Source organism: Stylophora pistillata, chromosome 5 (assembly GCF_964205215.1).
Source record: "Stylophora pistillata chromosome 5, jaStyPist1.2, whole genome shotgun sequence".
Taxonomy (NCBI): Eukaryota; Metazoa; Cnidaria; class Anthozoa; order Scleractinia; family Pocilloporidae; genus Stylophora; species Stylophora pistillata.
The window spans coordinates 10,896,360-10,962,923 of NC_142523.1; the positions used below are offsets into that span (position 1 = coordinate 10,896,360).

The 66,564-nt window shown below is 39.2% G+C and overlaps 3 protein-coding genes and 2 long non-coding RNA genes across 9 annotated transcripts in view; 3 read left to right on the forward strand and 2 right to left on the reverse strand.

Annotated features, from left to right (window-relative positions):
• Positions 1-11,697: 11,697 nt before the first annotated feature.
• LOC148730234 (uncharacterized) lies at positions 11,698-17,694 on the forward strand. Its single transcript, XM_088761344.1, has one exon. The coding sequence runs from the start codon at positions 13,573-13,575 to the stop codon at positions 16,897-16,899; it is 3,327 nt and encodes a 1,108-aa protein (XP_088617470.1). The 5' UTR covers positions 11,698-13,572; the 3' UTR covers positions 16,900-17,694.
• A 12,751-nt stretch (positions 17,695-30,445) lies between these two features.
• On the reverse strand, positions 30,446-34,932 carry LOC148730235 (uncharacterized). 4 transcript variants are annotated; one of them, XR_016001681.1, is made up of 5 exons: positions 34,259-34,932; positions 33,992-34,043; positions 33,755-33,798; positions 32,955-33,129; positions 30,446-32,542 (listed from the first exon to the last, which is right to left on the reverse strand). It is a non-coding gene; the product is annotated as an uncharacterized LOC148730235 (long non-coding RNA). The 4 variants fall into 4 exon arrangements; XR_016001680.1 differs by having other exon boundaries at positions 32,998-33,129; positions 34,211-34,784; XR_016001679.1 differs by having other exon boundaries at positions 32,959-33,129; positions 34,211-34,784.
• Positions 34,933-35,527: 595 nt separating this feature from the next.
• Positions 35,528-38,760, forward strand: LOC148730236 (uncharacterized). 2 transcript variants are annotated; one of them, XR_016001683.1, is made up of 3 exons: positions 35,528-37,277; positions 37,813-38,041; positions 38,516-38,760. It is a non-coding gene; the product is annotated as an uncharacterized LOC148730236 (long non-coding RNA). The 2 variants fall into 2 exon arrangements; XR_016001682.1 differs by having other exon boundaries at positions 35,529-37,277; positions 37,813-38,046.
• A 1,749-nt stretch (positions 38,761-40,509) lies between these two features.
• On the forward strand, positions 40,510-43,660 carry LOC148730237 (uncharacterized). The gene is made up of 3 exons (XM_088760681.1): positions 40,510-40,857; positions 42,386-42,525; positions 43,152-43,660. Exons 1-3 carry the CDS (start codon positions 40,515-40,517, stop codon positions 43,311-43,313), a joined length of 645 nt encoding a protein of 214 aa, XP_088616807.1. The 5' UTR covers positions 40,510-40,514; the 3' UTR covers positions 43,314-43,660.
• Positions 43,661-63,871: 20,211 nt separating this feature from the next.
• Positions 63,872-66,564, reverse strand: part of LOC148730238 (E3 ubiquitin-protein ligase TRIM45-like) — a 3,428-nt gene continuing 735 nt past the window's right edge. The window contains exon 1 of the mRNA XM_088760680.1: positions 63,872-66,564. This exon is cut by the window's right edge and continues 735 nt beyond it. Within this exon, the coding sequence (XP_088616806.1) occupies positions 64,946-66,564 (1,619 nt within the window). The 3' untranslated portion in view covers positions 63,872-64,945.

A 66,564-nucleotide genomic window follows, 5' to 3' on the forward strand; every position in this document is an offset into this window, starting at 1 on the left:
AGAGCCAGAAGGGCTTCTTAAACTCTCTTTAAAATTGTGTGTTTGCAAAGCTTTCTTTTTTTCACGATGGGTCGGAAGAAACCTTTGATCTGTGTGGGATTGTGAAAGTGACCATATCGTATCACATTACAATTTACTTTATCCCCCAATAAAGCCCTGGCGGTGAATTTTCTACAGTCCCCCTTCCCCCCCCCCTCCCCCCTTTTATACTCCGTCGGAGGTGATAGAGTATGAAGGGTGAGCACAAACTTACCAGTTAACAAATGCATACTACCATTTTCAGTTGAGTGAGAAGCGACGAAAGTTTGGCAAGCAAGTTTTGAGGTTAAAATCTTGTCTTTGTTCTTGTTGTTTTTGAAATGTCGTTTGACTTTTTTTCGTTGTTTTTGAAATGTCGTTTGACTTCTTTTGCCGACCTTCCAAGAGAGTCTCAATGGGGCGGGGGAGGGGGGCTTCACGTTAACGGCTGACGGTTAAAAATAAACCATTTTAACGGTTGACAGTTAATTTTTTGGAATGTCGTTTATAAAACGAACTAAACGCGCATAATTGGCCGTAATTTTTCATAATGAAGTGGTTATATAGAACTGTTAATTTGTAACACCTATTTTTTATAAATGACTAACGTTTTACGACACCGGAAGTCAGTTCGGTCGCTGACCAGGAGTTAAAAGACTTACATAAATGTATTTTTGTGATATATCAAAACTTTTATCTATAAACAACATAAATTTAGCTCAATTAAGGCAATCATTTAGTTCTTAATAAAGGATATCTAAGACATTTAACGGCTAGTACTGGCTTGCTTATTTGACGGTTGACGATAAAAATACTGAATTTTGACGGTTGACGGTTAATATTTTGGCCATTTGACGGTTGACAGCTAACCCCATTGAGACTCTCTTCCAAGTTTGACAGTTGGCGACGCACAGCTCTTGAGATTTGGTTACCAAACGAAGAAATTTGCCCCACACAACTTTACTGTCAAATCCCCGTCCCCAAACTTTGTCCGTGTCTCACTCAACTTAATCGTAGTAAGCTCAAAAAATTGTCACCCTCTCCCCAAATATAGTGGCCCTCCCCGCCCCCCTCAATAAATAATGATCGGTCCCTCAGTGGTCTGTTTTCTGACTTTATCAATCCACATGAAGTCCATCTCCTGCCAACACCTTACAACAGCCGTTCGAGAACAATACGTACAATTCCACAACAATTAAATAGCCGGAAATTCATCACGCGAAACAAAATGGTTCACGAATCGCGTTTATTAAGCTCTTAATTCGCAGGCCACGTTAGTAAAAAATTCGTTCGATTAACGAGTAGATAAAAAATAAAATCACGATTCACGAGACAAAAATTATCCAATCATCCTTCACGTAAAAAGTATAGGGGACCCTCTAGGTAGCGTGAAAAACTTTATTGTGTTCGAGACTTCGGGAGTATTCGTCTTATTGCGCATGTGCACGGCTGATTTGGCGAGTATCAAAAATATGAATTTATCTCGGCCCTAAATATCTGTGACGAATCGGCGCCACAAAGGTGGGCGCCCTCCAACACAGACAAAACACCAAGCACAAACGAACCCGAGAAGACACGCCATAACACAACTAAACGTAGGCCTACAAATATCTATTATCCTAATTAAAACAATAGAGCAACCAACAACAACGACAACACAATGAACTGAATTATTTATCCTAATTAAATTTACAGAAAATATGATAATTTAAACTACAGTACACTAAAACTATTTACAAGAGTAATTACTATTAAGATAAAAAAAGGTAGGTTTTTTTTTTAGTTCAGTTCCGTTCACCTTCGCGTCCTGTGCTTGACCTGTTCTTAACAACCACGTTTCACCACCAAACGACACATAAACCAAACTCACGATTCACAAACCAATCTTCGCGTTTAACAAACCAAACTCAACTCACGTTTAACGCAGCTAAACGTAGTAGTCTCCAATTTAACGTAACTCGGTCCTCGCCCAGATTTTTCCTTCATTCCCCTTGTCTTCACTGGCTTTCCCTTTGACAGAAGATAACCTTCTCCTTTTCCTTCTTCTGCGTGTTTTTTTTTTTTCGACCAGCCTCTCGGCACACGTAAGCCCCCGGGAAATGAATTCTTTGTCGTGTGAAAGGACGAATTTTTTCTGAATGACTCTCAGTGATTGAAACGTGCCCCGATCCGAACGAGGCTCTCTAACTTTTCCAACCTTTGCCGCCGGTGACCTTCTTCCTTAAAAAAAAAGAAAACACACAAGCACACCAAACCGTAACCACCCAAATCCTTAAATACATGTGGACGCAAGGTGCCAGAAAAGAATGAAGAAAAAGATTTGATATATACAATAAAGGTTAATTACACAACACATTACACAAGTGAAGAATACAAGTTACGTAAGAGATACAAATGTCACCCACTACATTGATCCTAAGAGAATAAAATAATTATTTATATATCCCTAAATAAATTCTTTATCGCTTTCATGACAATATCATTGAACCTGAGCAAGAATGTTCTTTATGATAGCATACTAGTTATTTTTACAGGTCGGTTGGTCTTCGGAAATTACTTCCACCTAGAAAATATTTTTTTGACCTCTCAACTTGTGTTGCGTTATTTGTAAGTTGCAAATAGTTTTTAGAATGTTTTTTATCGTTCGAGCTACCATATCACTTCACTGGCTTGCTTTGCGTCTTAGTTGTTTCGCCTAAATACACGGCACTTAGGATAGGCCGATACGGATTTTCCGAATCGATACGTTACCGTGTAAGGTATTGGACGTTTTTCTTCGATATCGATATTGTGACGTCATTGAGTCAAATGGTAGTTCCAGTAATTTCGTTGGTAAAAATATAGGGCTATCTTGCACTGTTAAACTACGTAGTGTTCAGTGCTTTAGAGAAGTGTCAATAAGACAATTAAAAGTTTAAAACCAGATTAAGGACTCAATGCTTCATGCTCAATGCCCGACCCCTTGTCAGCGGTTGGTCGCTGGCAATTTCCTACAGTCCGTCACTCGTGTGCACTGTTGTTTATTCCTCATAACATTGTAAAAGTAAGAAATCTTGACCCGAAATCTAAAACCCTAGGTCATTTCTTTCTAGGAATTTCTTGTCAAGCGTACAACCTCGCTGGTTTTTTATTTCACCTGTGGTATATGCTGATCACCTGATTGTATTTTGCAGTCTCACTTTTCGTGGATATTTAAGGTAAAATTTTTTCTGTTTGTGTCCTTGTCAGTTAGAGTAAAGGGCTTCTTAATTATTTAACTCCCATGAGTGATCAAGACAGAATTTCTCCCTACCATACCAATACACTATCAAGCAGACACGTTATAGTCATTTAGAGGACTATTAGTTGATCCAATATCAAATTCTCCCAACTGACATCGTAAGAATTGTGCAGCAGAGAGTAAAGAGAATTGCTAATGAGATCTTGGGAATGAAAGGATTAAGTGATCTCTACATGGTTAAGAGCGCCGAACTTTTCATCAACGAGCCTTATAACTCGGCTCCAATAGTTCATATGCTCATTGAAAATTCGCCCCAAGCCTCTTTTCCACTAAAGTTTTCAGGAATCTGGAACGACTGATTTCAACTCTGATGGAAAGGCTTTTGTGCTGAAGCAAAAGCAATTCTTTTAAGGATTTAGGAAGCAGTTTTCCTGGAACTGTCGAGAGAACTGCTTTGGAACACTACTTAATATCAGCGCCTGTATAAACAGGCCTACTGATTATACACTTAATGTGTGGTCCCGAGGGAAACAGTTAATTTTGTTTCCCCAAGAGTCCTGATTTTTCCCTCGACTTCTTTTCGGGAAACATCAGGACTCGAGAGAAAACAAAGCTAACTGGTAGAGAGGCATGGTAAGTTATTGATCATGAACAAGTTTATGAAATCAAGTTCATAGAGAAAGATGCTTTAATTCAGGTTAGTTTATGATTTTATAGCGTGTCCAGGTTACTGTGCAGCTTAAACATCTTGCGGGAATTATCTTGTGGATTGGCCTTTTTGCTTTTCGATTTGTTCTTTAAGTTTTGTTTGCTGGTTTTTATACTCGTGATTTTTTCGTTTGTTTCTTTCCTATTTACTTTAAATGACATTTATTACCAAAGGGAATAAATTAATTTATGCAGCCTGCGCCGCGACTTATGATTGTCCCGGATGGGTTAAATCCGGGACTTATAATAGCGGATACTTAAGCATCCGAATATTTGATTTCGGGCCTCTTTTAGTTAAGCTTCGGTGCAGGGCAAACATTCCCCACCCTATTAACCCGCCCATTGTTTTCGAGCATTCTCATAGGTGCGTTAAGTCCTCATTCGATGGGTGTTTGCCCTCACCTTTGCTGGGATTAGGTTTTTATTTCCGGTTTCACTGTAATTCGATTTGGTATTAAAAGTAAACGGCCACTCAACTGAGTGGCCAAATTACGGCAAATAAAGGTTGTCCGTTTAATTCTCCCTGCAAACCGTGCTCATCCCTAGCAATGCACAGTGTACAACACTTGGTTATTGGCAAGCGAGCAGGAGGCATAAATGAATTTTACAGGATTATTCTTGATTATGCTCATCGTGGTACAGAGATTACTATTATTAAATGAACAAAACCTTGTAGCAATGATAAAACTGCGGCTATGATTTTAATAAAAGAACCTTTGAAAATATCTAATAATTTTATATCCCTATTCCGCAATGGGAAAGTTGTTTCAGGGACATATGGTTCTGATTGAAGATTAACGCTAAATATATCGTAGAATGCAAAAAAAATCGATATTTCATTAAAAAATTGTATGTTAGGATAAATTACGCAGCGACTTTCACTTTTACTTAAGAGACCTTCACCAGCATATCACACAATATCTCTTAATTGTTCCCTCTTCTCACTCGGAAGAGATATTATCGAACTCGGATCCGCCAGCGGACAAGAAGTGTTCTGTATATTCCATAGATACTGAATACCTATTTAAAAGCGAAGACAATTTTAAAACACATTTTCAGAACATCAAATGCAGAGAACACCAGCGCATAGAATGAGCTCGCAGAAAAGCTACTTCAACTTTCGACTAATTAAATATAAACATTCAAGTTCTCAATACAATATACATCAAAGGTTGGTACAAATAGTTGATTAATCTACTTGCAGTTCTGACATTCAACAACAAACATATGAAACATATGTGTGAACTGCGGTTATGAGACGTATATGAGAACGATCCTTTTCAGGTCTGATTTTCACTATTGCTCAAATAGTGCTTTACTGCGAAGGATCGTTCTCATATAGTTCTGACATTGTCTTAGTAACTTTGTTTTCTATGTACACAAGGATATAAAACACTCTCGTCTCACAGAGCATATGTCAATTGCAAGTGAGTTTAATTGCAAATGAGTTTGATGTAACTGTGTTGGTTTATGAGTTTATGAGCCTTTTTGAAGATTGATATATTTTATTCACCTAGCATGAGGTAAACTCAGCCCATTTACAAAAATGAAAAATTTGTCTGTGATTTTGATTCACAAAGATATTCCGCGCGCAAAAACATGTTTGACCTATTGAGTGGTCGTTTACTATGCCTTCGTAAAGTAAAGGACGTCTTGAATAGGTAAGAAAAATAACGAAAATCATTGGTGCTTTTGTTCTGGTTTTAGCAGGCTACGACAAATCGACACATTTTAATTACTAACACACTAACAGAGGGCCTGTTTACATAAGCCGGGCTGGCTCGATTTTACCGAGATCTTGGCGCGTTTGTAATCAACTTTGTGATTCCAAGTCAAACGAGCCAGCCTGGTTAGCCGTAATCCTGGTTTTGAGATATAAAGGATTTAGAGGATGGGAGGGAGGTTCAGAAAATCAGAAAATTGGAACCATAAGAATATCATAGAACCCTAGCAAGGCCTTAGGTAAGTTTTACTGTGATACAAGCAACATCCTTCAACCCCCCTCCCCCCCCCCCATTCTTGTAGGCGACAAATAATGACCATTCCTTGAAAAGCATTCACCCCCCTCGTCAAAAAAGAAAACAAAAAAGGAGGCAAAAATATTTCTCTTCGGACAATAATGTTACCATACTGTGTCGTTTATCGATTCGGGGATTTATTTCCAAGAGTTTTCTTTTCTTTTCTTTTTTTTATATTCTTTAAGATATTTCGATGCAAAATTTGCCACAGTGGTGGAACAAAAGGGTGCGAGGGCAAAAATTAGCATAATTCTCCCGCGTATGAGTGTTTGCTGGGCGTTCTCATGATAAAATAATTTCAGTGGTTAAATAGTTAGAAAAGTAATTGGAAGATTTGAAGTTCATAAAGCAACAAATGAACAGCTCTCCAACTTTCGGTCTTTCTTCCAAAGATGGTGATTCAGTTTAAGGCATATTTAACAAGAGATTATTCAGGTTTATAATCTCTTGGACACAGCAAACTCCTCTTCTGAGTTTTCTCGAAGAATAGCATTAAATAAATGTAACTTTATAAAATTCATTTCATTAAACGAGTAAATTTCTAAAATTTCCTGATTACGCAATAAGTCACTTTCATGAGAAAGTAAACTGTCTGTTGAATTATTGGGCATTTTCAGATCTGTCTTTGTTTTGCTGCAGCGGTGGCCACATGTTATCCTTATCTTAATTTGGTACCCAGATCCCACTGTGTGGCTGTAACCTCTTGGCCATGAATGGTCTGGGTACGAGGATTGAGATACTATATCGTACACAGACCTTTTACATTACATTTACACCATAGCATCTGGGTACAAGATTAACCCACCCTCACATAGCTAGATACCCGTAGAACTAAGCGGGCAGAGGAAATGTCCTACCCCTAACTCCCACTTAGTGAACCAGGACGGCGCTCTGGGATTTGAACTCTTTTCTGATATAAATTTCTCTTGTGTTCCGGTACATCTGCATGGCTTTTACAGCGTGAGTCTATAGTGTTAACCATCTCCTGATAATTACTTAAAGTTGTAATAAGAGAGGCATTGTGATGAACATCACGAGATGAACACGCCTCGCTGATTTTGAAATATTTGGTTTACCTTCGCGATTCTACCGAAGATTGCGGAATTCAACTACTTTTCTTCTGTTAATTGAGATTTTGGGAGTTCAATTCGTCAGTTCCCAAAACATGTGATCCCGTAAGTTTCGTCTATTCTTATCTTTTCTCAAGGATTTGAATGGAACGCACCGACAATTTTGGCATACTTTGTATCATTAACTTCAATAGTCGATTTGAACTCGGTTGACTCAAACTGATAATACTTTCCCTTGGCTCAAATTTACCCTGATAACTCTAACTTTAGGTAATAAAATAATTTGGATATATCAACAAAGTTGAAATGGTAAATTGGCCACCGTAACGATTACTAAAGCTGACGTTTCGAGCGTTAGCCCTTCGTCGGAGCGAATAGAGGAATTGTGGGTTGTGTGTTGTGTGCTTTTAAAGGCAGAAAATGGAGCTACGTTAACTTTAGGTAGGTGTCTGAACAGAGCTGATTGACACGTCCCAACCTTTACTCGTTATCGATAAGAACGTGGTAACATTTATGGAAACGTGACACATTTAGCTAAACCTTCTAAAGTAAACGTTCTTAGACGGAACAAACTAAATGTGCGAAACGACTCTCGATCGTGCAAGAAGTGTATACAGGATTCGTTATTAATTATGATAGAACAATTGCAATTCAACTCCTGTCCCGATACCTCGAACCTTCGCTAATCCGAATCCTTTTACGTCTCCCCGAATTACGAGGATACTACTGTAGATTGGTAACTGGAATAGTGGTTAGATGTATATATACATACAGTTACTTTATTCATCATTACGGATGCAAGTTACATACTGTGCTGGGTCAAGTAAACAAATTACAAACAACATCTCCCAAGGGCTACTTTATAGAAGAAATTTCAAATTAGTACTCGATAGTTACTGGATATGATAAATAAAATTCAGAAACGATTTCTGCAGACTAGTGCCGGCTGTTATTTGTTGTTTTTCACGACAATTTTGCAGATAAGATATTGATGATAATGGCCTCAGTATGATCACTGATGCGCGGAAAGGAAGAAAAGATCGATGAACCACTGTGTTATATGTGACGACTTAAATTGCTCTTAAAAACTTTTTCTTACATTAAAATATTTTAAAAGTTTTGTTCGCAATTTTTTTTTTAATTTGAATTTGAACATTCTAGGAAATGTAGATCGTATTCAACTGATGTCATTTGAAGAATGTCGATTCCATTAAATTAATTAATGGTAATGAGTTGCCAGTAATTACTCGACTTGGCTAATACTGCGTCCAAATGATTGCTGGGATCGGCCGAGCCAGTACCAGGTCGCTCAAGCGGCATGTTGTCTCGCGCGGCCTCGATCTTTGTTGTATGAAATGCAGAGCCAGAAAAGCTTCCTTAATTTTCCTAAAGTTGTGTGTTTTAAAACCTTTCTTCTTTCCGTGATGGGCCGAGGAAATCGTTGATCTGTGTGGGAATGTGAAAATGACCGTATTGTATCACAAAACAATTTACCTTATCCCCCCATAAAGCTTTACAATATCCTTATGATCACCATCCCCCTCATCAGCGAGTAACTGGAAGTCAATTTTATATAGCCCTCCCTTTATACTCTGTCGGACCCCCCTCAAAAACCAAATTTTGTGACTATAAATTCACAATTAGGTGTTTCTTAAAGTATAAATATGTAACCGATAGTTTCAATTTTGGTCTAATTCAACTGTAAAGGCCCGTTAAATGCATGGTTTCAACATCTGCTTCGACATGCACGTAACACTTTGTTGAACCAAATGTTCGGTGCGTTTGAACAGGTCGTCCAACATTGTTGAAAACGTAAAAAGTGTTAAAACCTTGTTAAAAGCGCGTTGAATCAAGTTTAAATCAGTTCAAACTTTCATTCAACATCGACTCATCTTTTCCGTTATAAAACCATTTGAAGAACTTTTAAGGGCCTCTGAAAGGCCTCCGCACAAATTTGTTTTTTCGTTCAACATTTGCTCAACATCCGTTCAACATTTGTGGAACGAATGTTAGTGAAATGTTAAAACCGTTTAAACGGGCCTTAAATCTCGCATCTGTTTTGATCAATGTGAGCAACTTCGAGTTTACCCCTCCCCCCCCCCCCCATGAACCTTATAGTCACCCTTACTTGTTACGAGTTGACTGTTGCTGGGAAGGGTGGGTGTGCAGTTTCTGTAATTCCGTTACTCGCACGAAATATCGTTTACACTTCATAACATTGTGAGATTTAAACCCGGGGTAACTTTTTCTCTAAGAGTTCCTTAATTAAGCGTTCACCAGATTGGATTCTGCGGTTTCACTTTACGTTAATATTAAAGGTTAAATATTTCTCTTTCTGTGCTTGCTAATTAGAGTAAAGGGCTTTTTAAGCATTTAACTCCCATGAGTGATGAAGACAGAATTTCTCCATACAAAATCAATACACTATCAAGCAGACACGTAATAGGCATTTAGGGGACTATTAGTTGATTCAATGCCAAATTCTCTCAACTGACATCGTAAGAATTGTATGGCAGATAGTAAGGAGAATTACAAATGAGATCTTGGGAATGAAAGGATTAAGCGATCTCTACACGGTTAAGAGCTCCGACCTTTTTATCAGCGAATCTAATACCTCGGCTCCAATAGCTCATATACTATACTTAAAATTCGCCCTAAGATTTTTTTCCACTAAATTTTTCATGAATCTCGAACGACTGATTTCGACTCTGATGGAAATGCTTTGGTGCTGAAGCAAAAAAAAATTCTTTCAAGGATTTAGGAAGCAGTTTTCCAGGAACTGTTGAGAGAACTGCTTTGGGACACTACTTAATATCGGCGCCTGCATAAAAAGGCCTACATTACACACTTACTGTATTGTCCCGAGGGAAACAGTTAGTTAGGTATACAAAACTAGGGAAACAGGAAAACAGTTAGCTAGGTGAAAAAACTAACTAGTTTCCCGAGGGACCATACATAATTGTTATGTTATATATTTAGACTTCCCATATGACAAAAACATACAAATACAAATTGTATCCCGGTCGGGATACATTTTTATTACACGACTCGGGCAGTCAGAGGGCCAATAACTAAAATCAACCAATCAAAAGGCTCTATTGCCGGTCAATATTCTCTCAATATTGGACCACGCACTGTCCCGAATGGTCCCGAATGATACCGCACTTGTCTCCCTTTGAACTTCAGTCGTATAATAAATCTGTTATTAACCAAGTTTGTTCGGGACCGTACTGGAAGAATATCGGCCCTCGGTCTTTTTTGTACGGACCTCGCTACGCTCAGTCCGTACTGTCAAGACCTCGGGCCGATATTCTCCCAGTTCAGCCCTCGCGCTTGGTTTATAAGATATATGTATTTGATCAGGGGCACGTTGACCAAGAATCAACCAATCACACTGTCGTTGCCGGACGACAACTGTATTCGGTTGATTCGATATTTAAATAAGTTTCATTCGTAACAACACCGCTCACGTTGCTCCCAACTCAACTTGTTTTTATCTCTTGCTACAACAACAACAACAACAACAACAAAGTCTTTATTCGCACTATTTCAAGAGGTTACTACAGATTACAAAAGTCAGAATATATAAGAAACAGTAAATTACATCAATAATCAAAAGTAAAATGTGCACAGTGACCAAAGTAGCATAGCTTTCGAGTTGGCCACTGTCACGTGTAATTAACTGGTGTATCTTAACATTTACACATGACTTACTTTACTTTAATTCTATATTTACACTAACCAAGGTATTTATACAAAGTTAATATTATAAACAAAGAGAAAAGAGAAATGAGTAAACAAGTAAATAAATAAATAAAAATTAAATTAAGTTTAAAAGAAGGAGAATTAATTTTTTTTTTACATTGCAGTTGTATAAGTACTCATAGTAAAGGTGCCAAAGTAACAAGTATTGGTAGATACGTGAATTTTAATGAATCAAAAAATCAAAGACTAAGAACAAAGAAACTAAAGTAAACTGAATCAATGCATTCTAAGAAGCAGATTGCGAATTTAGAAGATATAGCTTGAATTATTTGGAGAAGCGATAATAACCTAATTTTTTTGGATGCAGTGGAATAGCCTCTCATATTTTCGATGCAATGAAAGTAAAAGTAGAAGCTCCATAATTGTTATGTGTTAGAGGCCTACGGAAGTTAAGGTTAGATAAAAATCTAGTGTAATGGCTATCGACGTCAGAAGCTAGAGGCAGAGTTCAAGAAAAAACTTGCCGGGATGCCTGTTGGATTGTTAGTTATTTTATGTGCAAAGAGTGCTACACGAGCACGCGGCCCATAGCCACGAGCTGATATGTCAATTTACAACATAGAAACGGTTAAACGTTTAGGAAGCGGGAGGGACACACAGTGCTCGTTTAGTTGAGTGAAAGTCTAGGTATATAACAATATTTAATATTTCTCGTAAAAAGTTTGGTGTCTGAACATGACACTTAATATGTGATTTTATCTTTTTGTGAGAGAAAGGTTTCTCGCTAGCTATAGTGTCGGTTATTATTTGTCGTTTTTCAAGACAATTTCGCAGATTACATATTGATGATAACGACCTCGGTATGATCACTAATGCGGAAACGGAAGAAAAAAACCATGAACCACTACCTCGTTTTATGTGACGACTTAAATTGCTCTTACAAGCTTTTTCTTACCTTAAAATATTTTAAAAGTTTTGTTCAGATTTTTTAAATTTGAATTTCAGCACTCTTGGAAACTTGAATCGTATTCGATTGACGCCAGTTAAAGACTGTTGAATCAATTAAATGAATTAGTGGTAACGAGTTGCCAATACACGAATTGGCTAATACTGCGTCTAAATGAACGCTGGGATTGGCCGAGCCAGTACCAGGTCGCTTAAGGGGTATGTTGTTCCGCGGCCTCGATCTTTGTCATTGTTGTAAGAGATGCAAAGCCAGAAAAGCTTGGTAAACTCGCTTAGAAATTGTGTGTTTGCAAACCGTTCTTCTTTTCATGATGGGTTGGGGAAATCTTTTATCTGTGTGGGAATGTGAAAATGACCGTATTTTATCACAGTACAATTTACTTTATCTCCCCAGAAAGCTCTGGCAGTGAGTTTGCTACAGTCTCACTTCCCTCCCCTCCCCCCTTTTGTACTCTATCGCAGACGAAAGAGTATAAAGGGAGAGCAAAAACTTACCAGTTAACAAATGCGTACTACCATTTTCAGTTGAGTGAGAAGCGACGAAAGTTTGGCGACCCAGTTTTGAGGTTAAAATATTATTTTTGTTGTTGTTGTTTTTGATATAGGCGACGTTTTTTTCCAAGATGGGGGTCACGTTGACGGTTAACGGTTTAAAAGAAACCCCTGTGACAGCTGACGATTAAATTTTAGGTCATATAACGGTTAACGGTTAATTTTTTGGAATGTCGTTTATAAGACCAACTAAACGCGCAAATTGGCTGTCAAATTGGGCTGTCATTTTTCATAATGACGTGGTTGTTTAGAACTGTTAATTTGTAACACCTATTTGTTAGAGATGACTATCGTTTTTCGACACCGGAAGTGTTTGCACACCGGAAGTCAGTTTGGTCGCGAAGTTAAAGGACTTACCTAAATGTATAAACAACAGATGTTGACCCCAATTTAGGCAATCGTTTAGTTCTTAATAAAGGATGTCTAAGACATTTAACGGCTAACATTGGCTTGCTTATTTGACGGTTGACGATAAAAATATTGAATTTTTGACGGTTGATGGTTAATACTTTGGCCATTTGACGGTTGACAGTTAACCCCATTGAGACTCTTTTCCAAGTTTGACAGTTGGCGACGTACAGCTCTTGAGATTTGGTTACCAAACGAAGAAATTTGCCCCACACAACTTTACTGTCAAATCCCCGTCCCCAAACTTTGTCCGTGTCTCACTCAGCTTATAATCGTAGTAAATGTTTCGACAAGTTTAAAAGTTCTTAGTCCTTCAGTAGAAAAGATAAACAAACTGTTACAATTAACTGACTTAACTAATAGAGAGATTGCTTTTGAAAGGGTCTGACTGAATATGGCCGCTCCAATGGAATATACTGAGGAGCAATTAAATTACTACAGGATCTGTTACATTGTCACTGATGTACTAGAAATGTTTAAACAACAGATGTTGACCCCAATTTAGGCAATCGTTTAGTTCTTAATTAAGGATATCTGAGACATTTGACGGCTAACATTGGCTTGCTTATTTGACGGTTGACCATAGAAATATTGAGTTTTTGACGGTTGACGGTTGATATTTTGGCCATTTCACGGTTGACGGTTAACCCCATTGAGACCCCCTTCCAAGTTTGACAGTTGGCGACGCACAGCTTTTGAGATTTGGTTACCAAACGAATAAAATTGCCCCTGACAACCTTATGGTCAAATCCCCGTCCCAAAACCTTGTCCGTGTCTCACCCAACTTAATCGTAGTAGATGTTTAGACAAGTTTAAAAATTCTTAGTCCTTAGAAAAGATAAAAAAAATGATATAACTAACTGACTTGACTAATGGCGCCATTGCTTTTGAAAGGGACTGATTGAATATGGCTGCTCCAATGGAATATACTGAGGAGAAATTGAATTACTACAGGATCTGTTACATTGTCACTGATGTACTAGCTGAAGGCCTTCGAACAATCTTCAAACAAGAATGGGACAATCGCTACAAGGCAACCCTAGGGGAATGGAAAGATGAACCGAAAAATGGAATGGACTTTTGGAACGGTGAGTCCCCAGGAAACAGAAGTAGAAACGCCCGTCTCTTGACAACTATGACCAATGGTGACAGAGCGGAATGGGATTGTACCATGCTGTTTTATGCCATTCTTTATTCCGATTGCATCTGCAGTCTCCATCCAGCTGTTCAGTCAAATGTGGATGATCTCAGAAAATTTCGTAATGAAGACTTTGCGCATAGACCACAAGGCTTCCTATCCAGCGGAGATTTTCAAGATGCGATTTTGAAGGTGCATACTGCATTTAACGCACTCGGTCTCCCCACTCTACAAATCCGTGCAATCCAAACTCAGACAAGTTTCCCCACGAAAGAGTTAAGAAATGTTCTGAAGAAAGTTGACAACCTTCAACAAATAGTTATAGAGAAGGAAGCAAAACTTGAAGAAAAAGAGAATCAACGACAGACTCTTGAAGAACAGTTGCAAACCGAAGTCTTCCCATTTTGTATTCTCCCTCCTATACCTACACATGATGTCTTCCCTCGCAGATCGGAGGTTGATAAAATCACACAACACCTCATAGAACTCAAAGATGCCAACAAAGACAGCTTAAGCACCTTGTACTTATCCGGAAACCCTGGAAGTGGAAAATCTCAGCTGGCCCGTTTAGCAGCCAAGCGATTTTTCGATGAGAGCAAAGAAACTCCCTCTGCGATTTCATTTGTCATGACGCTTAATGCAGAAAGTTCAGAAACACTTTTGGAATCGTATGTCTCCTTCGCTCGACATTGTAAATGTCCAGATTACTCAGTTACAGACACGCGTAATTCCAAAGATCTGAGTACAGACGAAAAAATTGCGAGTCTCAAGACGCTAATAAGCGCAAAAATTGAGCTTTACACGTCGTGGTTGCTGGTAGTTGATAATGTCACTAGTTTGTCTCATGTACATTCGTATTTGCCAGGTCGAGAAAACCAACAGTGGGCGAGGGGCCAGTCGCTCATAACAACACAAGACACCAAGTCTATTCCTCTAAAAAGCTCCTTCACTCAGCACATCTCAGTAAGCGAAGGAATGCTACCTGATGATGCCAGCTACTTGTTAAGACTCCTTTCTGGTGTCACTGATAGCGAGGTAGAAAACGAAATTGCACGAACTTTGGACTACCAGCCATTGGCCTTGGCCAGCGCCGCCATATATGTAAAACATGTTCGAGAGAGTAAAATAGCTTCAAAATTCGGCTGGACTGACTTTCTGAAGAAACTTGAAAAAGGACAGCGAGGTACAACTGAGAACATTCTTTCCGAAACAAACCCAAGTTACCCAAAAACAATGACCACAGCGACAACACTCGCCTTGGAAGAGGTAATGAGATCCGATAGTGTTCTAGATCACTTGTTCATTTTTCTCTCTCTTTGTGCACCACACCCAATACTAAAAGATATTGTCGTCGACTACATCATTGAAATGGAAAAAAAATTGGAAGACAAAGAGGCGATTGGGGTAAAGATAAGTCGATGCCCACTGTTGTTGTTTGACGAAGAGGAGAGTGGTATTTACATTCGAGTGCACAGAGTCGTCCATGACGTTGTTAATTCAGTAAGAAAGAAATCTGCAAAGGATGAGCAACTTAAATGCACACTAGGAGCTGCTTCATCCTTCTCCAAATTCGAGGATCAAGATTCTTTAGTCGTTGGCACAAAAATTGTTCCTCATTTGGCAAAAATGATTGAAGACTTTGAAGATTTTTCCTTGGACGAAAGAATATCTCAAATGGCTCAAATTGATAAACTGACTTTCCAGGACTATTATAACGTCTTTACAACTCTCGGAAATATGTGCCGCGAGCACTCCCAATATCCAGCGGCGAGAAGCTACTTTTCAACAGCCCTAGCTATCGCCGAGTTAAGAAACCCAAGTAATGAATTACAAAAAGCAGATAGTTATGATGACCTGGGCGTTGTCCACCGGCTGCTGGGTGACCTAAATCAGGCAAAAGACTGTCATGAGCAAGCGCTGCATATTAAGCTGAACAAGCTCGGACCTGAACATGTTAATGTCGCAGTGTCTTACAATAACCTGGGCCTTGTCCACCAGCAGCTGGGTGACCTAGAGCACGCAAAAGACCATCATGAGCGAGCGCTGGATATTAAGCTGAACAAGCTCGGACCTGAACATGTTAATGTCGCAGTGTCTTACAATAACCTGGGCATTGTCCACGGGGACCTGGGTGACCTAAAGCAGGCAAAAGACTGTCACAAGCGAGCGCTGGATATTAGGCTGGAAAACCTCGAACCTCAGCATATTGATGTCGCAGTGTCTTATAATAACCTGGGCGTTGTCCACTACCGGCTGGGTGACCTAAAGAAGGCAAAATACTATCACGAGCGAGCCCTAGATATTCGGCAAAAAAAGCTCGGACCTAAGCATGTTCGTGTCGCATCGTCGTATGATAACCTGGGCAATGTCCACGAGCAGCTGGGTGACCTAACGCAGGCAAACGACTTTCACGAGCGAGCCCTGGATATTCGGCTGAAAAAGCTCGGACCTGAGCATGTTGATGTCGCAATGTCTTACGATAATCTGGGCATTTTCCGCAGGCAGCTCGGTAAACTAAAGCAGGCAAAAGACTTTCACGAGCGAGCCCTGGATGTTCGGCTGAAAAAGCTTGGACCTGAGCATGTTGATGTCGCAATGTCTTATAATAACCTGGGCCTTGTCCACTCGCAGCTGGGTGACCTAAAGCAGGCAAAAGACTTTCACGAGCGAGCCCTGGATGTTCGGCGCAAAAACCTAGGACCTAAGCATGTTAATATCGCTGCGTCCTATAATAACCTGGGCATTGTCCACCAGCAGCTGGGTGACCTAAGGCAGGCAAAAGACTTTCATAAGCGAGCCCTGGATGTTTGGCTGAAAAAGCTCGGACCTGAGCATCTTGATGTCGCAAAGTCTTACAGTAACCTGGGCGATATCCACAGGCAGCTGGGTGACCTAAAGCAGGCAAAAGATTGTCACGAGCGAGCCCTGGATGTTCGGCTGAAAAAGCTCGGACGTGAGCATGTTGATGTCGCAATGTCTTACCATAACCTGGGCCTTGTCCACAGGCAGCTGTTATATGTTTTAGCCAATATGTTCTTGTTGTTGTTGTTGTTTTTGTTGTTGTTGTTGTTGTTGTTGTTGTTGATACTTACATAAACCTGGGCGATGTGCACAATTATCTCGGTCTCAGCCAAGAAGCAAAAGGGTGTTACGATCTTGCGTTGGCGATTTATGTCAAGAACTTTGGCCCTGAAGATGAGAAAGTGAGATTTGTTCAGAATGCACTTTCTTAGCTACGTACAGCAGAACTGAATATTGGTAACACATAAAGTCCAATAATCATAAATTCGTAATTCTTTAAAGCGTTAGTCTCGTTACTCGTAGATCAGCGAAGATCAAATCGGAATTGAGTTCAAACAAAGATATCAAGACTTCAGTTTACAGCATACTTATACAGATTAAGTCAAGCAACACCTAATTGTGGTGCATTGTAATGTAGAAAATTTAAGAAACAACAGACAATTTCCCTATGAGCCAGACTTCTAGCGATCAACATTACAAGTTAAAGAGCCAGTCAGAGTGCAGTCAGTTGCGTTTGACACGTGCCGCAACCGATCTGTAAAAGGCAGAGCTAAAAACCCCATTCAAATCTCAAGAACTTTCGCAGGCTCACTCTTGAAACCATAGCAACGTTAGACTAAAAATGGCAGAATATTTAAAAAATTGAAGCGCCCTGTAGTTTTTCCCCCTAGATCACGACACTAGTAGAGAAATTACGCTTCAAACTTTCACCTCAGATGTCTCTCAAAACGGGCACAAAACATCTTTTGCACAACATAGTTTCATCCTTGCTGATATTAACCGGTCTATCATCGAAGTTCGATCGTCAAAATGCATTTGGAGTAAGTTCGGCTACGTTGATCTCGACACGTCAGCTGGACGGTCCTCAGCGATAGTCCTCAGTAGATGTCTATGTAATATAGAATTAGACCCTGTCACTGGCTGTCAGGATTTTAAAATATCGTCTGTGACTTTATTGCAATGAACGTTGGACTTTTCTCGGAGTATGGTTCCTCTAGAACCTATTAAGTTTAATTTCTAGTTTTGACATCGAAGTAATCCTTTAAAATTTGAAAATTGTTCATAGTTTAAATCATCACAACCATAGTAACTTTTGGCGTGCTGTACGTATTGTAATCTTTAACTATGTAGGCTAATTATTAAAGGAGTTAAGCAATGGCACTTCTGCAGTCGATGGTGTTGCGTTTTGGTGGTTGAAAAGATTGGTTGTTAGAACAATAGATAAAACCTATAATTCCGTTTGGCAGAAACCGCGCGAATGCACAGAATCCGCGTGGCTCTAATCATACTCTATTTGTCAGTCGTTTTCGCGGTGTGAACACGAGCTTGTTGATACACAAAATAAAGCAGGAGTGTAGGCCAGTTTACGTAAGGAGCACAGAATTCGAAAGTGTGAAATCCTAGCTACGCCACCACTTGCCAACCTAAAAAGCCCTTGTTTCCATAAGCATCAAAAAATCTCTTTGTTATATTCGATGCCCAATCAACCAAGATAATGGTTTGAGAATTTGTGTAATGCTCTACAAAGCAAATCTGCTTTTGTTTGAGGGGAACAGAGCCTGGCACTATGGGGGGTCGGTTAGAGCTCGAAAGACGATTGTCGCGTGTGGTTCGCAGCATCCTCCTGCGCGCATGTCTCGTGTTTGCCTCCGCTGGCCTGAAAATGCAGCGTCTCCTTCGCAGCCGTTCTTTAGCTAATAGCTCCTTCGTAACGAACAGTATTCCTTTCCCTTTGTTTGAGGGTATAGACCCTTACAGATTGCGCTAGTAAAAGTGGCACATTATTATTATTTTTTTAATTTATTTTTTGCTCAAGTTCCTTTGCAGTAAATGGCTTGAACCCGGGGGTAACATGTGAAGGTGTAGTCTGATCGTTCAGGTGAGTGTAGTCCTGAGAAGGACTGTTGTCGGTGGTAGTGACTAACGTTTCGACAACCTGTGCGGAAGTCCTCATCAGAGTCAAGTGAATGATTGTTGTCAGTAGAATGTTCTTATTCCAGTTCGTGTGAAATGATCGGTTGGTTTTGCCGTGATGTTATTGGCTTTAAGACTCAAGTGACGTAAGTCGGTCGTGATTGGTCTGTTTCGATCTGTCGGTAAAGTTAGGTCTTTCTTTTTCGGTCGTTTGTGATGTTTATGTCGTGAATGAGTCGTTTGTATGGAGCGGGTAAGTGTTGACATCTGTTTAGGGGAGTCTGTTCTAAGTTAGTAAACCAGCTTTCCAGAGTCAGTTGTTGAAAATAGTCAGTGCTGTAGGTTAGGCATTACGCAGAGTCCCAGTCAATGTTGTGGTTGGTAAGTCGATGGTGTTCAGAAATGTGATTGCTGACATCACCTTTCCTCGTCGCCCGTCTGTGTTCAGTCAGTCTTGTTGTGAGGTTTCTGCCAGTCTCACCGATGTAGAAGACTTGGCAGTCGGAACAATTGATCTTATAAATCGTTCCCTGTCTGTTCCTCGGTTCGTCTTTGTCTTTAACGTTGGTTAGTAACTGACGTAATGTGTTGATGGGTTTGTGGGCGACGCGGATATTAAAGAGTAGTAAGATGCGGGAGATGTTTTCAGACATGCCTTTTATGTCCGGTATGGCTGCTGTAGTCGTAGGGGTTGCGGTGTCGTTTGTTTCGGTAGTAGTAGTGGGTCGGTGAGTGTTTCGTCGGATGAAAGTCGTTGTTGTAGTTGTTCTTCGTAAAAACACGGTGAAGGTATTTGTTTTCGTCGGATAAGCTGTCTGTCGAGTCGCATACTAGTTGTGCGCGTGGTGTTAGAGTTCTGATCGTTGTGGCTTTGTGTGATGTAGGGTTGTAGGATGATTCGTCTAGTAATCTGTCGGTGTGTGTCGGTTTCCTGTAAACTGTCGTCCGTAATGAGTTGTCGTTGTGGCTTACCAGGCAGTCTAGAAAAGGAAGTTTGCCATTTTCTTCAACTTCTCTGGTAAACTGTATGTCAGTGTTTTGTTCGTTAAGGTGGTGGTGGAATGCGTTAATTTCGTCGTGTCAAACGGCGGTGAATGTGTCGTCAACGTATCGTAACCAAAGCCACAACTATCACCACACTACGTCAGTTACTAACCAAAGTTAACCGAACAGAACGATCGAACAGAACGACCTAACTTTAACGACGGATCGAAACAGACCAATCACGACAGTCTTACGCCACTTGAGTCTTACAGCCAATAATATCACGGAAAAACTGACCCATAATTTTACAAGAACTGAAATAAGAACACTCTACTGACAACAACTATTCACTTGACTCTGATGATGACTTCCGCACAGGTTGTCGAAACGTCAGTCACTACCACCGACAACAGTCCTTCTTAGGACTACACTCACCCGGACGATAAGACTACACCTTCACTTAAGTTCCTTTGTTTACTGGAAAGTCTGAAATTAAGTGGAGTGCTGGTGCTATAATCATGTTAAAACCGTGTCTTGTGAAATTCACATCATGCTCAACAAGATATTATGCCAGTCTACAGTAAGTTTGAGTTAGATTCTGGACGCTTTTTTCAGGTGAACATTGCATTTATCGCATTTCTGGTTTTCTAGCTTTTGGAAAAAGGTTTTCAGATTTCTACTCTCTCACTCAAAAGTTTTTCAAGAAGTTATCTTTGTCTTTACTCTCTTTGTTTCCTTCCCTTTTTGAATCCTGTCATTTTGTCTTCTTCCGCATAACATATGAGTAACTCTTCCTGAACACAACTACAGTTCACTGCAGCAAAAAGTATCATTAGCAAAAATCACACCTACCCTTGTCGAAATGTCAATTAGATGACAAACAGTGAGGTAACGGAGCGATTGATTTGCATTGCAAATATGTTTTCACTTGATAAAGTAATAATCGTCTTTGTTCTGTGAGGAACTTCGAACATAGAGCTCCGAGCTTCGATTACCTATTTGGCTTAAAATTACGACTTTTTGGTACGACAAATAGTTTCATAACATGTGTCAGGTAATTCTAAAGCCGGACAGCCGGCGACCGGACAGCAACCACATACCAACTGAGTAGGACGTGAAGTAACAGAAGGTCATGTCTTTCTAGAACTCAAATAAGTTATCTAGTTTCATTCTCCTACACTCAATAATTATGTTACCAACAATTTAGAGCCCTTTACTGGAGCCTCGGCTAAATATTAAAAGATATAATGCATCGATGGGCCTGTCTCGGCTATGGTTCATTTCTTCTAATTTATCGATGAAACAGACAGTGTGCGGAAACTTGTCACGGGTATAATTTATGTGAACACTGAATGAAATTGAAAGCTGCAATCTTCCATAAGTCTAATTCACTACGTTTTCCATGCACAAGTTTTTGTCGGAAAGGAATTCAATACTAATTAGGGCAATTTGAAAATAATCGTAATCTAGCGACACCTAATCACCACAAAGATCCCATAACTGAACCCTTTCATGCATCAGCTTTGTCGGGAGAAATATCGATCTCCAGCACATGAAAACGTTATTCCTCAACGAATGATATCAGCAAACCTTTAAAACTTCGGTTTCTAAGGAACCACTCATTAGTTATCTAACATTATTTACTCTAAAAATCGCGCCTTGCCATCTTCTTGCACTTTGAGCCTAGGTTTAATTTTCTCCTCTTTTCCCTTGTACGGCAGCTGCGCATTGGCAAAGAAACTGCTTTAGCTTTATAATAGAGCATCAAAAACTTCAATATAGAATTAAAAAAAAAATACTGGAAATTGACCGCCAATTAGTGGGGGTATCGTTAGAATAAAAAAAAGGCCTTAAGGTGGGGAGGAGGGGAGAGAAATTGTTTTAATGTGACACAACCAAAATACTCCGAACCCCCCTCCCTTTTGATAAATAATGACCGATCCCTGAACAAGGACTATGATCTAATTTACTTTAACAATCGCACTTTGCTGTCTTCTCACACTTTGAACCCATGTTCGGAAAGAGTTCCATATAACCCCAGCATTAATTATGCATTCCATTTCATAAAGACTAAATATAAAGGTTTCTTTGGAACACTCTATGCATAATTAACGTATGGGGTTCTCTGGAACTCTTACCCCCATGTTCAATTTCCTCCTATTTTTCCTTGTACGGCGGCCCTGCTTTGGCAAGGGAACTGTTTTAGCTTTTTAACACTGAGTCAGAATCTTTCATTTAGAATTCAAAGGACTGCAATACAATAAATACGGCTGTCTGCATTTTTCGTATCATTTATGGACCATACCAGTTTTCTTAACTCCTAGCAAGTTGTTAAACCACGCTGTTTTAGATCTCTTATTCAGGAACCAGAGTCATTAGTTATAGACTGAAGGGGGAGGGGGTGGAGGATTATGGGTGATCATTAGGTTTGTAGGGAGAACAGAGAGGGAACTCGTCGTCGCCGACTGAGTATAAAGGGGGAGAACTATAGAAAAATGACTGCCAGCCAATTAATTTTCATTGATTGGGGGGGGGGGGGTCATAAGAATGTTACAAAGCATTACCGGGGATCAGATAAATGTAATTATGACAGTCAAGATTCTCTGACCCCCTGCTCCCCCTCAGGCGATAAATAATGGCCGGTCCCTGATTTCATTCCTCGGAAACCTGCTCTGAGATTTTTTGTAAAACTTTACTTTTCGTTAATTTATCTTATAGGAGCGAAAATTTGAAAATAAAAAAGGAAAAAGTTTTGTTATAAAGAAAGGGGTGAAATTTTGAAATAAAAAAGGGAGGGGGGGTCCTGGGACTCGTTTAGGAACTGTAGTACTCATATAATTCCTATAATATCATAACAATTAAATTTACGAGTACTGGCTAAATTTGCGTTTCCGAAAATTGTTCCTTTTCCTTCGCCGAGAATTGGAGTTTAAATTTATTTCAGGGGAAGAATAACATTGCTCAATTCCGAGAAATAGAAAAAAGGCAATAGTTTACCGTGCTGAAAAAACCGCAATCGTTGATGTGCGTGTGCTATTTATGTGTCGAATCAGTTATGCGCTGGAAGGATATTCCATGCAATACTTTGGCATGTCTTTCAAACAGTTTTTCTCGCGGAAGGAGAGACTCCCACAGAGGTACAAGGTAGATGAACGAAAGGAAAAAAAACAGTTGATTTTGTACCTTTATCCTCCGTTTTTGACCAAACCCTCACTGTTCTATAGCTATCCTGACTCATCTATAGGAAATTACTACTTCTCGAAGAGGAAATGGATTTGAGTCGTAACCAAAGAACATTGGAATAATTTTCGAAGGTTTTTTAGTCCGAATCGAAGATATGGTGATAGAAACCCGTGTATTTCTCCACTTCCCTCCGATCCCCCATAATCCCCCCATACCCCCTTTCCCCCTTCCCCTCCTGATCCCCCCTCCCCGAACTAATCTGCATCGTTCTTTCTTTCAACGTTACATTTACACTGTTGTAATTTTCTTCATGTGTATCACCCACCAGACGATGAAGAAAGAAGAGAGGCATGGTACGTTATTGATCATGAACAAGTTTATAAAATCAAGTTCATTGAGAAAGATGCTCTTAATTCAGGTTATTTTATGATTTTATAGCGTGTTTTGCAGGTTTCTGGACAGCTTAAACATCTTGCGGGAATTATCTTGTGGATTCGCCTTTTTGCTTTCCGTTTTGTTCTTTAAGTTTTGTTTGTTGGTTTTTATTTTCGTGATTATTTTGTTTGTTTGTTTCTTTTTCACTTTAAATGAGTTTTTTTTCTTCATAGAAAAAATCTGCAGTGGAGTATAACTGAAATTTTCGTTAGGAAGTTATTAAATCGATTTTCTGCTAATCAGTCAAACATAAACGAGAAACGACAAAAGGCCACATGAGTAAAATTTCAAATTTACCAAATTACGCAGAGGGGAGCAACTCAATCAGGGTCAATCAGTGAGGGATATTTAGAATTTAGAATGTGTCAAATTCGAGTAATGAGATAGTTCGAAGCGAAGTCGGTGGTGGGAACCATTTCTGAGGTCGATAGTTTGACCGCAATCAGAAAGTTGAACCCCCGCAAGGCTGCGGGTCCCGATGGGATACCTAGTTGGGTGTTTAGGGGATATGCTGACTTTATAGCTAAGCCAGTGACTTCCATCCTTAATTGTAGCTTTGCTGAGCAACAACCTCCCCCATCTTGGAAGCTGGCGGATGTGGTACCCATTCATAAACAGAAACCTGTCGAAGTCATAAAAAAGAACTTACGACCCATTTCCCTCACACCAATAATTTCCAAATTAGCCGAAGAGTTCGTGGTATCTGCGTTCATCGGTCCGGCTGTGTTGAAAATTATCGATCCTGACCAGTTTGGACCCTTACCGAAATCCTCCACGGCCCTAGCCATAACGTCCATGCTCCATCACTGGACGCGCGCAACTGATGGCACGGGATCTGCAGTCAGGGTGGTCCTGTTTGACTACCGCAAAGCTTTTGACTACATTGACCATCAACTGCTCACTCATAAAATTTACAGGTCTTGATATGCCTCGGCTCGTAGCACGTTGGGTTGTCGACTTCTTAGTGCATCGCTACCAACGCATAAAATTATCTGCTGATTGTTTCTCTGAGTGGGGCCCCGTACCAGCTGGTGTACCTCAGGGGACAAAATTGGGGCCATGGCTCTTCTTGCTAATGATAAACGATCTAAGAATTCCCCAGGTTCAAACTTGGAAGTAAGTTGATGACACGACGGTGGTAGAGATCGTCCCGCGTAACGCATTAGGTGACGCCCAAACCGCTGTTAAAGTGGTGGAGGATTGGTCCAAAGTACAGAAGATGCAGCTTAACGCTGACAAATGCAAAGTTATGGTCATCGACTACAAAAGGCAGAAACACCATTTCATTCCCCTCTTGGTAGATGGCAAAGAATCAGAGACGGTAGAGTTGGCTAGGATCCTAGGCGTGACTATTTCGTGTAACCTTAGGTGGAACAACCACATCAATGATGTTATAAAAAGAGCAAACAAACGACTATACTTTTTAGTCGTCCTGAAGAGAGCCAGCGTTCGAGCGGATGACATAATTAATTTTTATTGTACAACTATACGTCCTGTTCTGGAATACTGCGCACAAATATTCCATCATGCGTTACCTGCGTATCTTAGTGATGACATTGAAAGGGTCCAAGGACGCGCATTATCCATCATTTCACCAGTACTGTCATACCATGACTCTTTAGAAAGGCACGGTTTAGCTTCGCTCTATGACAGACGCATTAAATTATGTACAGATCTGTTTTTGTCTGTCTCAAATCCATCTCACAAATTATATAATTTGCTGCCAGATAGAGATCTTTCAGCGTACAATACTAGACACCGGCGCGTTTTTAACATGCCTCGCTTTTGCACTGATCGTTTTAAATCTTCATTTATCCCGGCTATGTACGAGTGTGCTAACCTAGATTTTTAGCTATTCCACTGCTGTATATTAGTTATAGTTGTTATATTAGTAATTTTATTTAAGTCTTAGCATTTTTGTAATTGGTTGTCTTATATAGTCTTATATAATCAAAGATTCTGAAAAGCACGGAATTCAGCCTATGGGTGCGATGTATTTTATTTGGTAATAAACTATCTAATAAACTATCTCAGGACGCTTGATTGACATGTATAGTTTCTAGTTTGATTGAAGGACCGGTCATGATTTATCATCTGGATAGGTGGGTCGGCGGATTTTGGTTGTGTCACAATTTACCGGTTTCCTCTCCCCTCCCCGACCCTGTTGTATTCAAACGATCCTCCCTAATGGGCAGTCAATTCTCCATACTCCCAGTTTGTACTTGCGATGACTGTTTGCCATGGCAACCAGAAGAGGGGTCCTTCCACTCCCCCTTTTCTATCTATTCAGTCCAGTAACTTAAAAACAGCTGTTTTAAAATAACTTTTTTTTTATATACAAGTTAGCTTTTCGATTGGGCTAAGCGAATTTTGTAGACCCTGCTATGCGTTTGAGCATACACTTATAACTCTTTTGGTGAGAGAAACATTTAATACATATCTCTGGCATTCTGAGGAAATATGGACCAAAAATGAAGAAATCAGTTGAGTTTAAACTGTGTACTGTTTACAGGAGTTTTTCTTGATTATCCTCATCGTGGTACAGAGATAACTATTATCAAAGGAAACGTTGAGAAACCTTGTTGTAAAGAGAAAACTGCGGCTACTATCTCATTAAAAGAACCTTTGAAAATATCTAATAATTTTTATATCCCTATTCCGCAGTGGGGAAGTTTTTTTTAGGGACATGTGGTTTTGATTGAAAATTAACACTTATTACGATATAAACGCAAAAATATATATTTCAGTGAAAATGTGCGTGGCAGGATAAATTCAGCAAAGACTTTCACACTTACTTAAAAGCAACCTTCAAACGCCATCTTAGCATATCACACAGAACACTTTTTTTACACTTTTTAAGCATGCATTCTACGGCTACTTTTGCTGTTCTTTTTCGTTTTTTATTAGCCGAGTCCGTCAAAACCCCTTTAACAAATGTTTCCAAATGTTTTCTTCTTTGTTGAGAGAGCTCGTCGCCATGCATGAGATTTTTTTTAAAGCCTTGTGTAATCTGAGAAGCTTCGAACAAAAATTGATTTAGTCATTAGTAGGGTGTGTGGCCTCTCTCTAGATTGCCACGGCAACCATGTCTTTCCCGAAAGGTTTGGTATCTACCTATACAAAAAACCACCATTATGCTTCGCTGTGCTGCTCAGAAACGCAAAATTGGCCTTCATTTTAGTCATATCGAGAGCAAATGCAGGGTTATGCAATCACAATTTTTTCAATGGTTGAGGCAAATAATCAAATATAGTTCTAAGGGAACATGGATCACTTTAAGCCTGACTGCGGAAATTCAAGAGGACCAAATAAATTTGAAATTATTTTTTTCAAATTATTGTCAAATGAAAGAGTGATGTAAACACAGGTTATGATCAGGAACCGGTCGTTATTTATTGCCTTGGGGTGGGGAAGGGGGGGGCTAGAGGATTTTAGTTGTATCACGAATAATTTATCTGATCCTCCCATCAGGCTCTGCAGTATTCTTATGACCCCTCCCCCCCTCATTGGAAGTTAATTGACAGCTAATTCTTGATAGTCCTCGCGCTTCTCTCAGACGTTTCTCTCGTGCCTGACGCAAGAGTTGTCTGTTTCCCGCGCGAGTAAACTAGTACGAGCCACCTTAAAGTTTCAAAAATAGAGGCATTGTAATGGCAATCACGAGATGAACACGCATGGCTGGTTTGGATAACATTTGATTCACCTTTTCGTTTCCGCCGAACATTGCAAAACTTTTACTACTTTTCTTCTGTTTACTGAGAATTTGGAAGCACGTCTCATCAGTCCCCTAAACTTCTAAAGCGGTAAGTTTTATCGATTTATAATAATAAGAAATCCGATGGAATGCTCGGACGATTTGGGAAATACTTTGCATTGTTCTATGTTTGTCTGTTTAAACTGAAAATGTTAAAACGGATAGATTCACTGCTTTCACAATACTCACAGATTTTGATCTTTGTCAATTTTGAAAGGCAAAAACTGATTTTTCTTAAACTTAAAGAATAGACTGGAGAAAATTAGAACTAAACATGCTGACTGTTCTCTCATTGCAAATGAAAATGTTAAAACGGATAGATTCACTGCTTTCACAATACTCACAGATTTTGATCTTTGTCAATTTTGAAAGGCAAAAACTGATTTTTCTTAAACTTAAAGAATAGACTGGAGAAAATTTGAACTAAACATGCTGACTGTTCTCTCATTGCAAAAAGTTTCGTTGCAATAGAAGATTCTGTTTTTCTTCCTCAATACGGTAGAACCCCACTTTCGTTAACTCGAACAGGATCCGACTTCCCTTGGATTTGAAATCGGTTAACTTGAATAATTTTACTCATTCTTGGCTCAAATTTACCCTGATAACGTCGTTCGATGAACGTCAAAGTGTCAGAACATAGCTGATTGGCACTTCCCATCCTGTTAATCGCGATTTTTATGAACGTGGTAATATGAATGTGAACGTGACACACCTAGATGAACTATCTACTTTGAACGTTCTTATTCAACAAACGTATTGTATGAAAATTGAGCACGAATGGCATGTACATGATTCTTTATAAATTATCAACGGGATGATTGAAATTTCAACACCAATAATGATAACTCGGACCTCCTCTGGCTTGAACCATTTTTTTCGTCTCCCTTGGAAGCTCGACTTGCCTAAGCTTTACTGTAGATTGGTAACTGGAACAGTTGGTAGAAGTATGAAATCACACAGTTATTTAATTTATTCATCTCTACTGAAGTAAGTTACCTGCCATGCTAAGTCAAATTGAAAACAAGATCTCACAAGTGCAACTTTATAAAAAGAAATATCAAATTACCGCCGGATACATATCATTTATGACAAGTCGAATTCAGAAACGATTCTTGTAGTTTGACGTCGACTATTATCTGTTGGTTCTCAAAACATTTTTAACGGATAATCCATCGCTGAATATGGAATTGATAGGATCAGCGATGCGAAAATGGAAGAACGGAACAATGAACCACTTAAATTGAAAAATGCACTTACAAACTTTTTTTTCAGGCTCTTAAAATGTTTTCAAAAATCTCAGTTGTGATCTTATGAAATTTCTCTATAACTTGTACAAAAGACGTTTAGTTCAGGCCCCGGTTGTTCAAAGGATGGACAACGCTATACACTGGATAAATTTCTATCCGGTGGATAGCGCATTGCGTTTTGGTAACACTTATCCGCTGGATAGCGATTTATCCGTTGGATAGCGTTATCCGCCCTTTGAACAACCGGAGCCAGAGGTTTTCTTTTTCAGTTTGAATTCGAACATTCTGGGGAATGTTACGCGTATTTATTTAGCGTCAGTCGAAAAATGTATATTCAATTAAATTAGATTTGAATTTCACGCTAGGTTAAAGATGGCGATTAAACCTGACGAGTTACAGCATACCCTCAAAAACTGGCAAACCCATTTCATGAGAAGCTAATCTGGATTTGTTTGAAATAAGGATTAGTGGGCTTTCTAATATTTTTTTGTCTCGCTCCAGCTCCTTTTCTTCGCTTAACATCACTCTCTTTGTGTCCCTATTTCATTCCTATCCACCCACGCTCGTACATTGCTACAAATGTTTCTTTTGTGTTTCAGTGGAAGTGTTGTGATGGACATAAAGAGACGAACACGTCTCGCCGCATTCGAAATATTTGATTCCCCTTCGTGTTTCTCTCGATCATATGCGAACTGAACCAGTTTTCTTCTGTTCGGTAAAAAGTAAGGAGCTTGACTCATCAGTTGTTGAATACTTTTGGCCTCGGTATGTTTCATTAATTCTCATAACGTATCAAGAAATCGAAGGGAACGCTTGGACGAGTTTGGTGAAGTTACTGTGAAATAATGCAGTAGTCTTTCTACTTGTCTGTTCAATCCGAACTGCAAGTGATAAAGCCAATAGATTTATTTCTTTCTCAAAACATTTAAGTTTTCAATGAACAAACTGACTTTTCACATAAAAAGGATCCGACAAAAGTATCCCTTTATACATATCAAATATGGTAGATAGCATTCAGAAACGATTCGTGTAGTTCGAGGTCGACTATTATCTGTTGGATCTCATAACATTTTTTCACTGAGTATCCATCGCTGATTATGGCCTTGATATGGTCAGTGATGCGGAAATCGAAGAAAGAAACGATGAGCCACGGTGTTACATGTTATGAGTTAATCAAATTGGTCTTACAAAATTTTTCTTCTCTTTAAATGTTTCAAATTCCAGTTGCCGTCTTATTAAATTACTCCCATACAAATGACGTTTAGTTTGGATTTTTTTTTCCAATTTGAACTCGAACATTGTAGGAAACGTTAATCGCATCAATAATTTAACGTCAGTGGAAGAATGTAGATTCAGTGAAATTATATTTGAATTTCACGCCAGGCAAGAGATATTGAATAAACCTGATAGGTGACAGCTTACTCTCGAAAACAGGCAAAACCATTTCATGAGATGCTAATCTGGATTTGTTTGAAACAAGAATTAGTGGACTTTTTAACTTTTTTTTCTCGCTTCAGCTCCTTTTCCGCACTTAGCATCACACGCTTTGTGTCTCTATTTCATCCCTGTCCACCTACACTCGTACATTGCTGCAAATTTTTCTTTTGTGTTTGAATAAATTTGTATAGCTGGTAGTCATATGAGTCAAAATGATCTATTGTATGAACCATCTCCTAATTATTTGACGTTGTAGAAATAGAAGCGTTGTAGAGGACATCACGATATAAACACGCCTCTCTGTTTTCGAAATATTTGGTTCTCCTTCGCGTTTCTATCGATGATTTCAAGACTGAACCACTTTTCATCTCTTCGGTAAAAATTAGGAGCTTGAGTTATCAGTAAAAACATGTTGAAACTTCTTGGCCTCGGTATGTTTCATGAATTCTCATAACGTATCAAGAAATCGAAGGGAACGCTTGGACGAGTTTGGCGAAGTACCATTACTTTGAAATAATGCAGTAAACACATAATTTTTTAAGTGCAGATTTTCTGAAGTAAAGAAAATTTGGTAAAAACCACAATGAAAGAGATGCTTCCTTGCCATTTCAGTATAAGTTGGGTAACATGTGCTCTACAATGTATCATTCTAACCAGGACACTCAACTACATTGAAGGAAAAAGAGTTTAATAGTCTATAAAAGCCACTCCACAGTTGAATTGATTACAACAACGTTTACAACAAAGACAGAATTTCTTTTGAGAACTATTTACTGAAATTTATACATCCGTGTTTTAAATATACAAAATAAGATATGGCGTATCTGACAGCGATTTTTCTGAGAATCTTTTTTACAAATGTATATGCAGACATTACCATAGAGATGATAATCCAAAAGGACTAAAAAAAATCATGTTACATTATACCATGTCACTTAAGCAAATCTTTGGAAATTTCCATGGACATTTCTAGATCGATTAGAACGTTAATGAACATTTACATTTTACCATGTCCATAGAAGATCTATGGAAATTTCCATGTACATGTCAAGATCGATTAGAGCTGAACATGTTACATTTTACCATGTTAGTAGAAGGTCTATGGAAATTTCCATGCACATGTCTAGATCGATTACAGATAAATATCTTACATTATACCATGTTAATGGAAGGTCTATGGAAATTTCCATGCACATGTCTAGATCGATTAGAGCTGAACATCTCACATTGTACCATCTTAATGGAAGGTCTATGGAAATTTCTACCATGTCAGGATCAATTATAACCGTACATCTTAAATTTTGCTGTGTTAATGGAAGGTCTATGGAAATTTCCATGCACATGTGTAGATTGATTAGAGCTGAACATCTTACATTATACCATGTTAATGGAAGGTCTACGGAAATCTCCACCATGTCAGGATCAATTATAACCGTACATCTTAAATTTTGCTGTGTTAATGGAAGGTCTATGGAAATTTCCATGCACATGTCTAGATTGATGAGAGCTGAACATCCTTACACTATACCATCTTAATGGAAGGTCTATGAAAATTTCCATGCACATGTCTCGATCGATTACAGCTGAATATCTTTCATTATACCATGTTAATGGAAGGTCTTATGGAAATTTCCATGCACATGTCTAGATCGATTAGAGCTGAACATCTTACATTATACCATGTTAATGGAAGGTCTATGGAAATTTCCACCATGTCAGGATCAATTATAACTGTACATCTTAAATTTTGCTGTGTTAATGGAAGGTCTATGGAAATTTCCATGCACATGTCTAGATTGATGAGAGCTGAACATCCTTACATTATACCATCTTAATGGAAGGTCTATGAAAATTTCCATGCACATGTCTCGATCAATTACAGCTGAATATCTTACATTATACCATGTTAATGGGAGGTCTATGGAAATTTCCATGCACATGTCAAGATCGATTAGAGCGGAACATGTTACATTTTACCATGTCAGTGGAAGGTCTATGGAAATTTCCATGCACATGTCTAGATCGATTACAGCTGAATATCTTACATTATACCATGTTAATGGAAGGTCTATGGAAATTTCCATGCACATGTCTGGATCGATTAGAGCTGAACATCTCACATTGTACCATGTTAATGGAAGGTCTATGTAAATTTCCATGCACATGTGTAGATCTATTTATAGCTGAATATCTTACATTTACCATGTTAATGGAAGGTCTATGGAAATTTCCATGCACATGCCTAGATCGATTAGAGCTGAACATCTTACATTTTACCATGTTAGTAGAAGGTCTATGAAAATTTTCATGCACGTGTGTGAGTCGATTGCAACTGAATATCTAAGATACGTCATTTTATCATACAGAAGATCTATGGAAATTTCCATGCACATTGTTTGGATCGATCATGACTGAAAAATTCTTTCATTTGAGCCATGTTGCTGGAATATCCATGGAAATTTCCATGCACATTGTGTGAATTGATCATAGCTGAACATCTTAAATCTTGCCATGTCAATGGAAGATGTATGGAAATTTCCATGCACAAGTGTAAATTGATTATAACTGAAAATCTTATATTTTACCATTCTACTGGAAGATCTATGGAAATTTCCATTCACAAGTGTGAGTCGATTATAACTGAAAATCTTATATTTTGACAATCTACTTTCCAAATTCTGACCTGAGCCGTTGATGCTCAAGCTTCTCTGTATCTGGAATAACATAATCTGGGGGGGACATCAACATTTATTTCTGCATCAGCCTGACATAAATAAAGAAAAGCAAGCTTAAAAAACTGTAGCAAAAACGCTTATTCCAGAAATTTAATATTTGAAGGACATGAACCAGACAGTAGAGAATGAAATGACCTCAACAATAAATAAGCTTCTAATTTAAGTAACTTACAGCTGTATACCATTAAGCTGTAACAGAGATCAGTTTGTGATTTTTCTAATAGTACTTGTCATTGTTACTAATATTATTGTTATTTACAATTATTATTATCATTATTGGTCTTGTATAATGCTAAGAATTAAAATGTAAGATCATCACACTCCATCTGAGCAAAACAGATATCTTCAGTGCATGAACAGAGTATAACTGTTAATGGAAAGTATTGTTGAGATTTTTTGTTTCTATTTATTCTCCATTGTACAGCATATATTTCCACTTACTTACACTACAGTTAACCACTGTTCTCAGTGGATGAGGGTTTACCGGTTTCCAGTTTTCCTTTTTGCCACTCCCCCAGTGAAATGGGCAACATCCCCTCCTTCACAGCAAAAACATGCTCAACCTCGGCAGCCTTTGGAGATGGGGTGTAACAACTCTCAAAGGAGGTCACAAGCTCTATCAATTAACAAGAGAAAACATTTTAAGATATTGTATCCATCCATATTGTCAGGAGAGGATAAACATCAATCAATTGAAGGCTTAAAATATAACTACACAACTGTCTCAATAGTTATACAAATCTACTCTGCTCCTCTTGAATTTTATATATATTTTTTAATACAAATCCATAATTAGTTAACTATAGATTTTCTCTTAGTTAACTAATTAATATATATACCTCTGTAAATAGCTCCTAGTCCTTTTTTCTTTTTTAGTGTCCCCAAATTAGTAAGGGATTTTTCCCTAGCTTAGGATGGCTCTTCATGTAATGACAATTTCAATAAAGTTTTACTACTACTACCACTATTAGTACTGCTGCTGCTACTACTGCTGCTACTGAGGCTGCTACTACTACTACTACTACCACTACTACTACTACTACTACTTCTACTACTACTACTACTACTACTACTACTACTACTTCTACTACTACTACTACTACTGCTACTGCCACTGCCACTGCTACTGCTACTGCTACTGCTACTGCTACTGCTACTGCTACTGCTACTACTACTACTACTACTACTACTACTCATTTTCTATGGTAGAAGTTTACTGATTGCATTCCTCCTAACAGTACCTATAGAGGTTCTTGTGTCCCTCTTTACCAAAAATTTAGAAAGCCTGTAAGACACAATTTAATATGACTAACAATTAACAACAACATTTAGTATTTTGAAGCTGGCAATTAAGCATCCCAGCAGTGAAACTTTGACTGAAATCGGCAGCATTAATAAGATGGTTCTGCAATGTAACTATTCTCAAAGAGAGTTTTCCTCTCAACTGAATTCAGTGAAAATGAAACTCTGATTCTTACTTGTTAAACATCTGGTCAGCAGCTTCATGAGTGTGTCCAAATTTAGTTTTACCTATAAAGACAAAAGTTAGATTTGAAGGAATTTTTTGTTCATGAATCACGCTATAAAAGGAATGGTTACAAATTCGTTTTATTTAATTTAGTCTGATTTATGATTTAGACTATATACGAGAAGAAGCTTGTTGGTGCAACTAAAGGACAACATAAGATGTACTGTACCTTTCATTTAGTTTGGCGTGCATCCATAGCCCATCAAGTACGATTTACCTTGTTTGCAGCGAGTTATTGCCCAGAAGATTCCCACGTATCATGCACATCTCTGCGAGATCCACGGCTTCTAAGCATTTCTCAGCACATCCAGATTTTGTTGCCTTAAATATACAGAAACCCACAGAATTGATGAATATTTCGTAACTTTGAGTCGATAGTAGCCTAAATCTCAGACGGTCTGAATCTAGTTTCTCAAATATCCGTCAAAATCACGAGGGCGCCTTGTATCGTCAGAGAACCAGGCTAAATAATCGCCTTCGTGCCTTCATCTTGAAGTAAAAGACTGTAACTCGTAAACAACAAAACAGCGAACGGCGGAAACAAATCACCCAAGCAGCCTCTTTTCCTCTCTCTACAAAAAACGACCAAAACGTTTACTCTTCCCCACTTCTTCTGCTCTATATGGCATAGCCAGCAACAAAATAATATCGATTGATTGTTTTTTTTTTTTTTTTAAAGTCGTTACGCTGTTGGCTGTTTTGGTGTTTACGTCCACTCTGTAATGGCTATTTCGAACCCAGTCTCTTCAATAAACGACACTAATAGTTTATACGTTGCGCTACAGTCGAATTTAATTCAAGGTCGCACAAGCAATTAAATTCGACGATAGCGCGACGTCTAAAACGAATTAAATTCGTCTGGTGAATTAAATTCGTCCTTGACGTTTTATCCGTCTTGGTAAGAAGGATAAAATATCGATAACGCGTCTTCAGTTTTAACGTCGCACCGAGAGTCGCGTATAATGAAATGCTTGCATTTTCTTGATGAATTTCAATTTATTTCAAAATGACACCTCTGACCAGAGGCACTGCATTTGGGAAGAGAAATAAATTCAATCCAACTGATTTCGACGCATAAAACCACGCCACGATTTACGTCGACGGAACGACGAATTCGTCTGAATTAAATTCGACCGTAGCGCGACGTATAAACTAGGCCTAAGGAATGCGTTACGATATGTCACTGCGGGAGTTCGTGATACTTCCTATCTAATTACCACAATTATCGCTTTGGATTTTAGAGCCTTTCCTTCTTTCAAAGAAGCAGCATGACACTTCTCGCGATCGCAACCTCCAGGTTTTTTCACTTTTCGAACTTTTCCTTCGACAGATACGTCTCTCTTTGTTTACTAGGTTAGAAATATCAACTTATCCTTTTTTAATTTGGTTAAGATGACAACTAAGAAGTATGATGAAACTTTCTAAATTGCAGACAATGTGTCTTTGTCAGATATTTTCAAATCAGAACTTGAAATATCTTACATTATAAGGTCAGGCACTCCTTCCACCTTGCCCGTACATAACAGAGGCTTAAAATAAATGACTAAATAACAAAAATTACGTAAACTCGGCCCTTCTGTTACAATTCTTGTTTACAAAAAATTTATCAAAATACATCGAAATGAAAACTGCCTTTTTTATTGATCTTCTAATTTCCCAATAGACGGTAGTTTATAGATTAGGGCGTCAAGATTGTTCCACTATCCTAGTTGCTGTATTATGGATTTATGACGCTCCACTTTGCAGTGCAAATCCAGCTCACTAATACGTGTTCTTCACAATGTTCACAATAAGCCTCTTTTACTTGCTTTGGATGCGCCGCCCAAAGCCCGATTGAATTCCCGGTCTTCCTCTACGTCTAAAGTCGGAAACTTGTCAAATTCTTTCAAAATGGGGCAAAACCTCCAGGACTGATCTTCAACTTTCATAAAATGAAGTTTTAGTTCTCTCATTTTTGCGCGTTTCCGGCGTTGGGTTTTTGAGGTCAGTTCGTTCCTATCTCGTTTTTCACTTTGGATTAGTCGGAAAAATTAACTTTTGGAATACACTGATATCCTTTTTTTTTTTTTCAGCCACGTCCACGATTTTAGCATCATTTTAAACACTGGAGGAGAAACACTTGGAGGAGCTCTTAATTGCTCCTTGGCTGCGTGAATAGGTATTGAATTGTACGGACGGTATAAGCTGGCAAACAGTTTTCCGGCTATTCATAACGAGATCTGTTACTTTGAGAACATCAAAGAATTCCTCTACTTTTCCCCCTATATCAACTGCAGTGTTTCTGAATTGAGAATTATTATCCTCAAACAGAAAGAAAAACGTTCTGTTTTTGAGGTTAGGGAAGAGCTGATTAGAAATTTACCTTCAAGGTTGCCGCTTTGCGCCTTGTTGCCGCTGAGGCTTTCATTTTCAGAAAGGACCACATTGTCATCGTCCTCACAACCTGCAGCGCTAGAAGTTTCTACTTCTTACTCTTTGGAAGCTGTGTGCTCAGGCGAGAGTGGTGTTTCAGCTCTTGAAGAGTCTAACGATTCGGTAGTCGATCGAGGCCTCCCTTTTCCGTTTGGCAGGCGTGCTTGCTAAGAGACGTTGAAATACCTCCACGGCTGACTCTACTATTCTCGTAGCTCGGCTCTCAAAGCTTTCTTCAGTAACTGATGTTTCTACCAAAGGTTCTTCGGCGAGACTTGAAGGAATCGAGAGTGACAGTGGCTCTTCTGCAACCGAACTGGAGTAATCCATAATATCCATAGCCGTTCATGTATTCCTATTTCAGTTTGAAAAAACTAACAGTTTCCTTAACAGCGTGATGCGGCTGTCGGAAATTTGAAAACTCCTACGTCATCGGGCATACAAAAGAATTTCTTATGGGGTGTGCATATTAACCAATAAACAAACGATACGGCTTAAATGATCTCAATTCAAAATGGTGGTCGCACATTCTTTAGGGTTCATGCAGGTCAGCTATTTGACAAGCCAGGCTCAAAAACTCAGTTAGTGAAAAGATATGGCAACAACACGTGGTAGAGGGTCCTCGCTACCTTACTCGAAAGAAGGAAAAAGGGAAAAGCGGCACTATTCCGACAGAAAGTGGTACTTCGCGAAAACAGAAAACGGAGAGGTGCGCCGGCACACTGCATCATTACAATAAATCATCCATTTTAGCGCAGGATGGCACTGATCCTGGGTCTGTTGTTCACATGAAGCCTGCGAGTGAAGATCGAAGGAAACTCAAGGTACGTTTCGTTTCGAGAATTCTGAAAAATTTAAGCTTCAGTCAAAAGAAAAGAGAATTTGCTCTAAGAAAGATCATTTTGAGTTTGTACGAGATAAGAATCATTTCCTATCGTGCAATAGAAAAATAAGTTTGGAGGAAAAATTTTCTTGTGTCTTAGATTAGCTGCATTTGATTTGGCTTCCAAAAAGGTCCGCACTGAGTAAACTTGGCCTGTCTATGGCAATGGATTTCCCTCCTTTCGGCGTTTAGCTTACTCTGACCATTCACTCTCAATTTTTACTACCTTTTACATGAAATTTCCCACACAAATTTAAAGCATTTCGCAATGCGAGCACAATAGCAATCAATCTGTAACACTTTTCAAAAATGCCGCAAGAAGGTTCCGCTTCTGGTCTCCGTTTCCGCTAAACGTGTTTGGACGGAGCCGGCGATGCCGCATTTTCAATCGAATTTACTTTTCACACCAATGTAATTCGTAAAAGATACGGTAAAATGGTTTTATGATATTTCAAACGGCAGTCATTGTTTCTTAGGTAAAATAAACCTCGGAAAAAGTCTTCTCCCGGACGTTTCAAGTTGTTCTTAAATCCCACCGACGACCTCAATAAACTGTTGTACCGAGAATTTTCTGACATTTCAAGATTTGGAAAACAAGTCAGAAAATTACTAGAAGTAGAATTCTTCCCCACGTCAAGTTCTGACAAACGACCTGCAAATAGTTCCTCTACCAGTGGCTGCGAGGAAAATCAAGGCAAAAAAACGGTGAGGTGAGAATGAGTCATACACTATTTCCGTACAACCAAGTGAACCATTTTCTTTTGATGCTGAGACCTTGTCGATTACGATGTTTACGACGACAAACGTAAACGTAAGAGCCAGTGTCATTATTGTTGGCACACATCGAAAAATGCCACAAATTGGTTTGTGGCTGAGAATGAGGTGGACCTCATGCAGCACATCATAAAGCTTTTCGTGCCTCCAAGAGGGATTGTATTATTGTTTGGAGACTCGTACACTCTAGGTAAGACACAATTATACAAATAAAATGTACTTAAGCAGCACATTTTACAGACATTGACTCCTTTATTTTCTATGCCATAATACAGTAACTAAATTGCTAAAAGAAGTGAGACAAAATTGCTGACTTTCAGTAACCGGCAGTCAAACCATCTGTAAACAATGCCAATACCTGCAAAAAGTAATAACTTGTTTATCCCTTATTTTTATGTGTTTCAGTGAGTTTCTGCCTCAAACTGACGGTTCAAAGGAACGTGAACTTATTATCCGTATATAAGGACGAGAAGCCTGTTTCTGGTTTTAGGAAAGAAGCTGTCACGCTGAGCCGTTCAGCATGCAAGCCGTGATCAGGGTCCAAAGATAACGACGAGTGGAGAATTTGTTTAGCAAAACATGAAACAGATACTATTTTGAATATTCGAATGAGTATTACATGAAAATTTCCATAACCTTGTTTTGAAAAGGAATTTCGGACACTATAAATATGTCACTATAAAATTCCATACACCCATTTTGGGCCAAGAAAGTTTGAAATTATTTTTTTTTTTTGCGTGTGAAAGGGTATTACATGGATATTTCCACGTACCGGTACCGCTTTGGTCAGGACTGTTTGATACTGTTTGTATACGAGGATAAATATTTCATGGAAATTTCCATAGATCATTTTGGTGAGGCACTATCCGGCACAATGAAATCGTATAAGAATTGCATGAAAATTTCCTTGTACCTGTTTAAATTGGTTCTGAATGGTTGATACTGTTTGTATACGTAAATGAGTATTACATGGAAATTTCTATGTACCTGTTTTGATTAAGAATGTTTGATACTGTTTTGTATACGCGAGTAAGTATTACATGTACATGGAAAATTCCATGGACCTGTTTAATGGCCAAAGGTGTTTAAATTTTTTTTTTTTACGCGCAAATGGGTATTACATGGAAATTTCCATGTACCCGTTCAATTTTGTTTAACAATGATTGATAATGTTAAGTATACGTGAATGAGTATTACATGGAAATTTCCATTGCCTTTTTGTGTGGCACAATTGTATTGAAATCATAAATACTGCTGACAAGTTTTCTTCTCTGAAAAATAAATCGAATTTTAAATGGTTTACTTAACCATTCGAGGGATATATGTGCTGCTGTTTGGGCGAGTTATCATAATATTAGGGTACCGTTCACCACTGATAACTGGAAAAGTAGACGCCAACATGCTCATTTTTTACTGTTTAGTAACAAGTTGAAAGAAACCGATTAAAATGTTTTGAAATTAACTGAAACAAATATAAATTGTGATGGCCGATTGAGTCACTGAAATTGTTGATTGAGCCGTAAGTCTTAATTTATAGACAGCCGCTCGGTGATGTTGGCGATTCTTTGCTTTAACCTTAGTAACTATACCATGGCAAAGTTTGATTTTTTTCCAAATTTCTTACTTCAGAAAATCTGTACTTAAAAAATTACGTGTTAGTAGTCTTTCTGCTTGTCTGTTCGATCCGAACTGCAAATGACAAAGCCAACAGATTTCTTTCTTTCTTAAAACTCTAAAACACTTTGTCTTTATCAGTTTTTAATCACCAACCTGACTTTTTCATAAAAAGGATCGGACAAAAATAAAGTTCGTACTGTTTCGCGTTGATTTAACTATTCTCACTGTTCTCAACTGAATGTGCTGCAATGATGAAACTTTGGTTTTTCCACCAAGTCGAGAAATTATGCATTGCTTTTTTAATGCAGTAAATACCCGCTTACTCGAACCCGGTTAACTCCAATTACCCGCTAACTCGAGTATGATCCGATTTCCCTTCGATTTGACTATTTTAATCGTCACCTACTTCAAGGAGGGGCCGTAAGGGGGTTTCACGTGAAACGTGATCGGACTAATTTATTTCCTGTGATTCGTAATCTAAAAGTTTTAAAATTCGTGAACCGTGAATGATATGATTGTCGTGATACGTGAAACAGAGAAATAATTTTCCGATACCCGTGATAGCAAACACGAAAACGACCTTTTTCCGTGAACGGCTACGAAGACCCCACAAAGGAACTCTCCAGGTGATCGCCGTGTCTGTTTTCTTCAGCTTGCGTGACCAAACAATAGGGTTTCGCTTGACCCGTTGATCCAAAAATAAAGCTGATGCGACCTTTGACGCCAACGATCAGGTCTTCAGATCATTCATTGTCTGACGTCTTGTCCTCATTTCTCACGACCCACAATGTCGAAGAGCGAAGTCAGCGAAGAGCCGTTTCGTGTTTTAGAAGGGGCTGTCTACTTCGTTGATCCCAAATCTCCTGGATCTTTCAGTTTTCTTGGGGGAAAGGAAAGGATCAGAATTCCCCTGAAAAGAGAACATAATTCCCTTGATGCCCTGAAAAGGCACATTGTTGAACACGCGGGCCTCAAGGCCGAAGTTGAGAAGCGGGGAAAAGGGTCATCTATTGATCTTAAGCTGTGCAGACTAGCCAAAGGCGCAGAAGGCAGTAAAGCTTTCTCAATCAATACACAAGCGCAGTGGAACATAAAAAGGCCGCTTTTTGTCGATTCTGCAGTTTTACAAGGTTAGTGTTTTCATCATGAAAATTTGATAAGAGATCATAATTTATGACACGTGTTACTTGAAAGTCACTTGTGTAAGGTATCTGATATCCATACTTTCGTGTTAATTGTTTTAATTCGCGTTAATTTCTTACATCTCATAGGGCCTGTTTACAAGGAAATAGGGTGACCCCCCTTAGGAGGGTCATCCTTCTAGAAGGGGCAACAGATAGCCCCCGTTTACATGCAAAGTCTTGTCCCCAGGGCTATCGTGATTATTGAATTTGGCACCGAGGGAGATAACTGCGCGGTCGCTAAGTACAAAACAACTAAAATGGCGGACAAACGAAGTATTTTGGCGGTAAATTCAATTTTCTTTGCGCTTGCCTCTTTGGCTGCGGTTTTTCAGAGCTGTGGGTTCTTGCTGTCGTATCCCCTAATAGAAAAACGCCGACAAGAGCGAGTGGCGCAACAGGTAGCCGCCCAGTACAATGTTGCAATGCGACGAATAAGGCATGTACGAAGGAGAGCCATTTTGTCGCCGAGGGAGAATTTGGCGGAATCATGGTCGCACAGAGCAGTGGCGAAGGACGCTTTTCGTTTTCCCTATGAATTCTTTGATTTTTCACGTGGCAAGCCTTCTTCCATATCTTTCCGAGTCGAGCGGCTTTCTATGGTACTCTCGTCGACCACTAATTCATGATCATCTATGTCTTTTTTCGAAATGTCGACACTGTGTTCCTCCGACTGTTTCGAACGCTGTTCAAACAATTTGGCCACCGCAGAACGGCGAAAATATTCCTCGGGCTTATACGTGCGCGAAGCCATTACAGAGTTTCGCGGCAATCTGACAGTAAACTGAACCCACAAAAGTTGACCCTTCTAGGAGGGTGACCCTACCTCAAGTGTTTACATGGCAAAAAGTTGGCCCTCGCAGGAGGGTTACCCCACCAAGCAGATAGGGTGACCCTACCTCTCATGTAAACCAAGCCGGAAAATACAATAGGCAAGGGTTACCCTTCTAAGAGGGTGCCCCTTTTAGAAGGGTCACCCGATCTCCATGTAAACAGGCCCTTACAATACTAGAAGTCTAGAAAAGTTTTATTCAGTCCCCCCTACATATTTTAATTAAAGTTCGCTTAAGAATCGACAATTTTCTCAGAAGTTATACAGAAAGTGAGTCATTGATGAGAGCCGTGATTTCGGTTAGGGTCGTTAGAGGCGATATTCAACACACCTCCTGAGATATTTCTTGATGATCCTTGATCGCTCGCTTTGCAAAAAGGGCCTGTTGACAATAATGAGAAGACCTGAGAATAGGAACAACCTAGGAAGACTAGGAAGAGAATATTCGGACAGATTTTTTTCTCGATTAAACGCAACTTAAATTTAATTTTTATGGACTACGAAAGAGACTGGAGTGGGGTTTGAAACTGCCAAGAATAAATGACACCAATATAAATGTCAAAGTAGATAGACAAAAGATAAAAAGGACGTAGTCAAAAGATTATTATTTGATTAATTAATTTTATTGTCATTATTTTCTTTCAGTCAATGTTCTTAAAAAGGAAATCGTCTTTTCGAAAGATTCCCCGGTGATAAATATCACAGTTGCTGGTGGCGAAGAACAGCAAAAGAGCAAAGTTAGCAAACGAAAGCCAAGAGGTGGAAGGAAAAGGTCAGCTTCAAAGGTAGAGGACGACCACCTTGTAAAGTGCCCAAAAACAGGGCGAAAGTGTTGAGCGAAATGAACGACAGACCAAGATGTTGGATGATCTAAATTTGGCTATGTGCGACCAAAAGAAATCGTTAAGAATTTTTGTTATTATTAACAGCCATGATTTTTCCTAAAACTTTATCATTTTATTACTATAATGGAGACGATGATGATAACGATGATCATTTAAATCGTCTTTAATGTATTTAGTGAATTAGCCTTTCAATGTGTTTGTAGCTCTGGCCAGTATGTTCAATAGCACAGCGGTCAATGAATTTACTGTAAGGTGTGGTCGTTGCCAGAAGTTAAAGATTGTACTAACGGACAGGACTCCGTAGACTAAAGCTCCATACTTTAAAAAAAGTACGTAAAATGTTGAGCATTATCCTTCAAGCTTGTCCGCAGAAACATTTCTATTTAAAGCTTCGGAAGTTTTACTTTGAAGTGTCATCATCAATTTTACTTTAAAAGAAAACCACTGGAGATGACCATCCAGAGAACTTCTGTATTGTCAAAGAATAAAGCAGGTGTTTAAAATTCATTGCTTTCTTAAAAAAAGGAAAGATTACTGGAGGTCATATTTTTGTTGCTGCCTTACAGAACACTTTAATACAGCTTGTCAAAACCGTCGAAACGAGGAAGATAATGCCAAGAAACAATGCAACAATAGCTGGAATGAAAAGAAATATGGAAGCCTTCCTGAAGAAGAGTGGAAGCCGCGGAGGAGATCAAGAAAGTCAAAGGGATGGAAGTGTAATGTGAAACGTCGGTTCACCTAAAGGAATATCAGCGGGAAATGACAGTGATCGTGATTTAGAGTTAGACAACATGTAAGAGTCTTTCACATTATTTGTAAGATTGTGATATTATACTAACCAATCGGCCACCATCAGCCTAAGTAAAACATTTCTTTTCCTTTTTTTTGTTAAAGATCCTCTGATCTATTTACTTCTCGATGTATATTAAGATCTTTTGCAAAACGGCGTATTTAGTTGTTGTTATACCGATAGTCACAAGACAAGATGAATCCACATTTATAATATCAGTTCTAATTGCTAACTTTCAAGATTGAATGATAATATCAGTTATTAAAACTTTTAAGACTTCAATAGTCAAGTGGATCGTGTATTTTTTATACTACCTTGCAATTACAGATTTCAAGACAATTGCCCTAAGGCAGCGGCGTGTGCAAACGAGTTTGGAGACGTGGCACATTGTGACAGTGACAGAGAGATTGAAGAATTCAACGAGAGACTGAAATCTTAAGCGACTGCCGGTCTGCTGCAGAGCAAAGCTGTGAAACCGAATGTGACATTACCAATCACGACACAATCACGAGTTGAGCGCTTTCTGAAATACATTAAAACGACTGTCAACAATACTATATATATAGGGTCAGGCGACAAGTCTTTCTCATGTGTAAATTTATTTTCCGTGAACCGTGAAACTCGAAAATTAATTATCGTGTTTCGTGATTTGCGTTTTTTAATTGCCGTGAACTGTGCGCGTGACCCCCCCCCCCCCCTCCCTCCCTTACGGCCCCTCTTCAAGGACTTAAGGCTCGGTTAACCTCGAACTAATTTTTCCTTCCTTTGTCTCAAATTTACCCTGATAACTCGAACTGAAAGTATATAACTTCATTCGACCAAGGTCAAATCGTCAGTACATGGCTGATTGACACGTCCCAACCTTTAATCGCGATCGATACTAACGTGGTAACATTTATGAGAACGTAACACATTAAGCTAAACTTTCAAAACTAAACGTTCTTACACTGAACAAAGTAAATATACGAAAATTTCTGGAGACTAGTGCCGGCTGTTATTTGTTGCTTTTTAAGACAATTTCGCAGATTAGATATTGATGCTCTCGTCTAAATTCCCTCATACCATTGTAACCGTGCGTGACATCAACAGAAAAACTTAACCGTATGTTTGCTATCGCGTGCTTATTGGAGGCTGCATATATAATGAATAAAAACCAACACAGCAGCTATAAGAGGTGAATATAACAAAGATAGTCTACGAAAAGACAGAACCTGGGAGAAAACCAACGAGCATCCATTGGATGAAAAACCCCACCGCGCTCGCTGCAGTAAAAGAGAGGGAGGAAAAAATCTCGGCCCAATGGATAGCACTTTCCCGAGCGACCGGGCACAGTCTTAAAATACTAAACGTGTTATTTAGATTCCTTAAGATTGTGTCACTAATAAACGAGAATTTAAATTGTCTTTAACATAGCCATCCTTAGCGTTTTCGCTTGCCCAACGACCCTGTCGCTTAAAAAGCCGCTCGGGAACTTCAGCGTTAGCTGCAGAGGTGGCTCCTCCAGCTCTTAAGGCTATGGATATCAATTTTAGAGACGTCTGTGAGTTCTCTAAAATGCTTCTTTAATAAGTTCTCTGGTTCTCGAGTTACTAATCCCCCGGCCCCGTACTTTCTGCTTAGAACGAGGAGTAGCAAGGGCTCTGGCTTTGAACACAGGTAAATCTTCAAGGAGGTCAATTTGTGAAGCTGTTATGTAGTTCTTTAAAGCCTTGACAGGACAAGTTGGAAGGTCTGACCTTGCGATAATAATCCACGACCCAATTCGGAATTGGTCTGTCTTGGAAGACTCTAAGAAAATAAAAACGTACAAGGGGAAAAACTTTACTTCGCAGGCCTTTTTGTGACATGATTCACTAAAACGGAAAAACCCCGGTAACCAATTAAGCATAGGCGACTAATCTAAGATCAGAAACAGACAGAAACTTAGAAACTTATCTGTTATGTTGGATCTCACGATCTTAGGGGTCACAGGATCCTTTCCGACCTTTGGCCTACCCAAAGTTCTCTGAGATGCGTTAACCATCGAAGAAACCAGAGGGTGAGTAGACATTTTTGATAAACCAGCCATCTGCTGTGCCCAATCAATACTGTAAACAGCGTTAAAAATTGGAGCTGGAGAATTAGCCTAATTAATCAGACACTGCAAGTAAACTGTGACCTGAAAGGGATTAACAGGAAAACAACAGACGTAATTTGATGAAGTCCATCGTTTCCACCGTTGGAACCCTGCAAAACGGTGCTCTTTACCAAAGAGACTGTGGCTATCAAGTGTTCAGGGATCGATGAGAAGAATTCCGTCCACATTTCCGACTGGAACACATCTGAAAATGAGTAATGTTAACAGACAAAGGACAGACAAGAGAAAACACCCCCTTAATAACAAAAGAGTGAATCCACTAGATATTAACAATAAGGAGTAATTGCTAGGTTAGTAAACAAATAATCATCTTAGTTGTTCAAAAACTATTAGCAGTCTGTTTTCTGACTTTTATTGATCGACATGAATTCCATCTCCTGTCAGCACCTAACCACAGTCGTTCGATAACGATGCGTACATTTCCACTACAATAAAATAGCCGGAAATTCATAAAAAAAAAATAGTTCATGAATCATGTTTATTCAGCTCTTAATTTGCGGGTCACATTTAAGTAAAAAAATCGTTCACGTGGACATGAAAAGATCTCATTACCTTAAATCACGATTAACGAATGAAGAAATAGTCAAATCACGATTCACGAGAAAAAAATGCTCAGTTACGCTTCACGTAAAAAGTATAAGGGACCCTCTAGTAGCGTGAAAAACTTAATTGTGTTCGAGACTTCAGGAGTATTCGTCTTACTGCGCACGTGCACGGCTAGATTTGGCGAGTATCAAAAATATATATTTATCATGTCCTTAAATACAAACCCACGCAAGAATGTTCCTTATACGGACATACTAGATATTTTTAAAAGAAGGGTGGTCTTCAGAAATTACTTCCACCTGGAAAATATTTTTTTGACCTCTCAACTTGTGTTTCGTTAATCTTTTTACTTGGGGATAATTTTTTAAAATATAGGTTTATCTTGCACTGTTAAAGTTATGCAGTGTTCAGTGCTTTATAGAAGTGTCAATAAGACAGTTAAAAGTTTAAAACCGGACTCAGGACTCAATGCTCAATGCCCAACCCCTTGTCAGCGATTGTTCGCTGGCAATTTGGTAAGTACTTGGTGTAATCCTTAATGTATGTTAATGTGTGCAAATGCCTATGTATTCCCATATGTTCTTCTGTATTGATGCATGTATGAGGGATTTCACCAAGTACCTACCGGCAATTTCCCACAGTCTTCTACTCGTGTGCAATGCTTTTTACACCTCATAACATTGTAAAAGTAAGAAATCTTGACCCGAAATTTAAAACCCTGGGTCATCTCTTTCTAGGAATTAATTGTCAAGCGTTCAACCTCGTTGTTTTTTTATTTCACCTGTAGTATATGCTGGTCACCTGGTTGGATTTTGCGTTTTCACTTTTCGTGGATATTAAGAGTAAAATTTTTTGTTTCTTTGCTTGTCAACTAGAGTAAAGGGCTTTTTAACTATTTATCTGCCATGAGAGACCAAGACAGAATTTCTCCATACAATATCAATACTGTATCAACAGACACGTTATAGTCATTTAGAGGACTATTAGTTGATCCAATATCAAATATCAAATTCTCCCAACTAACATCGTAGGAATTGTGTGGCAGATAGTAAGGAGAATTGCTAATGAGATCTTGGAAGTGAAGGATTGAGTGATCTGCACAAGGTTAAGAGCAGATTCTTCAATAGTTCTTATGCTATATTGAAAATTCCGGCCCCAAGCCTCTTTTTCACTAAACATTTCATGTGTCTCGATTTCGACTCTGATGGAAAGGCTTTTGTGCTGAAGTAAAACAAATTCTTTCAAGGATTTAGGAAGCAGTTTTCCTGGAACTGTCGAGAGAACTGCTTTGGGACATTACTTAATATCGGCGCCTGTATAAACAGGCCTACATTAGACACTTAATGTATGGTCCCAAGGGAAACAGTTATCTTTGGCCGAGAGTCCTGATGTTTCCCTCGACCTCTTCTCGGAGAACATCAGGACTCGAGGGAAAACAAAACTAGCTAGTTTTCCAATGGAAGATACATTAAGTGCTTTGTTGCATATTTTTAGGATTTCCCTTAAACAATGATATGGCAAAAATTTGCTGTTGCACGCGGCGCGCGGGAAACAACTGCGTAATTGTATCGCGGTCGGGATACATTTGTATTTGATCAGGGGCACGTTGACCAAGAATCAACTAATAACAGCGCTCGTTTAGTTGAGTGAAAGTCTAGGTATATGACAATACTTAAAATTATCGTAAAAAGTTTGGCGTCTAAACATGACCCTTAATATGTGACGTTGTCTTTTGTGAACAATGAAAGGTTTCTCGCGAGTGTCGGTTATTTTTTTTTTTGTTTTTCAAGACAATTTCGCAGATTAGATATTGTTAATAACGGCCTCAGTATGATCACTGGTGCAGAAACGGAACAAAAGAACGATAAACCACTGTGTTGAATGTACGTGACGACTGAAATTGTTCTTACAATCTTTTTCTTACCTTAAAATATTTCAAAAGTTTTGTTTGGATATTTTAAATTTGAATTTGAACATTCTAGGAAATGTAAATCGTATCCGATTGACGTCAGTTAAAGAATGTTCAATTAATTAAAATGATCACGAATTAGTGGTAACGAGTTGCCAGTACTCCAATTGGCTAATACTGCGTGTAAATGAACGCTGAGATTGACCGAGCCAGTACCAGGTTGCTCAAGGGGCATGTTGTTTCGCGGCCTCAATCTTTTTTGTTGTTTTATTAGATGCAGAGCCAGAAAAGCTTCATAAATTCACTTCTAAATTGTGTGCTTGCAAACCTATTTTTCTCGCGCTATGTTTAGTTAAAAATGTACACAGTTTCGAAATACCCTTCAAGAGTAAAGGAAACCTACACATGAAGTCTTCCCTCGCAGATCAGAGGTTGATAGAATCACACAACACCTCATAGAACTCAAAGATGCCAACAAAGACAGCTTAAGCACCTTGTACTTATCCGGAAACCCTGGAAGTGGAAAATCTCAGCTGGCCCGTTTAACAGCCAAGCGATTTTTCGACCAGAGCAAAGAAACACCGTCTGCGATTTCATTTGTCATGACGCTTAATGCAGAAAGTTCAGAAACACTTTTAGAATCATATGTCTCCTTCGCTCGACACTGTAATTGTCCAGATTACTCAGTTACAGACACTCATAATCAGTCCAAAGATCTGAGCACAGACGAAAAAATTGCAAGTCTCAAGATGCTAATAAGCGCAAAAATTGGGCATTACACGTCGTGGTTGCTGGTAATTGACAATGTCACTATTTCGTCTCATGTATATAAGTACTTGCCAGGTCCAGGAAACCAAAAATGGGCGAGGGGCCAGTCGCTGATAACAACACAAGACACCAACTCTATTCCTTTAGAAAGCTCTTTCATTCAGCACATCTCAGTAAGCAAAGGAATGCTGCCTGATGATGCCAGCTCCTTGTTAAGGCTCCTTTCTGGTGTTACTGATAACGAGGTGGAAAAACAACTTGCACGAACTTTGGACTACCAGCCACTGGCCTTGGCCAGCGCCGCCATATATGTAAAACAAGTTCGAGAAAGTAAAATAGCTTCAAAATTCGGCTGGACTGACTTTCTGAAGAAACTTGAAAAAGGCCAGCGAGGTACAATTGAAGACATTCTTGCCGAAACAAACCCAAGTTACCCAAAAACAATGACCACAGCGACAACACTGGCCTTGGAAAAGGTAATGAAATCCGACAGAGTTCTAGATCACTTGTTCATTTTTCTCTCTCTTTGTTCACCACACCCAATACTAAAAGATATTGACGTCCACTACATCATGGAAATGGAAAATGAATTGGAAGATAAAGATGCGACTGGGGTAAAGATAAGTCGATGCCCACTGTTGTTGTTTGACGAAGAGGAGAGCGGTGTTTACATTCGAGTGCACGGAGTCGTCCATTACGTTGTTAATTCAGTAACAAAGAAATCTGCAAAGGATAAGCAAATTAAATGCATACTAAGAGCTGCTTCATCCTTCTCCAAATTCGAGGATCAAGATTCTTTAGTCGTTGGCACAAAAATTGTTCCTCATTTGGTAAAAGTGATTAAAGACTTTAAAGATTTTTTTTTTGAAGAAAGAATATCTCAAATGGCTCAAATTGATAACCTGACTTTCCAGGACTATTCTAAAGTCTTTACAACTCTCGGAAATATGTGCCGCGAGCACTCCCAATATCCAGCGGCGAGAAACTACTTTTCAGCAGTCCTAGCAATCATCGAGTTAAGCAACCCAAGCAATGAATTAGGAAAAACAATTATTTATCATAAACTGGGCACTGTCCACCAGCAGCTGGGTGACCTAAAGCAGGCAAAAGACTGTCACGAGCGGGCGCTGGATATTGAGCTGAAAAAGCTCGGACCTGGGCATATTTCTGTCGTAATGTCTTACAATAACCTGGGCCTTGTCCACGAGCAGCTGGGTGACCTAAAGCAGGCAAAAGACTGTCACGAGCGAGCGCTGGATCTTCAGCTGAAAAAGCTCGGATCTGAGCATGTTAATGTCGCAATGTCTTACAATAACCTGGGCCTTGTCCACCAGCAGCTGGGTGACCTAAAGCAGGCAAAAGACTGTCACGAGCGAGCGTTGGATATTAAGCTGAAAAAGCTCGGACCTAGGCATGTTGATGTCGCAATATCTTACAATAACCTGGGCCTTGTCCACGAGCAGATGGGTGACCTAAGGCAGGCAAAAGACTTTCACGAGCGAGCGTTGGATATTAAGCTGAAAAAGCTCGGACCTGGGCATGTTGATGTCGCAGTGTCTTATAATAACCTGGGCCTAGTCCACGAGCAGCTGGGTGACCTAAAGCAGACAAAGGACTGTCACAATCGAGCGCTAGATGTCCAGGTGAAAAAAGTTCGGACCTGACCATCATTCTGTCGGAATGTCTTATAATAACTTGGGCCTTGTTCACCGGAAGCTGGGTGACCTAAAGCAGGAAAAAGACTTCCACGAGCGAGCGCTTGATGTTCGACTGAAAAGGCTCGGACCTAGGCATGTTGATGTCGCAATGTATTACAATAACCTGGGCCTTGTCCACGAGCAGCTGGGTGACCTAAAGCAGGCAAAACACTTTCAAGAGCGAGCGCTGGATGTTAAGCTGAAAAAGCTCGGACCTGAGCATATTTCTATCGCAAGTTCTTACAATAACCTGGGCCTTGTCCACCGGCAGCTGAGTGACCTAAAGCAGGCAAAAGACTGTCACGAGCGAGCGCTGAATGTTCAGCTGAAAAAGCTCGGATCTGAGCATGTTTCTGTCGTAATGTCTTACAATAACCTAGGCCTTGTCCACTCGCAGCTGGATGACCTAAAGCAGGCAAAAGACTGTAACGAGCAAACGCTGGTTGTTTGTCTTAAAGTGTTCGGTTCGGAACGCGTCTATGTTGCAGATACTTACAAAAACCTGGGTGCTGTGTACAATTATCTTGGCCTCATTCAAGAAGCAAGAGAGCGTTATGATCATGCATTGGCGATTTATGTCAAGAACTTTGGCCTGGAGGATGACCAAGTACGTGAGATTCGTTCAGGATGTGCATGCTCGGCTACAGCAGGAAAGAGAGAGAACAAATAGCCCTGGACCTTTTTGTAAAAAGAAAATATTCGCGTCATTTTTAACTTGCGCGGACAACATTCTGAAAGTATAAACCTTAGCCTGGAAGGTGACGTGGTGAAATTTGTTCAGATTGCACTTACTGAGATACATACAGCAGAACTGAACACTAGTAAAACAAAAAGTTCAATAATCATGATTTCGTAATTTCTTAGGGCGTCAGTCTCGTTACTCGTAGTTCGGTGAAGATCAAATCGGATCTGAGAGTTCAAACAAAGATATCAAGGCTTCAGTCTAACGCATACTTATAGAGATTAAGCCAAACAACACCAAATTGTATTGCATTGTAATGTAGAAAATTTAAGAAACAACAGATAATTTTTCTGTAAGCCAGACTTCCATCAATTAACATTGCATGTTAAAGAGCCAATGAGAGTGCGGTCAGTTACCACATTCAAATCTTAGGGACTTTTGCAGGCTCACTCTTTAAACCATAGCAACACTAGACTAAAATGGCAGATTATTTTAAAAAAATTGAAACGCGGTGCGGTTTTTCCCCTAGATTACGATACTAGTAGAGAAATTAAGCTTCAAACTTTCGCCTCAGATGTCTCTCAAAAGGGGCACGAAATATCTTTTCCACACCATAGTTTCATCCTTGCTGAAATTAACCGTTCTCTTTCGATCGTCAAAATGCATTTTGAGTAAGTTTGGCTACATTTATATCGACACGTGAGCTGGGCAGGCCTGAGCGATAGTTGTTTTTAATATTTTTTTCCCTAAGAAAGTAGTATTAATGGATCAAGGATATTAAAGCATTCAAATATTTAAAAAGTGCGCCATATCGATTAATATATATTGTTGCTATAGATTTATAGATGTCTATATGACATGCGTAGATGTTATTCAGCTCTGTTTATGTAATATAGGATCACGATCTAACTCGCTGTCAGGATTTTTGCATAACGTGGAGACATCAGTTGTGATTGCTTAAAAAGTCGTCTGTTAGGACGTAGTATGTTTAATTTTTAGTTTTTAATATCCAAGTAATGCTTTAGAACTGAATTTTTTTTCATAGTCTAAATCATATAAATCATGAACAATAGTAGCTTTTGGCGTGCTTTAGGTATTGTAATTTTATGATTAAAGGCGAAGAAGCCTACAACAATCTTCAACTATGTAGACTGACTATTAAAGGAGTTATGTAATGGCACTTTTGTAGTTGATGGTGTTGCGTTTTGGTGGTTGAAAAGATTTGTTTTTAGAACAATAGATAAAGCTAATAATTCCATTTTGCAAAAACCGCGCAAATGCATAGAATCCACATGGCTCTTATCATACTCCATGTGTCAATCATTTTCGCGGCATAAACACGAGCTTGCTGATACACAAAATAAAGCAGAGGTGTAAGCCACCTCACGTAAGGGGCACAGAATTTCGTACATGTAAAATCCTAGCTACGCCACTACTTGCCAACCTAAATAGCCCTTGTTTCCATAAGCGTCAAGAAAGCTCTTTCTCATATTCGATGCCCAATCAACCAAGAAATGGTTTAATAATTTGTGTCTTGTAGCGCATTCTCTGCAGAGCAATTGTACTTAAGTTTGAGGTGAACAGAGCCTGGCACCAGAGGAAGTCGGTTAGAGCTCCGAGGGACGATTGTCGCTCTTGGTTCGCTGCATTCTCCCGCGTGCATGTCTCGTGTTTGTCTCCGCTGACCTGAAAATGGCAAGTATCCTTCGCAGCCGTTCTCTAGCCAACAGCTGCTTCCTAACAAACAATATTCCTTTCCCTTTGTTTGAGGATATAGGCCCTTACAGATTGCTCTAGTAAATGTGGCACGTTATTATTACTCTTATTGTTTTTTTCTTGCTGAAGTTTCTTTAGACACAGGAAAGTCTGAAATTAAGTGAAATTCACTGACATCATGCTCAACAAGTCCATCTAAACAGATATCACGCAAGTCAACAAGTCTGGATTATATTCCGGGCCGATCTTTTGAGGTGAACATTGCACTTATCGCAGTTCTGGTTTTCTTACTTTTGGGAAACGGTTTTCAGATTCTAATCTCTAACTCAAAAATTTTTAAGAAGTTATCTTTGTCTTTACTCTCATTTTTGTCTTCCCTTTTTTAATTCTGTCATTTTTTTTCCATCAAACATTTGAACAACTCTTCCTGGACAAATGAATAAAGGCTGATAGTTTCGAGAGGAACTGTTTGGGGCTGCGTCGGTCGGAGTAACGAAAAAATTTGGATATATCAACAAAGTTGAAGTGGTAAATTGGCCATCGTAACGATTACAAAAGCTGACGTTTCGAGCGTTAGCCCTTCGTCGGAGCGTTAGCCCTTCGCTCCGACGAAGGGCTAACGCTCGAAACGTCAGCCCTTGCAATCGTCACGGTGGCCAATTTACCACCTCAGCTTTGTCGATATATCCAAACTATTTGAAAGATGAGCTTTTGTTCAAGATTTTTACGGCTTTCCGTGCAACCTAAGTGTAAGGAAAGACCGCAGATTGCCATATGTTGCTTAGAATGATTAGGTAAATTAAAATGTCTAGCGACTGGTTTCGATGTGTCCTTGTCATTCCTTTCCACGTCTCGAAGGTGTTCTCGGAATCGGCCACCTAGTCTTCTGTCTGTTTCGCCGATGTATATCTTTTTGCAATAAGTGCAAGTTATGCAGTAGATTACATTGGCGGTGGTGCACATGAAGTGATCGGTGATCTTAATGGATCGTTTAGGTCCCGGTATTTTATCAGTGTTGTGAATGAAAGGACACGTTTTGCATCGTGCATCAGCGCATTTAAAAGTGCCTGGTTGGTCATTAGTCTGAAAATGACTAAAATTTTATCGCACTTTGAGCCCAGGTTTAATTTTCTCCTCTTTCCCTTTGTACGGCGACGTGCTTTGGCAAGGGAACTGTTTTAGCTTTTTAATAGAGCATCAAAACTTACAAAGGACAGAAGTACAGTCAACAAGACTGTTTGCAGTTTTCATATCATTAATGGACCATGCCAATTATCTTAACTTCTAGCAAGTTGTCATTCCGGGCTGTTTTAGATCTCTTATATATTCAGGAACCAGTCATTAGCTGTAGCCCAGAGGAGGGAATTGTAAAGGATTCTGGGAGATCATATGGTTTTTAGGGAGAACAGAGGGGGAATCAGCCGTCGCCGACAGAGTATAAAGGGGGAGAACTATAAAAATTCACTAGGGGGGAGAGTCAAAAGAATATTACAGAGCCTTACCAGGGATTAGGTAAGTTTTATCATAACAATCAAAATCCTCCCACCCTTTCCCCTTCCCCCTTCAGGCGATAAATGATGACCGATCCCAGTGTTCATTCCTCTGAAATATAAGCTGCACTGAGATTTTTGTCAAACCTCACCTTTTGGTGGTTAATCTTAAAGAAACGAAAAATTTTCAATAAAAATGGAAGAAATTTTGAAATAAAAGGGGGGTCCCGGAGCTCTCTTAGGAACTGCAGTACTCATATGACTTCTAGAATATCATGACAATTGTATTTACGAGTACAGGCTACGCTTGCGTTTCCGAAAATTGTTCCTTTTCCTTCGCTAACAATTGGACTTTAAATATATTTGAGGGAAGAATGACATTGCTCAGTTTCAAGAAAGAGAAAAAAGTTAATGGGTCGCCTTGCTCGTTTGTGAGAAAATGCCGATTTACTTCTGGTGAGTTCCGAAGATGGAGAAAAAGCAGCAACTTTTTAATGCGCGTGCGCTAGTTATGTGTTAAGGTATGCGCAGGAAGGGCGTGCCATGCAATACTATGGCATGTCTTTCAAACATGACCATTAGGAACAGCTGAAGTGGCGACAATGGAGGACAGATTTTCTCGAAGGAGGTGAGACTCCCATACAAGTGCAAGGTAGATGACTATATGATCAAAAGAAAACAAATCAGCGGATTTTGTTTCGTTAACCTCCGTGTTCGATCAAACCTTCCCTGTCTTTGGGCTATCCTGGTTCATCTGTAGGTTTATATCTCGGAAATTACTACTCCTTTGAGAGGATATTTGACTTAAATCATACCCGAAAAACAACATTGCAAGGTTTTTAATTGTAACTGAATATCCGATGATAAAACCTTGTGTATTTCTCTACTCCCTATGTCCCTTTTTCCCTCTTCCACCACTAGCCCCCCCCCCCATTCCCAAACTAGTCTGCATTGTCCTTTTCTTCAACGTTTTATTTACACTTCTTCATGCGTATCATCCACCAGACGATCAAGAAAAAAGAGAGGCATGGTACGTTTTGGATCATGAACAAGCTTATGAAATCAAGTTCACAGATAAATTAAACTTTCAAAAGACCATCACTGCAAACATATGATTTAGTGGGAAAGTAAGAGTAGCATAATGATTCTCATTCCAACGCACGCTCAGTTAACAACCTCGAAAGTTATATTTGTGTTCTCTCTCTGGAGCTGTGTATGGTCAGGTCCAGTTTTTAAAGCATGTTTTTTTTTTGTTCTCATTCAACAAACTACAACTAATGGACAATTATTTTATTACTTCACTCTGACGAAGACAAATAAATGGCCGCTATTGATACTTAATATTTTGCGTTAATTCACTTTAGTTTTAATAGCCTTTTCAAAGATGTGATATCATTAATTTAGAATTGAGTAAAATTAATCAAAATGAAAAAATTTATTTATATGGAGATTATCATCGCTTCGACATAAATAGTGTCACTTTGAATGGTTGCGTTCAACTGCTGGATACACTGAGAGAGGGGTGCAATTTGATCTGAAATCAGACACGTGATTTCAAAATCAACGAAAGCGCAGCGCAAGTCGATTTGAAATCACAAGTATATGAATGAAGAATTCTGGGGAGATCACATGGTTTTCAGGGGGAACAGAGGGGTCATCCGTCTTCGCCAAAAGAGTATAAAGAGAAAAGTCACCTCGGCAAGCCATGTCTTCCACAAAATGTCATCGGAATGAATCAATTTAAGGTGAAATAGCAACGAAATAATAAAACAATCCGCAAAGGAGAAAAATTGTAAAGCAAATTCTAATATCGTTATTGGAGGAGGATAAACAGTTGTCGGCAGAACATCACGCACAATAGTATTGCCTGGAAACGAAACGCGCTTTCTTCAAGTTTTTCAGAACTAATCCTGATAGACAGGCATTTCAAATTCGAGAGGCACCCTGCACCTTAGGGTTTCAAAAATCCGAGCTTTCATAGAGCCATGAAGATTAAAGGAAGCATGCACCAGCTGAAAAGGTGACTGAAGCTTAACACTCTCTGGGTAACCAAATCAGATATCATACAGCTTGCCAGCTAAAGTTCTCCCCAATGGTATGGATAAATTATCATACAGCTTGTCAACTAAAGTTCTCCCCAATGGCATGGATAAAAGGCGAGGCGTCACTAAGAGGAGGAGGTCTTAGGGTTCGCTTGAGCTTCTCTTATCGAAGAGAATCCTAAAGTTACAATTTGTTGTCTTATTTTTTATATAATTCATACCCCAAATGACACTTTCCTGTGATCCCTCCCCCTCCCCGTATCTGCTAAATATTTTTCTTACTGCTTGTCTGAATAAGTGCCGAACATGCAGTTTGGCAGGTAATTATCAGCCTACTAGTAAAGGTGTACTAGCAAAGGTGTCCCTTCAAAAAACTACAACGTGCGCGCGATAAAAAAAAATTGAGAAAAAAACTGCCACAATCATCTTGATTAAAATAACACTTTTAATGATTCCCTTCGTTGAAAAGCTCTACATCTACAGTCATCAAAAAACCAACGAAAAACAAGAAATGAAAACAAAATTTGATTACAATAACGTTGGTGCTAAGTGCACCAACGTGATTGTAAGTTGATTGTAAGTCGACTTGATTTTAAAGTTGCTAAAAAGCAACTTAAAATCAAGCTGAACTGAACTGTCCACGTAAATTGCACCTGATGGAGTAAACAAAGGAAATGAGCATTCCAGAGCAAAGAACGGTAACAATTATAGATGGCGAAGAGAATATGAAGTGAGAGAACTTATCCTTCAGACACACCCCTCTTCGCCAACAGAGTTTAAAGAGAGGGGCTATAGAAAATTGACTTCCAATCAACTGCCAATAAGAAAAGATCATAAGAGTAAAAAAATAACGGGGGGATTTATCGTCACCCAACCAAAATCTTCTAATCCCCTCATAGGCGCAAAATAATGAACGGTCCCTGTATACTTGTATATCTTTGGGAACACAACTACCCTTGATAGGGATTTTTCCCACTTGGCAGGTTTCGCTCTACTTAAAATACTCAATTGACTAGACTGGGTTCAATTGACATCAACGGACTGATTTACCTGAGATATCCCTTTCCGTTTGCTTCGGAAAGCTTCTTATTTCATCTTAAAAACGGAAAATCAAAATCAGTGGAATCAAAAGGCAATCATTTTCATCGCAAAACATTAATGCATGTGGGGTAACTTTGTGATATATGAAGAGTATAACACACTTTTAGGAACTATGCGTCGATCAGTTCGAAGCTTCAAAATCCCCCCTCCCCTCCCTGGGCAATTCCTAGGCATTTGCATTTTTGAAGATTGGCTCGTTTAAATTTCCCGGCGCTCCCCTGGCCAAAATTGCTTTCAATGCCCCACCCAATGATTCTGTGTGAAACCACCGAATGCTGTAGAATTTAGCACAGTTGCATATTATTAGTTGTTAATGCTGCTGCTGTTTGGATAGATAGATAGATAGATAGATAGATAGATAGATAGATAGTTTATTTGTAAAAAGCTTGCAGCCACTGAGCTGAATTGTGTATTTACAATAAAGTATAAAATATAACTTATAATAGTAATATGATAGTATTAAAGTCCTAAATAAATAATAATATCCCATACATATGATGAAAGCTTGAACTGTTAAAATATATACAACGGCATCGATCTCATTTACAAAACTCACCGAGCACTAAAATTCGTTAATACATGATCTTACTAAAAAAATATTTTTGAAACGCTCGCTCTTACATTTGGGAATCGAAAATCGCCTTTTGCACCAGAGATTATAACACGACGGCCCTGACGATTGAAGCATTTTATGTAAGCGATGGGCCGGGTCATTAGCAATCGAGAGGAAGGTCTTTTTACATAAGTTAGCGATGTAGTCATTGATAGACATAATATTTGAAAGCTCTAAATCCTCTCTATAGGCCAGGCCCGGGCAAATGATTGACAATGCCCGTTTCTCTACATTCTCTAGATCTTTCTTTAAATACAATGGTAGGGCGTAGAAAATTCTTAATTCAATTTCTATTGCGCAATTATCAATGTAAATTTTCAATTGCGCATTACAACACTGTACGGGAGACTTTACCAGACTGCTAAGCAGTTTACAATCAAATGAAGGCGAATATAACAGTTGCCCCCTCTCCCCAATTCCCAGTAACCAGGCCAGACCACATCACAGTAATCTCGTGAAGTGGGTTCTTTGACGTCCCCTGCCTAACCCAATTAAAAAATTTATAGATGCGGGAGACGGGACCTCCATTTATTCGTCGCTATCCGAGAAGACTAGTATATCTAACCATTTCTTAATCGATGATATAGAAAGGTAGCATATTCTCCTCAATTATTTTAAGACCCTGGGTGTTGGTCCGGCCGGGGCTCGAACCCTCGACCTCCCGCACAACAGTCCGGCGCTTAACCAATTGAGCTCGCATTGTTTTCCTTCTCCATTCATTCCTGTGCTTCACTTGGATACTTGATCAAAGACTGAATGCATAATTAATGTATGGGGTTAAATGGAATTCTTGCCAAAAAAAGATAATAATAATAATAACAATACTGAAGTTGTCAGCCTAACAGCCATGTAAAGCTTTTCATAAATATCTTTAACGCCCCTTCATCAAGGATTCCTCCCCAAGACTCAATTCTTTTCGATTCACCGCTGTAAGGAAATTTCTCTTTCCACCAAACATTTACTCGCCTCCGGTTTTCCAATATAATACATTGATAACGTTAACCTTTAAAAGTGTTCCAGGGAAGATCTATTACGGTTCATGTAGCATTCGTTCATCTTAATAAGCGTACGTGCTATGATAAAACAACAAACTACAAGTTGTAAACTCCTTCTCAGCCTCACCCTGAGTCCGTCGAAAAATGATTTGGCCAACCCTCATGATCAGACCTTGGTGCGTCTTCAATATAAAGCAATTCTAAGGTGCTTCAGACCACCTTTCAATGTTAGAGACTACTAATTTAAGAGTTTTTAAGGTCTTTCAGTGAAGTGAAGGAGTTCAGACCACGAGGAACACCAAGATGTAAATGAACTGAGGGATTCACACGTGTTGATTCTCTCATCGCGACTTAAAACTTGGGAACGAGGCCAGAATAAATTCACGCAGCAAGGTTCCAGAACTTTTAACTAAATTTCATTAAAGTTTTCATGGTTTATAGACTTACCAACTACGTGCCAGATTTTAATAATAAATGTAGATAATATATCTTTTGCCTTTCGAAGAAATTCTCTACCTACGTATTTTTTTGCGTATCAAACCCTTCAATTCGAAGGAAGAAAAAAAAAGAAAGCTCAAGTAGAGAATCTAGGGTTCAAGCATACTTCCTCAATTATCTCTCATCATTTTTTGCAGCATGCAGTGGAAGAGGTTATGCTCAGCGCAAATACTAGAAAACATGCAATCAATACACAGTAAAGTATAAACAGCGTTCTGGGACCGTTTTCTATCCTAAGGAATAAGTTCTCATAGGGTGTGACAGAGGAATGTCTGGGCGACGGCGCAGAAATCTTCTCTATTTGACTGTCTTACAAAGCGACTTGGCAGTAAATTCGAATTCTTTAGCAGGCATACAACTTTACAAAAAAAAAAAAACTTTGTCTACCATATTTACAATTGAGCAGGTTTTTAGCGTACTTCGATTTAAAAAATAAATTATTCTCTTTTTCAATATGTAAAATTCATCTTTCTCTGAGTCTTTCCGTCACAAGTCTTCTGTCAGCTCTTGAAAGGTCACTTGCGATAGAAAGCTACAATAGATCAAGAAAGCAAGTTGTTAAAATGATGGCGAAACTGAGGTGTCTGGGCGTAATTGTAGAGTCTTAGTGGCTGATTGCCGGGCGTTACTTGGTATTTGTTCACCATGGGTGACTCATAGAGATCTCGTGAGTTGCCTGACATAGCCGTAAGTATAATTTGGTTTCATCACCTGAGTTGATAATGGAAACTGGCCACCATAACACAGATTTCGAAGCTAACGTTTCAAGCGTGAAAAAAAATCAAAAAATCGATTTAAGCGCGCTGCACGGAACTCTGGGAGTGAGGTGCACGAGAAATGGAATTTCTGACGTTTGAGTGACATGGGAACGAATTAGTCAGAAACTTCTATTTTGATGGCACGTTGAAAAAGTTTCCGTGGCATCGTGAAAGTTTACGATTATTTAAGCGTTTCGCGGGAAAATTTAGTCTATCTCGGTCGGTCAGTCGCATGTTTGACTACTTTATTTTTTTGTGTTTGTTGTAATTTTCGTTTTCGACCTCCCTGTAAAATATCATTACAATCACTGAATTTTTTCTGGTGAAAAGTGGTGTAACGAGGTTAGTTTACCCTTTCCTCGGGGCATTGTGCTGCTGCGTTGGATGAGGAATACGTTTCCACATATTTTTTTTGCCACATCTAAAAAGTGGGTTTTTAGTGGTTTTTCGTATCTGGCGTAGCAAAGGTTCTTTTCGTAGAACCCCTAGCCTCACTGAACACAAGTTGAGATTGTGTCAGGATGTGTACACTGCAAGACGGATGGACTCATTGTTAAGGACATTAGCCAGCAGGCTCATTTTTTGATTGATTATTGATTAGTTCACTAATTTTAGAATGATCTTAGATAGCCACATAGTTACAATGCTTATCTGTTTTTCTGTATTTCTATTGGCTTTGTAATCGGACCTTTCAGCGTCACCACGCGCATATAAAAGGCAAGTTTATCATCCCTTTAATCAGTTCTTCGTAAGTTTTGAATAGCCTTGGTAAACTTTCGCCCTTTCGTTTTCTCAACCTCTAGCACAAGCGGGACCGATATGTGAGTACCTTTTTAACTTTGTTTTTTCCTTTCCAGTCTTTTCAGTGTTGGGCGACAATATACAAACAAATATTGCAATGATCTGTATAGATTTAAGATTTAAAGGCCAAATTCGTGCCAATTTGCGAGTCAGTGAACACACATCATTTAGATAGAACAATGGGCTGTTTATCAGTCATCAAAACTCTTTTAATTTGTTTCCAAACCTTTGTTCTGTTTTACTTGTATTGTTAATCTCGTTATAGACTTTAGAGCCCAGCATTTGACACGCGATTCTTTGATCATGTATTCCGCGGCTTTTCGTTAGATTGATAGAACTTCGTTGTATTGCTGTTTCAGTTTACGATCGATCGTTCGATAGATTGATTGACTGTGAGAATAATCGTTATTTTCGTCATTGACTGTGGTTCGTGGTCGATTGCCTTTCAAGAATAAAGATTCATGCAAACAGTTAACTTTGGTTTGTCATTTCGAGCAGTAAAATAGTCCCAAGCACCTCGTTAACCGCGTTTTGGAGCGACACGCCCTTAAACTTGAGAATTTAGATTTTGGTCGCCGTAAACGCTACACTCATTCTTAATAACCTTTTCACATTGAATATCTCACGTAAGTGTTGTAAGAATGTGGTACTTTTCATGCACCTCACCAAACTTATCAACTTACCCTCTCAAATTACCTCCTGACATGGTCAGGAGGTAAATAACACTCCAAATGGTGGTAATGCTTGTGCGCAGTTTAATTGCGATGTGAAAATTAATGGGAGGGTTATAAAATAATAAACCCCGTTCTGGCTTGCTGGTATGTCGGCTGATAATGTCCTTGGCTGAGAGATTGTCCTCAAAAAATCATATTTTCCCTCGAAGCTTCGGTTCTCGGCCAAATATTCATTTTTCGGACAATCTCTCAGCCGCGGGCATTATCAGCCGACATACCAGCCGCCCGAAGGGGTTTATTTACTAAATAACTTAGGGCCTGATTACATGAGCCGGGCTGGCCCTGTTAGCCGGGCTGATTTCTTTTGTTTTGGTGTTCGCCAAAGCGTGAAAACAAAAGAAATCAGCCTGGCTAACCGGGCCAGCTCGGCTCATGCAATCAGGCCCTTAGATATTGATAGATTAAAGCATAGTATATTTGTTTGAGTTTTCTGAGATTCAAGTGATATCTTAGTTTTGTAAGTATTCCAATATTTTTTTATTATCCTATTGTTTATATGTTGTATTTGAAGTGAAAAGTGATAGATAATTATAGTAGAGATAAAGTGATAAATAATTATAGTGATGGATAATTATAGTAGAGAAGATTTGTACAGAAGGCAGGGTTGTTATGAGCTGGTATTCAAAGCATTTTACTGTCAACTCTAAAAAGAAGGCGCTGGCTATTCCGAATGCTGGGGAATTAATTTTTCAGCATGGAAGCATGATATTGGTGGAAATAGAACTTGTTCATGGTGCCGCCTGCTTTGTATCAGGGTCCAGTTTCTTAAAAATCTTTATGACAACCCTGAGAAGGCATTACTTGGCAGCGGGTTAAAACTTATTTACCTCCGAATTAAAAATATAAGGAGCTGTTCATGACCTTTTTCCTGATTGGGCCATGGACTTGACAGCCAATCGCTGATTCCGAAGTGAGCTCGACCTACAGTCAGATATTTCTTTTTCAGGAGGGGAGAGATTGAGCAATTGTAGTACTTTCCCATCCCCATAAAAGACTGCCTGATTCAAGCTACATGAGACCATGCTTCTAAATAATTGGTGAAAGGAACTGGTGAGAATTTAGTGCACGAAGCCGTCCCCCAGTTTCTAAGTCTCGTGTCTTGTTCAATCATGGGTGTTTTAGAATAAATATTGAACCATTAATATGTTATTGTACGTGTAAATTACCATTGAGCCACACTTTTGCCCCTTTCCCCTTAACATGATCCCCCACCCCCCACTCCCTGGTATTCTTTCCGATGCGTGACAGCGTGATGGGGTCATTGACAGGTGTTCATTCACTCCCCCCCACTCCGAAGGCTCTTGGTCTCAAAAATAATTCCCTGTCCAGAAACACTCCTACGAAGATCCTGTGTTAGCACATTCACAATGTACTCCAGTGTCATGCAAAGTTGTGGAGAAATATCTCTTCTCTCCACGGGGGTGGTGAGGGTAGGCTGTGTAGCTGGGATACCTCCCAAACCATCAGCATCCCCAGTCCTCCCAGTTACTTCATCTAATTTGCTCTGTCTCTGAAGAATGAAAATGTGCGAGAAAATATGTTGGTTAACTTGGCCCTTAAACGGAACCAAGTCGGGGGAGAGGGGGTGGGGGGTAGGGGTTCTTGTGAACTTTTGAAATGGTATAGAGAAATTATGTCATAAAGAAAACGGAGAGAGAAATGGGATTATATTTTATATAAACGCTTGGAATTCCTCTACCCAACCCCTCCCCTTCCTCCTTTCCTCCACCCCTCCCACAAAAGAGAGAAGGATGCTAAATTTATTGCACTTATCCAAGGGACACAAGTAAGACTGCAGTCCGAGGAGATAAAGAACTTATGATCCACCAATCAGTGTCAATGGTAATTGATACTACATCTTGGCCCTTAGCTAAAGTAATGCGGCAAAGTCGAAAAAGAATCCTTAATAGCCAGCTTCATCCACAGAACAGTTTTTGGTGCAACAGAAAAGCAAATTGATCATAAATCCATGCAACCACTCTAGTCGAACAATAAGGCACTTTCGCAAAGCTAACGAGTAAATTTATTCACAACACATTCAGTAGGATATTCGTTTCAGCAATGGTCAACTGTTTATAAAACTAGATGATAGATGATAAGCACTGTAGAACAGTTATTCAGTGAAAACTATCTTACGATATCAGTAATTCATTCAATCAATTTACATTTTCATAATATTTTAAGGAGCTTATTTATGGAAACTTCTGCATGCAAAAAATACCAAAAATACACTTCAAAAGATTTGAATAAAATTGAAATTCTATACCAAGCAAAAACTTATTTAAACTCTTTCATGCCTAACAGCCAAGGTGAAGTAAAAAACCTTTCTGTCGAACTTAGTCAATTTCTTAGTAAATTCATTTCAAATTTTCTTCCTGCTACTTATTACCTGTAAAATTTTGAGGTCTTTCGGCTAGGCTTACTTCAACTTTAGGTGGCAATCATGTCTAAATACTTCTCCTTAAATTCATCGTTTCACAGTCTTTGTTGAATTACGATGCTGATAAAAGCATAGAGTTACCAAGCAATTTGCACAACTTTCGCTAGGTGAGTAAATGACTGTTATCAAACAAGAAAAGGCAACTTAAGATGCATGTATGCTGATAAGAATGCATGTTTCAAGCTGGCCTCACATCAGCAACAATTTATACTTATTGGTGCTAGTGTACAATCGTTTTTTTTTTTCTATTCCCTCAGGAATGTCATTTTGCATTCAAACTGCTCTTCGATGTAAAAATACTTTTCGTTTCACCGGCAAACATATGCTATCAAGCTGAAGGCAAATTATTCGGGGGATTTTTGTGATCGATTTTTTTAGTCAGTTTACTGCAAAACAGTCACACCACTCTACTAATGAATCAAAGAAAATAATTGGACTCTTTTCATGAATTTTGAGAGCGACTCCGATTCTAGCTTTTTTTTTCAAATTCTTTTGCTTCACAAGAAGTGTGTCAAGAATGTCCGTAACTCAATAAAATAATACTAATGATTAAATCTTCTTAAAACAAAACTGATGAGAATATCTTCATTTTTTAAGTTTTGTTTAAGAAGGTTTGATTGCTAGTTTCATGAATATGCTTTCATTTCAGAATGATAGCTTCCTCTCCGTCGAACTCTGTAATCAAAATTCGATCATCTGATAATGTGGTAATACCCCAAGGCTGTTGTAGTTTCAGATCAGTACTTGTCTTTCCAATGAAAGTTCCTTCCAATGTAAACTGTTGAATGCGATTATTCAACCTGTCACATAAGAAAACGTTGCCACACTTGTCAACACTTAACCCACACGGCCAATCCAATCGTCCATCACCGTTTCCGTATTCTCCAAACTTGTACAAAAACTGTCCTTTTCTATCAAACACCTTCACACAGTTATTATTCGTGTCAGTTACAATAAACTTGTCTTCGTAACAAATGCAGCCCAACGGATGATCCAGCCTCTCTGAGCCGCTGTTTCCAAACTTCAACACAGGTTTACCATCCATTGTAAACACTTGAATTCTGCTGTTAATAAACTCCGCAACAGCGATAAAACCTCCATCGCTTGTAATACAAACACTTGAAGGATTCTTCAAGTCTCCGTCTGCACTTCCCTCTTTTCCAAAGCTTTTCACAAAGTTCCCTGTTCGTATATTCAACTGCTGTATTCGGTGATTACCTGAATCTGCCACCAGAATCTCGTCATCGTTTATGAATGTGATGTCGACTGGTTGATTAAATTGCCCATCCTCGTCTCCATAACATCCTAGTTTTCGTCTAAAATTTCCTGCCTCATCAAGTACCAGGATACAGTGACCTTTACACCCAGCCACACTCATAACACCTTTACTGTTTACTGCAATCCCGGCTGGATGCTGGGACACTATTTCCTGAAAGTCTAACTTGCCAACAAATTGTAACTGTCGTGCTTTAACTGGAATCAAAAATGGACTCTTGGCAAGTTTCTGTCCATTTATCTTAACATCCATTTCATAACTACCAGGTACTTTCGCTACAAATTTTACTCCAAACTCACCGTCTTCTTTTTCACTTGTCAGCAAATTGCTCATCCGATCCGCAGGTTCTATGTGTACTTCAACACGATCTGTGTGCTGACTATCTTTGGTTTCTCCTTCGCTTGATTTGGGACAAATCAATAGTTCTGCTTCTACACCAGCTTGAAAATTCTGATCCAGTCCTTCCACGGTCGATGCTGGCACATTTGTTTCGCAGAATTTCGTAAATCCAAGACTCAAACTCTCTGGTTCACATGTCGACACAAACTCCACGAATGAGCTAACCGGAAGTGCTGGCACTGTAGTCTTGATGAGGTCTTCGATTCGTTCTTCCACATTCTTCCTGTTTTGCATTATGTCTGAGCTCGAGCTTCTCTCAACCAGGTTGTTACTGAATTCAAATACTTGGTCAAGTTGCTTTTCCAAAGAGACAAGCGATTCTTTTCCAGAATGTAATTTCTCAATCCTCGACGCGCGAGACTTCTCGAAGGCAGTTATGGTTTCATTTTCCAATTGGCGTAGCTTTCTTATCATCTGTTCGACTACTTGGGAAACTTGGAATTCAGCGGTGGTAACGTTCGCTTCCAACTCAAGTTCCGTCTTCTCAAATTCACGAATAACATCTCGGCAGACCTCTTTCTTCTGCTTAACTAGCTCGGCTCGGATAATGATGTTTGCTTTCTCATCATCCGCTGCCTTTTCAA

Bases quoted from the DNA above. Each gene is read 5' to 3' on its own strand.
- LOC148730234 (XM_088761344.1), top strand. From the start codon at position 13,573: ATGGCTGCTCCAATGGAATATACTGAGGAGAAATTGAATTACTACAGG.
- LOC148730237 (XM_088760681.1), top strand. From the start codon at position 40,515: ATGTCGAAGAGCGAAGTCAGCGAAGAGCCGTTTCGTGTTTTAGAAGGG. The intron at 40,858-42,385 runs GTTAGTGTTTTC...ATTTTCTTTCAG, and splicing joins CGATTCTGCAGTTTTACAAG to TCAATGTTCTTAAAAAGGAA. The intron at 42,526-43,151 runs GTAGAGGACGAC...GCTGCCTTACAG, and splicing joins GGAAAAGGTCAGCTTCAAAG to AACACTTTAATACAGCTTGT.